This window comes from Photinus pyralis, unplaced genomic scaffold (genome assembly GCF_008802855.1).
Source record: "Photinus pyralis isolate 1611_PpyrPB1 unplaced genomic scaffold, Ppyr1.3 Ppyr1.4_LG2, whole genome shotgun sequence".
Lineage (NCBI taxonomy): Eukaryota > Metazoa > Arthropoda > Insecta > Coleoptera > Lampyridae > Photinus > Photinus pyralis.
Genome location: NW_022170403.1, coordinates 49722407 through 49791591, shown reverse-complemented (window position 1 = coordinate 49791591; position 69185 = coordinate 49722407). Strand labels below are relative to the sequence as shown.

The following is a 69185-nucleotide window of genomic DNA, read 5'->3' as shown; positions in this document are numbered from 1 at the left end:
TGGAGTACTTCGAAAATGGGGATACACACGAAGCGGCGCTTTCAGTACAAGACACCATATCACTAAAATTCCGTGATATCTTCGTGCAAATAGGCATCGAAATCTCGATGGATCACAAACCTTCCCATAGAGAAATGACGTCTGTTTTAATTTCGGATTTATTCGGCCACGTTATTAACGAAATCGATATAACTAAAGCCTTCGAAAGTCTCCTGGTTAACTTGCCCGATCTAATACTAGATATTCCGGATGCTCCTACCATTGTCGGTAATTTCATTGCGCGTGCTATTGCCGACGACTGCATTCCTCCTAAATTCCTCATCACTGCGAAGGTAAAATCGGGGGAGAAAAATTTCCAAGAAGCTGTAAGTCGAGCGGATACTTTGCTATCTATGAAACATGGCCTGGTTCGTTTACATAACGTTTGGGGTGTGGGCGGTGCTTTACGACCAGTCAAGTACTTGACTCGTCAGATGACCCTGCTCTTGCAAGAGTTTGTTTCCTCTGGCGATATTGAAGAAGCAAGCCGTTGCTTACACTCCCTAGAAGTGCCACACTTTCATCACGAACTCGTGTATGAAGCGATTGTGATGGCTTTAGAAGCAAATAGTGCAGTTAAAGAAGAAGCTCTTTGCAAATTGTTAAAGTCATTTGATGCTGCCGTTTTACTAACGCAGGATCAAATGGAAAGAGGTTTCCTCCGCGTCTACGAGGATCTACCCGATATATCCATGGATGTGCCATTGGCATATATAATTTTGGATCGATTCGTTGATCGTTGTTCAAAACAAGGCTTTTTATCCGAAGTGGTAATTTCCAAACTTCCTTCTAGAGGCCGTAAACGCTATGTATCCGAAGGTGATCAACAATTTTTGAAAACATACAAAATTTCATAAAATGCTTGCTTTTTATCTAGGGTTAAAAACGTTAATTTGCATTTAATTTCACTTACTATTCACACTGTGTGTTGAATCGTAGTATGTTATTTTCTTTTGTAATGTTCTATACAAATAAAATTTATCAAAGTTAAATTTTTTTCAATGAACTGGTACATATAATATTTGCATGTATGTGTAGAATGCGCATGCGCTCTGATGAAAACTTTCCCTAGGAGGAATCCAATTTTTTTAACCACATGAATTTTACTGTGGTTCTTACTAACGGGCGATCAAAAATGAGTTGCTGTCGAGTCGCCTTTGGAAGTTCAAGTTAAGTACGATTTCCCATGTAAACAAAAATTCCAAAGGCGACTCGACAGCAACTCATTTTTGATCGCATTGTATACAGCGTGGCAAGTTGACGGCGGAACATTTGGAAATAACATGCGAAAATACATTTTGGCAATTCCTGCTCCCCATTTCATCCTACAGGAAAAATAAAAACAAAAAATAAGGTCTTGCGAATAAATTTTAGGTTTTGAAAAACGGAAAATTATAAGTAATAGTATGAACAAATGCAGTATTTTTTTTCTCTTAAAAAAAACGTATTTAGACTTTTGTTCTAAAATAATTAGGGGAGCTAGTATTGACTATAAAGAAATTACCATTGAAATCCCTATGCTGCGTCGCGCTAGGCACCACCCGGTATACATATCCAAAATTTGAGCAAGATTCGTCGAGCTGTTACCTTGGAAAATTGCCAACGTATGCACGTACGCACATACATAATACACAGACGGAAAAAAATTTATTCTTTAAAAGTTGCTTAAAATGATGTAAAACGTCGACATTTGGTGAAATTTTATCATGTCCAAAAAACGATCATCGCAATAGCCACCTAGCTCGCGCTAGGAAGCTAATAATTAATAATTGTAAACAATCATAACAAACTTTACAAACGGTTCTTTTCAGAACCACAGGATGTTTTCAAATGAAATTCGTGATGTCACTAAAGATTCATTGTTCTACATTTAATAGATTTAAAAAAACCCTTTTATTTTCAAAACGCGATAACTCGGAAACGATTGAATTTGGGTACATAATTATGCTTCTTACAAATTTTGCTTAAAATCGGGAGAAAAATTAAAATATCGTTATATAGGGTATACGGTGTTCCATTTAAAAAATGCAATTTTGGTGTGCCACGCCTTTATGAGTATCTTAGATATAAAAGAAAGATCTGAAAAGCAGAACGCGTATTATATGGCTAAAGCTATGCCCATATTGAATTTCATGCAATTTAGTTCATAACTAACGGAGATGTCAAAGCGATTGGACATTTCTAAACAAAGTTGTCTTTCACACGGACAGACAGACAAAGGAACAGACGGACAGACCAACAGACAGCAATACAACATATATTATAAACGATCTCTAGGATAGTTAATAAACGGCAGAAGTGTAAAATTATGGAACATGTAAAAACGGTTTGTTGGTTTTTTTACAATAACTTTTTTAGCAATAAACGCAGAAAAAATTCCTTCTACCATAACGAGCCAAATAACGAAAAAAGTAAAACAATAGCTAACTAGTAGCGTCTCAACGAACGAGCGGACGGACGGGCAAATAGCGCATTTTTTTTATTGTGGAAATGCGCTAAAAACTTGGCCTACTCACGTTGTATAAATTGTGTATCGGTTGACGGCACCGTGCGTGAACTGAATTCTAAAAGCGCCAGCAAATTAGACACCGCAAGTTTGACAAAACACCTTTTATACACAAGATTTTATCTATTTATTTCTATTGTAATCGTTGAAACCTTTTGTAAAGAGCGATATTGACGATTGTTTTTTATTTAAATTCGTCAGTATTAAGTGAAACTGTGATAAAAGCGCATTTAGTTACTGCATATAATGTTATAAGAACCGTAATGGGAAATTCCGGCCTAAAACAACATTTGGAAACTTCAAAGAAAACGGGAGTATTAAAGATATCGCAACAGAAATTAAATGAATTTCCTCCAGGTATTTTACAACTTGACGGAAATTTAAGAACTTTAGATATATCGGATAATAAGTTTATAACATTACCGAACGAAATAAGCAGGTTCATTCATTTGAAGCAATTAAATCTCAATAAAAACAAACTTACGAAGTTACCTGACTGCATTGGCGCACTAACAAAATTGGAATTATTTAACGGATCGCATAACAATTTAATTTCGTTACCACGTACCATATCTAACTTGATTCATTTGAAACAAGTTTATTTATCCGATAATCACTTTAAGGAATTTCCACTAGTTTTTACTGGGCTTAAACATCTAGACGTATTAGATCTCTCCAGAAATGAAATAAACTGCATCCCACCAGAAATATCGGGCCTGTATGCGATCGAGCTCATTTTAAATCAAAACCAAATATCTGAAATTACCTATCATGTGGCCACATGTCCAAGATTAAAAACACTTCGACTGGAAGAGAATTGTTTGCAGCTATCAGCCATACATCCCGCAGTTTTAGGCGAATCGAAAATATCCAACTTGGCGTTGGATGGAAATTTGTTCGAGGTAAAAGAGCTTTCGGAGGTGGACGGTTACGATTTATATATGGAAAGGTTTACAGCTGTTAAAAAAAAGATGTTTTAATACGAGTTGTATTCGTCTATACTTCACTGTTTACACAGACTACGTAAATACTACTATTACGCAAATATCTCCAATTTGGTGCTTCTATGTCAATTTTCATAATATCTGTGGCTTAAACGCATATGTTGTACATAAACTGTCTACAAATTACTCAAGGTTCGTGTTAATGGAAGTAGCGTTAGAGAATGTTAAGAACCAACTTTCTAAATTTGAAATTGGTAACACCAACTTATTATTGTAATATATGAATTTTCTTGTATAAAAAATTGCTGTATACTTTTGGTATTCTATACATCTAAATACATATCTTCATGTTACCTTCTTGTTTCAATTCCGTACAGGGTCGACAATAAAAACAGAATGTCAAATCTAGTTGGAATAGTATTTATTAAGAGCACACATTTTTTCAGCTTTTACATGATTGTGATGGTCCAATTTTCATCTTTTCACAAAAACTTCAAATTGACTGTACCCATGAATGTTTCATGTTAGCTGCTTTTAATGTTTGTATTCAATGTCCATTAAAAAACAATAAAAAGACAATCACTTTCATAAAAAAATATGTTTATATATTATTGATGTTGTAAGATTAAGCAATTCTAGTCTATATTAAGCACTGTACTTATATTTATGAATAAATGTGGTATTCTATTTTAAATATTGTTGGATTTTTTAACTTTTTCAAGTATTAAGCCAAAACTTTCCGCAATGGACTGGCATAATTCCAAATGTTCTTCATTCTTTCGACACGAAGCAGTCAACAAGTTCACGCCTTTTTCCAAATCATTAGAATGCGGAACATCAATAACGTCTGCTCCTCGATTATAAAAATCAAACAGGTTGGTGGTATGCTGTTGTAAATTACAGGCACTTGCACGATCCAGTTTTAGCTTTGGATCTTCACTGGGAGGGTCAACGCGAAACTTGGGCTGCGTTATTTCATTCATAATTTCAAAACATTCTTTCACCATTGCAAACTGTTCCAACTTTTCTTTGTTGGCGAGAAACCTTTCCTGTTTATGATAAATTTGTTCTAACTTTAGCAATTTCGATAACGTTTCGTATATGCTGTTTTCTTCGTTCATTTTATTTTTACCTACAACACAAATCATTAATTTCCCCTGGTAATGCAACTTGTCTTGAATGTAACATGTGTATTTTCAATTTCATTTTCAAGTGGTTGCTATGCAAAACTTCCATGACCAACCCGCATTGGAACCAGAGTAGAGGAGCCCACGATGCTAAATAGGGATTTACTCGAGTGTCATAGGGACCTATTGAACTTTTAAATCATATGGTAGAAAGAAAAAAATGATATGATGTACATCCCTCCACCGGTGGGGGACGCGGCTACACTTTTTTTAATAATATACACAAAAAATAGTTACATGAAAATACTCGACCGCGTCAGATATTGATAGTATATCTGCCCCACGTGTCTCTGATATTGGAGGTATGTTAACCTGCCGGTTTGCATGGGTGGGGCAGACTGTACAAAAGGGTAGAAAACGGGATTTATTCAAGCGCGTCAGATATTTAGAGCGTTTTACGTATAATTTATGACACGGCGGTCTATGATCTCAATATCTCAGTCAACTGACATACTTCCAACTGCTGAACGCACTGAAGGATGTGTTCCACTTTGGAGTGTAGAAATCGGCAAATTATATTTTTAGTAATAATTGTTATTGCCCAACAGTTCACAAAACTAACGTTTTTTTTGCGAGTTTGTGACCTTCCCACTTTCTCATGTCACGCTCAAATCGTCAGATTATTGAAATGCACACTTTTCAACACGTAGTGAACCCACCTTACTTTAATCTTATCGAGGTAAATAAACATTAAGAAAAAGTTTGTACTCCACGAAACTATTGGAGTAAAGTATAGTTTGCTGATATTACATTTTTTATTAATTTAAAAATTTCATTTAACCTCATCAGTCAATAGTAGTCTAATCTAAACCATCATTGGTAGTTATAAGCACTCAAAGGCACTAGTCAGCAATTCCTGAATTCCAATTTTCGGCTGTTTTTCAAAAAAGGATATTTATTTATTTAGTTTGCCTTTATACTCGTACTTGAGTGGGCGGGGTTTCAGCCAAGGCTGCTGTCCCAACCCAACCCACGACACATTTACAAATATCCATGCTCGAACCCGGATGCGACCCAAGGACCCTTAGCGCCGCAATCTTGCGAGTTTTTCATCGGCTAAAAATAGTGTTTTTAAAGTTTTTTCAAATTTCTCTAAAAAAAATTTTAATTCATTATCTTCATGTTCTAATTTCGCCAAAAACACAATTTCGCAAAATCTTTTGCATAAGTAGCGTTGAGTACAATGTGTACTAAACTGCATTCTTTGTTGATCACATACTAAACTCAAGAAACCATACATGTACTATGGTTCATCCTGGTCATTATTATAAACTTCATTTCTTTTTAGCAATGGAATATTCATTCAAGTGCATTTTATTATTATGTCTAAAGTGGGAAGTCATTATAACTTACCAGCAGTGATTAGCAGTTGTTCGCTATCACTGACAGTAGCAGACAATTGAGAGTAGTGGCATGCATTACGATTTGATGTACCTATATAACTTAGTAACTTTTATGTAAAATTGATAGATGCCCCATATGTAAACTTTTACCTAATCTAAGTAATTCCCTAAGGTTTATTTTATTTTTCTTTGTCCTTGCTACGTGATTAAAAATTGTACTTGTGTATTTGTATTTTTCGTAGAGGATCTGTACTTACATTTATTTGAGTTATTGAATTATTGTTTTTTATAATTTTTAAATTATTATTTTTGTACAGTTCTTGCCATTTTGAGTTATTATATATCTAAACTACCATTTATTAGCTCAACTTGTAATCTTAATTTAAAATTTAGTTTAAAATGCAGTTATTTTTATTTTTTGTAGTACTTTGAAACTGTACACCGAAATATGTTTGTGCTTTTGGGGTTATTCCCGTATTACATCATTAATTAAATTAAATATTTCATTAAAATCAACGCCACTAATTACCAGTTTTTTTCATTTTCAATTCAGCTAAACATTTTGGGGGTCGCTGCTTCCAAATTTCTTTAAAAAACAAAGTAACCTCCATATAAAAAATTGTCACTCCATAAACCAATTCATCAACAAATTACCATTATAGCATACATCACAATATAATAAGAGAGGGTACATTTTCTTTCCCCTAGTGGATAACAATCAAGTATAAACTTTCAATTCAAATGGTTTTATTAAGCAGATTGGTACAAGAAATTAAAGCTTAGAATACTCATCTGCATCAAGCATTGAATTTTTCATACTTTCATACACATTTAACATGGGCAAAACTAACGCTATGTATCCTTTATCAACAGGATTTGTAACTAACAAATTTGGATTAGAAATTAAATTTTCATTAATTTCCAATAGCTTTCCTTGAACACAACTATAAACCGGATAGACATCGCCATCCTCACATTCGATGTAACATAAAATGGAATTCTCCATTAATTTTTGCGCACCCCGTTTCCCTTTTCCCGAGGTGGAATTTAATAAGCGGTTTATTTTCTCGTCAATTGTACAATTGATTTTGGCAACCTTTTTGTTATTTTTCATGACAGGGTGGTTTTCTGCCAGGGAAATCATGCAAATACGATTTGTATGGAAACTAACTCTTTGATCTAAATTTTGTTCTTTTGTACTAAATTTGATACAATATTTGTGCTTGTAATACCTATCACTTACTGGCAAAAATGCATTTACAGAATTTAAGTCAATAGAATCGATTATGTCAGGTTGAATCATCTTACTTTAAAAATTTAATTTGTTTCTTGCAATTCTTTCTTTTGATTTTTCAATGTTTCTTTGTCGACGTTGTATTCTTTCAGCCTTGAGACATTTCAGCATCAAGTCGTAGTACGTATTGCAAGCTCCAAAGAATTTCTTAAATCGATTCTGTAATCAAAGAAAATGAAATTAAGAGACTTAAAGACAATACAACCTCAATACATTTTCTCGGCATAATTTCAATTGTAAGATTAACTCATTACATTCTGGAGTGTGCAAATGTGGTGATAAATCTGGATGCATCATTAATTGATTAATTAAATTGGGTTTTACCTTAAACAAAAAATGCTATGGAAACGTAAACTCAACAATGCAACGATAATTTCAAAAAACAAAATTATATTTATTATAAAATTCAAAGTTCAGAAATATGAGGTTATGGAGTAACTATGGAATGGATGGAAGTGACTGCTGCACCGAGCTTCGAATTCGCCAACACATAATATGAATGTACAGGGGATGTAAGTAAAAAAGCGTACCTATTTATCACAAAGACTTTAACAATAAAAAATTTTTATTCAATGGCGCGGTTTAGTAGTGACAAGTTTCTTATTTATCACTTACGTACGTTATTTTCTTACCAATTGATATTCCAAATTTATATTCCATGTAAGTAATCTTCAATTTATACTCTCATTTAAATACAGTAACTCGAAATTTAAAACAGTGGTGACCGCCGGGTGTCTCGTTTTTGATGGGCATTGGTTCCGGTCGCCATATTGGGGTTACTTTCTATACTTTGGTATAGAAGTTTACGCGTTTTCTTCGTGTTCTTGCGAAATTGTGTGAATAAAGGTGCTGCTTAAGGTAAAATGTATATTGTGGGCATTCGGTTCTATATAGACAGTAGTTTGGTGTGCTTAGAGTCAATAGAAATTAATTACGAAAAGATGATTATACTGCTCAATTGTGCTCATAATCATAAATACGCTTGAATTGGTTTAAATTTTACCAATGATGGTTGCTGAAGAACAATGAATAAGTATTGCTTTTTTGTACTTCGTGGACTAATACGTATTTTGAGTTCCATTTAAGGGACTAAAGTGACGAGGAACAAAAAGTGACAGAGAACACACGGAAATATCAAACTCAATTTAACCATTAATGGTTATCCTTATATGTACATGTTGGATATTGCACCATATTTTATAGTTATTATATCGTTTTCCATATATTTTTTTTAATTTGGAAGGTATAGTAGTTTCCTCAAAGCTTGTTTTGCAAAGTTTTAAAAGGTCATTTCTGCGCCGTTAGTTATGTACGAGGATCTTTAAATGAAACTGAAATTTATTATTATACAGTTGTCACAATTTGACATGGCAAGGTATATTGATCCTACAGTCAAACAATTTTTTAGACCCAATATGGCGGATTATGATAAGTTGTTGCTAATCAAGGTTATTTTATTTCAAACAACCTTGGTTGCTACTGTCCTAATACAGTCACTGTACATTTAAACGCTATCTAGGGATTTCCTTTGTAAACCCGGTTAGTGAAAATGTAGTCATTTCTGTAGTAGATTTGTTATTACCTTAAGGTTTTTATTTTCTCCGGTACAGGCCACCCGGGTTTTATAGGTTTATCTTAGAATAGTTTTTTTTAGTTTCGCCGCTAGAGGTCATAATCTTTTCTTTTCTGCATACGCATTCACTGAACTTCTTCTTTTTAGAGACGATTTTGCCTTCACAATGGCTGGTAGCAGATTTGTCTGATACGCTATTACTTATTTACTTTTTTCTACTGAATATAAGCTCAGTTTACATTTGTCGGTGCGAATGCCCATGAGATTTTTAGCGCACTTTTCATAAAAAATACAGCTTATACTTTTGTTCAACAATAGGAGGATGGAAATAAGGGATTTGCCTAGTATTGTAGCTAGACTAGACTGTTTATCATTTCTGAATTCAATTAAATTTGGTACTTGGATATCAATGAAAATAACGAAGCAAGGTTTTTTTGAAAATTAAAAACAAACTTCAGATAAATACAATAACTATTCCGACGTGCAAAACACATAGCATAAGAAGATTACATCATACCATCAATGAACTATAGATGACGTTGTACCATTTCACTCAACGGTTATATACTAAAAAAACGCAGTTCAACAGTTTTGTTTTTAAATACATAAAAATCGTATCAACCAAAATTCATTTTAATATTGTGGTTCGATCAAGAACTGCAGTTGGAATCTTTTTCGAATTAAAAAAAAAAGGATTTTGGATTCATTATTTTCATGTCAAAATACCTCCGAATACCAAACTTTATCGAGATCAGAAAATTGATTCGCATACTTGCTTAGTGAAGCAGCACCATCTAACCTTTTTTTGCAGGCGACGCTCAAAATATGCGTTTCGTGTGGTTGTTGTTGGTGAATTCGCCAATTTACACTAGGTTTATTCACTCTGTATACTGTACATTAGAGGATAATTGTCAATGTACGAAATTATTATTAAAATACCATCCAGCCCAAAGAAAAACTAACGTTTTCATAATAAATGCTCCTGTAAAGGCGGTAGGCAATTCGTCATTCATGAATGCGTTCATTCTCAACCACAACTGAAAAAGCAGCCCAGTCCTCTTCACTTCGATTTCGGGGGCCCAGGTATAAGACCACCAACAACTGCCATCATGTTTGGAAGGAACGTTTATTTTGCAACACCCTATATTAATCTGTTTAATATATTTGTAAAGCGTCAGCATTTCCTGTTTTTTTGAAGTTGAAATATGCATTCACAGCTATAATAAAGGACCCAGCATTAGCACAAGGAAGAGGAGACTACTAAAACGAAACTATGCCAAAGTCTAAAGATAGAAAAAACACATGTGTTTATTGACCCGGCGTTAAGAACATCACTCATCGATTTGTTGTCAGTTGTCATTTGAACATGATGAGATTACTTACTCTTTTAATTGGTAATTTTAATTATTATATTTCGGCGGTCTTATGTATAAAATAATAAAAAAAAACCGCGAAATTCGGTTCTGAATTTTCACGTCCGCTCTTAAGAATGTAGTGGTCATGTTGATATTTTTCTTCGGTGATGCGGGGTGCTGATGGGTGTTGTTAAATATGACATCTACTCCAAAAACAGTAACTGCAAAACATGTCCCAGGTAATTAAATCATATTAAAATTATTTCGTTGCTAATCTTCTTTGATTCACTTTTAGTTTAGTTTTAAAGGGGTGTGTGTAGCAATTACACCTGTAGTGCCTAGATGACCTTTTGGCATTTAAATGTGTGGAGCTCATCCCAGTTTAATAACATTTTTGCTTTGTGCACTTAATGAATGATTCACAAAATTAGTATTAATTTGTAAAAATGAGCTTTTTATTCTCATTATTTGTTAGCAACAAGCTCTCCTTTTGAAAATATTTTGTTAAATGGAGTGTTTTGTGTTTTAATCAATCAAACTTTGATGCTCTTTTTGGCTCTTTTGCCCTCGTGAATTTGTGTCAATAGTACATAGTACACAACTAATGTGGGCTCGTAACTTTCTTTCTACAAGTTTTTTTTATTGTATGGGAAGGCTTAATGAACCTACGACCTCTGTTATTACTACACATGACATTACATACATATTTACATAGTCTTTTCATTCTTTTGAATGAATTACATACATACTTCGTAAATTCATTGACTGCTGTATGTTTTAACTTGGGTAACTAAAATGACCACATAGATTTACATATTTTACCTGTTGAGGTGAGGCAGGGTCTACTCATGAATGCCAAAATTCAAAGCTGTTAAGTTGAATTTTCTAAACATTTTAGATTCATCTCTTCATCATCATGATGTAGGTAATTATTTTTATTACACTGAAAGCTGAAGTTGTCTAAAAACGAGTCTAAAAAACCGGGACCACTCAATGTAATGTCTCTGTTTATTAGGTTTGTTGTTGTTTACTGTTTGTATTGTTATGTACTTCTGGTTGCATAACTGGAGCATGTTCTCAAGGAATAAACATAGTGGAAATATATGGTGAAAATAGGGTTGTTAGATGTTTATAAACCAGAGGTAGGCGTAGGTACATAATGATATAGGATGGGGCAGGGGGTAAATCAGTGAGAGATGGTGTCACATTCCCTGCAACTTGCTCTGTTACTGGATTTTGAATTGACCAATCCATGCCTTTATTAAAATTATTATGCTCAAACGGATTTTTTAACTAAATCTGGATTGTGGTAATTTTGGAGTAACTCTGAAAATGTTATAGCAAGAGTAGTAAAAGCGTCAACTTGAGTATATTTTATAGTTGATATTGTCTGTGTGTCTGTCTGTCCATCAGTCTCTCTTTCCATTTGTTGCGATCTATGAGCTAATGGATGTTCGAGATACTTTCAGAATTTTGTTCACATTTGGTCTGTTGGTCATTATTACAGAAAATTGCGGTTTCTTTATTTAAAAGGTGTTACCGAGGGTGTTACTATGTAATGTGGACAAAAAGAAAGCCTTCATTCAATTCTAAGCAAGAATAGAATTAGAAATTCGGAAATCCAGTTGTAGTGATGTATTGTAAACTCTGCTACATCGCAACAGTGTTCATTAATGTTACAGTGTGTCCAGCGAAATCCCTTCATCATTATTTAGTGAAGTTGATTCTTCAGGATTACTCGAGGGATTACTGTGATGTAATCATGTTAGGCATCAGGTTATTGAGACATTCAACAAAGTAAAATGTTTCAAATAAACAGCCTGTATATTTGTGCATATTTTGAAAGAAAAAATGCTGAATACACTCTTAAATAGCAGACATACAAATCATTAAAACCATTCAATCGAAATTACCATATGCTTCATGAAAAACACACAATTTAATATAAGTACGAATCAATTCCAACTCACACAGAAGGTGACAGAACGGGGCGGTAGACTCGGGCGCCACCCAGGGAATGCGGACTTGTCCCTGGAGAAGAATTTGGGACGGTTACAACAGATAACTCGTCAGAGAAACGGTCTCCAGAGATCTTGTGGTTAGCGGAGGTCGGCTTTTGGCGCATGATTTAAAAACAGAATTACGGCAGCAAATTTTTTAAGCGGAACGGAAGCACAAATTAATTAACGATATATACTAGGAAACAAAATGCAGGAAAACAGAACACAACCACCGTATAATTAACGGAAGAAATATAGCAAACGCTTACCATTAGATTTAATGGAACGATGATAAATCATATCTCAAAACGTATGCCAATACAGTGAAAATTGCCAAAGGACGTTATATGAACTTCCCAAATTTCTCTCCTGACTGGGCACGAGAAGTTTCTCCCCTGACTGGGCAATGGAAGCACCGCTCATCACTATATGTGAAGTAGAGGTATCTCATAAGAGATCTTGACGGATACTCATCAAACGTCGTAGAGGGAGCCCTACTGATATGAGTGGCATGGATGGCATTACACTCCAAGATGTACACCTTTAAAGAGGCTGTGAGGCTGCACATCGAGGTACGAGCCATAGACTTTGAGGAGAGGTTACGCGCCCTCGGCCGCCGCCAGTCAAAGGTGATCGGTGAAGACCAATCAACATTGACATCGAATTAGAATATACCTAGGCCTCGACCTAGGCGTATATCTTCTAATTAGGCGTACCTTGACTGAGGTGCGTGGAAGTAGCTGTCCACCCTATACTAGGCTTTTCTGGTCTAATGGCTGTTAGTGAGCTTTGCTTTAGGAGGAGAGTTCCGAGTGATCGGGTTCAATCGCGATTCTTCAAGGTGATAAGGAGAACCTTCCAGAAATCCCGATGGACATCGAGGTCCCTTGAAAGATTAGTCATCGGCGATAAAGAACGAACGCGGATGTGACGTAATCTTTCCGAGAAATATATCGCGCTGTTCGACAACGTGCGGGAATACTCGGGAGCGTTCGGAAGCTTTCGAGAAAGAGGGGGTTTGCTAGACACTGAGCCCAAGATATGGATGTTGGGATCTTGGAAACTATAGAAGATACGACGTTGAGCAAATTAGGGTAAAGTTGCGCAATTAAACAGTTTTGATCATGCTTTAAAAAAAACAGAAAATTCCTATTACATCCGAATATATGCCAGAGAAATCGACATTTGCGATTTTTCTTTATTTGAGCAGTTATGGAAAAATAAAAAATTCTTTCTGGTTGTCACTTTTTGAGCTCTACAAGACAGAGTTGAGAGATTTTCAATACAACGTTTCGTTTCGGAGAAATCATTATCAACTTAAATTTTTTATATGGCACGTAAAAAAGTACATAATGAATTGAGTAACATTTTTTATTACAAATATAATGTACAGCACAAAAAAATCTAAAGTTTTTTTTTGGTTTCAACAGGATGGTTTCGGAAATCCCCATGATAGACATCCTTAGCATGGACACAGCGTATAAGTAAATCGAATTGCGTTTCGGGGCAGTTCCAATTTCAACGCGTTTCGTTCAAATACATAAATAAAATTAACCACAGATGCTTCTAATAAGAAACATATCGCATATGCAAGAATAAGATGCTTAGATTGCGTACTGCCAACTACCTTATTTATTGAGATATTTCTTTGAAATTTTAACCGTAAATGCTTTTAGTAAAGAAGTACTGATAAATGCTCTAAAGTTACTCGCCTTAGGGCGAAAACCTTTTTGCTTGTTCCACGTGCGATAGCCTCACTCTATGATTAATTACAAATTTACCAAAGTGTTGACGTTTAATTTTTTCCAAAGAAAGTCTAGACTTTAGATAGGTCGAAACCTTGTGCTTCTTTTACTCATCACGAACAGTCTGACGGTTATCCGCGACCTTTTTACTCTAACTAAAATAATTTAAAGAATTGGACCTTCTAGTCCAGATCTAGTATCCAGTGACTATTTTTGTTCCCAAATCTCAAAAAAAAAACACTAAGCGGAACAAAATTTAGGGCAATGACGAACTTATAACTAGCAGATGTGAGAGCCATTTTGCGGAAAAACCAAATGAATATTTTTATATTGGATTAAAGGTGTTATTGCAACAGTGTTGTACCTGCATTCAAAAGCAGGGGAACTACTTATATTGAATAATAAAATTTTGTTGTTGCTCCAAACAAAAGGGTTTGCATGCGTAGTCCGCGAATATAAAAATGACCACTCGTAAGTCATAATAGGTAATATTGGTGTGACTGCTGTAGAGGGACAGCAGGGTTTGAACAGTTATACAGATCTCTGTTTCAAAACTGACCTCAGGATTATGGTGTCAAATTCATTTGAACATTAAACGGCTTCTAAACCATTGTTTTTGTTCGAATGCAGCTTTTAGAGGAATTTACAAAATATGTACACTTCGGAGGACTAAAATTATATTTAGTTCAGCTAACACGTCTAGACTGTCGTTTTGAGGAAATAAAAGTAACGCATAGTTTCTATGCTAACATCAAAAATAGCCAAGCATAATCTGGACATTGGCCAGGAATTATTGGGCACCCTACTTTTTTTACAATTCTTTCGGTATTTCTTATGATTGTAATTAATTCATTAAAATGCCAAACCCAAATGAGAGCGCTTATTAAGGTTACTCCTCATTTGTAAATGAACAAATCAACCGTAAGGATGAAGCAAAAATTGTGCAATCTGAAAAACCACTTACGCTCCCATCAGTGTTTATTGAGTTGTAAAATTAGATTATTTTAGTCGTTATATTTGTCCTTGCATCTGTCAGTAATAAAAAATTAGAAGTGATGTTAAGCGGTGCTTGTGAGTTGGTTATGATTTGCAAATCGGGAGGCAAATAATAATAGTGTAATGATGCCTGAATATCGCGAGTTGTTACGTGAACCGAGCAAAAATCAAAGGAAATATAAATTGTGTCGAACACTCAGTTGGAGTAAAGATGTTCCAAGTAATTGGGCGGAATTATTAGGAATTGCTGTATTAGAAAATAATGAAGGTAATCAATTTGGAATATTCTTTTATAGTGATCTCATTAATTTCGAGAACAAATACAATTAGGAACCAAATATGACCTTGTAAATGTTATATACAGGGTGGTTAATGGCAGTAAGGAATATAATTATGAAAAGTACTTGTATGCTAAGTTTGAATCAACGACTGAATCACTTTAGAGAAAAAAAGTAACATCGGATAGATCCCCAAAAGTATATAAAAACTGATATATACCTCTTGCTTATAACCTATAGGATAGGATCATGCAGATACCAAATACAGTATGTTTCAACTAAAACCGGTACTATCGCTAACTTCCTCACCATCGGAGCAACGAAGTAAGTGTCGAGAGCTGAACAGGACCTGAAAGTGTTTGTACGGATTAAGAGCAACATCTTGATTGTTATTTGTTTATTTGTAGTTTTAATTTGCTTTCATAAGTTATTTGTTTTTTCCGTATTTTTCTTTGATGATATGGTATTTATGGCCCCCGGAAAAGTACTGATATTTACAGAAGGCGTGACAGAAGGTATCGATATCTAATTAAGTATTGATGGTCGATATGTAGTCCAGGGAATAGAGGGTTTTAACTTGCAAAATGAGAAGTAGTTCTAATTTCTTTTGCATGTCATAGACAGTCATCTGGTGGTTAAGAATCGAAGTTTTCGACCTTCCACCCATTGTGCTTCCCCCGTACCACTCCCAAAACCCTTGAAATTTGGATGGTTTCTTAGTTTTTCAATCATATCTTTTTATAGATTTACTTTAAAAAAAAATATTGTTATCAGAAATTGTAGACCATAAAATTCTACACAATTTTGATATGCATTACTTTTTTTGTGAAATGTTTATTAAAAAAGATATAGAGCTTCAAAGTTGCTTATATTTTTAAGAATTATGAAATTTCTATGTAGATGTTTTAATCAAAATTTAATCTTTATCTCTATAATTAAGAGTTTTATGAGAAACTTGAATTTATCGTGATATAAATCTCCCTACCCTGCACCCTTACCAAAGGGGATGTATAATAATTCAACTTTCACCCCTTGCTAGTAGGGATATTTGAATCACTGTGAGATTGTAGCGCTTTTTAATATACGTTTGAAATAAGAAACAGTTTCACTTCAGTTCAGCTTCTCTCTCCCCCCCCCCCCCCCCCAGCTTCTCTCCCCCCCCCCCCTCCCCCCGGAAGGAATGAATATTTCAACCCCTTGTGGCGATTGATAAGTTAGTCAGAGAGTAAGTACAACGCTTATTACTTATATTTTCTAATATTCTCGTTCCGGTTTAACCACCCCCAACTGAAATGAGTGGTTTAATTCTCGGTTGGTGATTGCTCGATCACACTTCGATAATGACATTTCTGAATACACATTGCAAATAAAAAAATTTTTTGCCATTCATGTTCATATAAAATAATGATTTGTAAATTGTGTTCGAAAGCGATATAATCTTAGATAGTTGAACAATCACAACTATAGGGGATTGAAGTAATCATCCCTTTTTGTAAGAGATGAAAGGAGTTAAAATGAAGTAACACCACTTTTCTTATTTGATAATTGTATTTGAAAGCACCATAATCACACAGTGATTCAAATACCTACTACGACCAAGGGGTTGAAGCGCTATCATCCCCTTTGATAGGGGTGCAGGGTACCGAAATTTATAGCACCATAGCTTCATAATCGAGTTATTTTCTCATATAAATCTTATGATTATAGAGATAACATACAATTTCGTTAAAATATGTACATACATAGAAATTTCGGAATCTTCAAAATAAAAACAACTTTGAAACTCTGTATCTTTTGAAATAAAAAATTTACCAAAAAAAAGTGTATGACAAATTTATGTAAAATTTGATGTTCTACAATTTCTAATAACAATATTTTTGTGTAAAGTGAACCTATAAAAAGATATGATTGAAAAACTAAAAAACCAACCAAATTTCGTTGGTTTTAGAAGTGGTACGGGGGAAGCACAAGGGGTGGGAGGTCGAAAACTTAGATTCTTAACCACCAGATAGATATTCCTACATGACATGCAAAAAAAATTGTAACTACTTCTCGTTTTGCAGGAAATGGCCCATTTTCAGTCTCTATTCCCCGGACTAACGACTGCATGCAGGTATCGAAGTGTCGAATAGGTATATCGATACCGATAATTTTGATACTCCGATACTTTGATCCTATAAAAGTCAACGAGCCCGAGCGCCGAACGGTGCATTATTCGCATTGCATTCACACGTTCATATTTAGCTTTCTGCAGATTCCGCATTGCATAAACATCGTACCTACGCTTTCCATTATCTGCCACTTCGCTTGAACCGCAGTTTTGTCAGGTTTTTTTAAAGCAGTGGCGGTGCTACAGCCTATTCGCTCTCGCGTCCGCCCAATACCATCGTTACTCGCAAACAATTCGTCCGTTTGAATAGGTGGTTAATTAGAATACAATGAGAGATAAAATTAATTTGTAACCCCCTCCCCCCCCCATTGCTCAGTGATCTCGAAAAAGAGTCGCACGGGAAAGTTATAGTTTGTACAAACCAATTTATTTCGATGAGACCTTTCATTAGAATACCATGAAGGGTAGAACATGTGTTTACACCTCCCCCCCTCCCTCCCAATTTCCTAAAGTTTAACTTAGCACCACTAAAGGCATGCGTATGCAAAACTGAGACCAATTGGTTGTCGTATGTACAAGTTATCCACGTTTTACTTTCAAAAACAGCATCCCAGGAAATAAATAGTGGGGGGGGGGGCCCTTTTAGACAGCGAAATTTGATGGCCGTCCGGCCCACGTTCAAGCTATAGGCTACCTACTGCAAAAATTCTAGGACTCTAGGACCATATTCCCCTAGAAGTAGTTCAAAACGGACGTACGGACGGACGGACAAAACGTAAACAATAATAATTCTTAAAAAATGCGCTACAAAAGTATTAGGTGGTAATGGAGATTAAAACATTTTTTTCAAAATTTGCGTTTGATCTTTCATTAGCAACAATAAGCCATAGGAGAATGAAAGTAATGCCTCTATTCTATATGCATAATTTTCAAAAGTTTTTTTGTACAGGGTGCATTATGAAAGTAATGCGCATTTTCTGGAAATAATTATTGATTCGATTAGATTTTTCAAAGTGTTCTCTTGCATCAATACACTTACGCAGACACTTCTGCCGACTCCCACTGTTTTCCGTTTAGCTCTCTCTCTCTTTAGCCGCGAAACAAAAAAGTTCCATATTTGGTATTTGGAGATCTATGGACGCATTCAAACTTAGTTTTCGAAATTTTCATACACTAATATTCAATGAGTTTCGGAATTTTTGCAAAAACTGTTGGTTTTGATCCCTTATACCGTCCTGTTTTTTTACACATTTTCCTCGATTTTCTTTATATTATATATATATATTAGTTCTTTAATTTTATGCGCATGCGTGAATACAATTTTTTTACCTAGGTTGTACCGAGGGGAAGGAATAACAGAAATGTTGAAATTTATTTTTAAATTTGCGGGTGTACCAGAAGCTATAAAACATGTAAAAACAGTCTTGCATGCACCTTTTAATTCTGAACAACTTTAAATGAGACTTTAAACTCTACAGTTTTTTCTGTAAAATGTACAGGAGAGCAGCATATTGCATAACACTACTTTCCCATGTTAAATCCCTATGTTCCTACTTACCGTGCACCACCCGGTATAATGAGATACCCACAGATGAAAAACGAATTTTAATGTATTTACGTTTTTGAAACATTAATTAATGAACAGAGCATATTTATTGCAATCTACCATATGTTATGAGAACGTCCTCCAGGGGGCACCTTGCACACAGTATTTGAACCAACTGTGTCAAAATCGTCGTAGCCTATTCCAAGAAGTGGATTCCCATCTAAAACTTGGCGATTACTATTGCTCAAATAAGCGCGTTTTACCTTTTCTTTTTATCAACCTACGCCGTGTTGCTTGGTGGGTTTCGGTACCTGTTAAAGAATTGCGTTCCACTTCTTTAGACGTTTGAGAAGTGAACGATCCCGCTTCTTGCTTTGGTACATCATTACTGTTCGGCGCGTTGGATTCATCTTTACATCCCATGCAACCAACGGGAAACACGTTACTTGCGTTTGTACGCCTGCGGAACAACTTAGGCATCTGGGACAAAGGCCCAGAGTTTAAGTTGGAAGCACTTCTATGCGCGTTTAAATTGTTATCGATCAAGTCATTTTTCGAAAGTGGTACGGATTGGGGTTCCTTAATTTCAAAGTGAAGCGGTGGAGTGTCGATTGACGAGTCCGTCACGGAATCGGTGGTTAGTTTTTCAAAAACCGTTTCTATCAATTCTGGTTGCTTGGGAACGTTTTGCTCTTTGTTTGCCGGCTTGGTCATCTTCACCTTATCGTCGGCAACCGGTTTTACAGGCTGTTTTGGTGGTTCAACTTGCACTGGTACCTTAAAATGAAAATCTTCGATAACTTTTGGGTACTTGTCGTCCCTTGGGACGAAAGCCATGTTCCTTGAATTTAATGAATTCAAATAGTTATTTTGTATGTAAAATTACAACTTTTCTACTCGATGCGTCTGATAATTTTTCCAGAAAGCTTCAATAATAGACCAGTATCTATACTATGTCAAATTTAAAGTGTACATTTCCATTTTTCTATATGCCAAACGGTATAAAAATTTCAACGCGTGTGCACTTGTTTGAACAGCCTTCTCTTAATTTTTCTTATTACCATGATCGTCCTATTTGTATCATCATTTTTGTTTGCTACGATTTGCCTCATGTTCATTACGATAGGGCTACATTTGCGTTGCCGCTAACAAACACCGCTTGGTCGACAGAATCTTCCGCGACATTCCCGACTTCGTTCCCACAATCTTATTAGGTTGCTCTAGAGCTCTGCAAACTACTGCCAATGCATTTTAGGAACCTTTAAAGGATTTCTCGTTTGGTTATAGTTTGAGAGCGGTCTAGGCCCATATCCGTTTCTTCAGCTCGGAAAAGGAGTAGAAGGAATGTGGGAAGCTAATACTTTCTATTGCCGTGAAAAGTACCTTCTGCTCGCCTTTTATAAAACGAGTAGACGCCCACAAAGAACAAAATGGACTACAAAGCACTGATGGGTTCTACAAAGTTCAGGAGTAGTGGGAAGTTCTGGAGGGGATTCAAAAGGAGTCTCAAGGTCCTAAAGAAGACGCCAGGAAGCTCTGGGATGGCTGCCGTAGCGCTCTGGAAATAACCGGAAAGAGCTTTAGGAGACTTCAGAACCTTTGGCAATTTCAAGTGCGCTATGGCAGTCTTCGCAGAGCTTCCGGGCGTCTTCTTTAAGAGCTTGAAACTACTAGGGTATTTTAACATTTCTCTCCGAGTCTTTCACTGAGTTCTAAATCTTTCAAAGTCCTGTCTAAATCCATCGAAATCGCCATAGGTACTTTCTAGAACTGACAACGCATTTTATCATTAAAAAGGGTCTAGATAAAGTACGGAGGAGAGGCTGATCACTCTCTGGAAAATGGAAAGACTCGCGAGCGCTAGAAAGCTTTGGAAGATCTAAAACATCTGCATCGACAGTATTTAATATTTTAGGCCCCTTCGAAAGCAAGCGTGTTCCCTGCAAAGCGTAAATGAGGGAGCATGAGAGAGAAGCTCTGTAAGGGTACGTGCACAACACAGCAGTGATACTAGCATATAGCCTGGATCATAGATCAAAGCTGAGAATATAAGCGCTTATAGGTGTGCACAACGGAACCAGGGTCGAACTGGGTGGGAAGGGCCCCGGGCGCTCCATGACCAAAAGGCATCCAAACTTATGGACCCCCCCCCCCGAAAAAGAAGACAGGGGATTTGCAGATTTTTTTAATTGTATTTCAAACAACTTGCTGAACAGTATTGAACATTAAATTAAAGGAGAAGGCGCTGTAATTCCAATGACGTATTGGCAAATTTATCAATTAATTTATCTTTCTCCAAATTTAAACTAACAATACGCTGAACATTTACAAACATTAATGCTTCAAAAATTGACTGACCCAAAGAGGGCCCCGTCTAGGGGCGGCTGGGGCCCGGGCCAGTCCGGCCCTGAACGGAACTAAGATATACATATCGTAGGAGTGGATAGAATCATGACTTTTGAGAAATTTAATCTCAGATTTCTCGTTGTGATGATGACATTACTTGTGTTCGCCAGCTACAAAGTGGTATGTTACTGTGGAATTCTCTCACCCAATCAATAAAAAAAAAGCGAAATGGAAGAGTTTCACCACTTATATCATTTCTCTTTTCAAAACTTCTGAAACTACCACTGCAAACATCCATTTTCAAAAACAATCTTTTATCAACACGCGACAAGAAGGAAATGAATGCGAAAAGTGCACATTGTAGGTGCAGTGTGTTCTCCAAGCGCATACTTGAGGCTTGAGCAAGATTTTGCTAGCAGAAAGAATCTGAGACACAGTTGTCGTCGCATGTAAAAGTTTCACGTTTTACTGTCCGAAAAGAAAAATATTCGCTTGCTTAAGAGATACGAGGGAAAATCAATAGATTGTCAATATCAGAATGATGTTATATTTTCTTTGTTAAACGATATACCGAAACGTATTTCTTACAAAAGTTTCTTTATAATATTGTTGAACATTCTACAATTTCCAAATAAGTATATGCTCGAGTATATGGGGTCTGGTAAACAATTTGTCAGACTCGTTTTTTTAATAGAATACCCTATATATTTTTTAATCTAAGTAGATATTAAATGCAATTTTCAAAAATATAACACACCAAGGATGATATTCAAAAAAGATTCAAGTGATATATACAAAAAGATTTCAAAAACATACTTTTTTTAAATTTTTTAAAACTTAATCTCCTTTTGAAGTAGTATTGAATTTTTTTAATTATTTTTTTTTGAAAAGAGAATCTAATGTACTACCTTTTTAGATGGAAACATATAGGGTGTTCCATTAAAAAAATGAAGTTGAGTCCGATAACTTCTTCACCTGGTCTCGCCTGGCAATTATAATTAGTAATATATTAATGGAAATGGGGTTGCTAGTAGGAGATCAAAAATGGAAGGTCCAAGTTTAAATATTATTTACCATTTCTACATTTCGCCAGGTTAAAAATGATCCTTGATATTGGATCTCACAGGCTCGGGGACCTGCTATTTCTATACAGCGTGGGCCATTAGTGTGTGGGTGGACGATTGTGGGTTTATTAACGCACATATTTAAAATTCATTGTGGGCGAATGTTGAAGGACCCTTAAGGCTACAACCTAAAAACATTTTCACCGAAATTCCAATTGTTATACAGGGTGATTTATATTAAAGTTGCATTTTTTTAAATGGAACCTTCTGTATATTATTACATATTTCGATTCCTTGGTCAATTTTAGTGTGACTTTATGTATTATACATGATCTCTAAAATGAGTCGCAATTGGTCGTTTTTTCAAAAAGTAGAAGTCCAGTAAAAATTGAATATCGCAGTTATCATATCATAAAACTTAGAAGGCCGTGACTTTGCAGTGGCACTAATCATGAAATGTATTAATATACGCCGAACAGCTAAAGTTAAACTTTTTTTGTGTTAAAAGAAATCACTCCGTCAATTTTCAAAATTTCAATCAGAGGTAACTTGATTATTTTAAATCAAACTACGAAGTTTTTTTTATTTCATGAAATATAACATTTTATTACCTTTCTAACGATATAAGCATGTCGGTATGTATCTCAAAACTCTTGTTTGTCGTAGCCCTTTTTAAAAGATAAAATAATGAATTTGCATTTAAACCAACGCGTGAACTTATAAATAAATCAATTTGAATAGTAAGCCACGAAAGCCATATTAGAAAATATTAACAAAATAAAATGAAATAACATCTGTCAGTTTAGTTTATTAGCATTTATAATTCTGTTGTGTCGATTGTTGTGTTAGAAAAATGGAATTTGAATAAAATATTTTAAACGGTGCTCTATACTTTAAATTTTTAAGTACATACTCTTTTTTTTTTGCTTTTCTTCAAAATGTTCTGGTGCACATCGTAGAAGAAATGTGGTTTCAGCACGATGGTGTCCCACCTGATTTTGCTATAAACATTAAAGAATGGCTGAATCAACAATTTCCTGGGAGGTGTGGTTTTGAACATTTATTGAAATAATTATTTTTTTCTTATTTTTATTTAAACTTTCTATTTTGATTTTTTTAAGTTTTTGGTTTATTTTATTTCGAGCAAATTTTTATAAATTCAATTGTTCATAATTTTTAACGGTCTACTAATTACCGAGAGGTTTTTTAAATCCAAAAACACTGTGAATTATTAGAAATTGTTGAATTACAAAAAATATGTAAAAGATACATATCGACATGCTTATATCGTTAAAAAGGTAATAAGATCCTACATTTGAGGCGATAAAAAAACTTGATAGTTCCATTTAAAAAAATCAAGTTACCTTTGATTGAAATTTTGAAAATTGACGGAGTGATTTCTTTTAACACAAAATAAGTTCAACTTTAGTCGTTCGGCGTATGTTAGTACCTCGGTTAGTACATTTCATGATTAGTACCTCTGCAAAGTCCCGGCCTTCTGAGTTTTATAACTGCGATATTCAATTTTTACTAGACGTATCTACTTTTTGAAAAAACGACGAATTGCGGCTAAACGACCCATTTTAGACATCATGTGTAATAAATAAAGTCACACTAAAATTGACCAAGGAATCCAAATATGTAATAATATACACAGGGTTCCATTTAAAAAAATGCAACTTTGATGTAAATCACCCTGTATAACAATTGCAATTTCGTTGAAAATATTTTTAAGTTGTAGCCTGAAGGGTCCTTAAACATTCCCCCACAATGAATTTAAGTATGCGCGTTAATGAACCCACAATCTTCCAACCACACACTAATGGCCCACCCTGTATAGTGTGTAAGTCTATATAAATAAAAATTAATGTTGTCTGTCTGCATGTCTCTTCTACCTTCCTAACCGTTCATCCGATTGTAATGAAGCTTTGGGGAATCGTTGGACGCATGCCCGCGAAGGTTTCTGATTTATTCAAACAGTTCCCGTAATTCCCACGGGAACAGGAACGGAGAAGAGAGGATTTTACGTTTTACAGTTGAAACTGCGGCAGATAGAGACTTGACATTTAGATTGTTGGTTTCTTTGAAAGCGTGAAGCTGTACTCCGAAAGCCGAAATTACTACGGAAACGGGAATAAAAAGATATACGACATTGACTAATAGGCTGTACGAAATCGCCGAGAACGACTATAAAAAATTGTATGAAATCAATACTGAGGAGTTTTATGGAATATTAATATAAAGGGTGTCCCAACATGCACTCAAGAAGTAATTTTAGCAGAAAACACAGATTTTTAATTAATAATCGCGATTATTACACGTTTATGTATGTAATAGCATATCGGGTAAGTGGCCGTTTGATATAAATGTGAAAATGTGATTTGAAATCATGACAATTAGCATTCAATGTAAAATTGGCATCCGCTGCGCAAAAAGGTTTGCATTGCCTTATGTTCCCTGTACTGTAAAGTCAAGGTGAGACGGACGAATAGCGCCTTTTTTCCAAATTGGGTTGAAATGCGCTAAAAAAAGTTTGATTGCGTCTACTAGGAGAAATATGCAGTTATGACATACACACATTCTACAAACACAATGGTTACGGATTTCACATTTCTGTCAACTAAATTGAAGCTTTTACTTCTAAACAAGTATAAATTGTGCACAACTCTTATGCAGATAAAGCGCATTTTTTTTAATCGAAGGGAATACACCCGCTCACGATAAGAGGTCGAGGAGGAGCGCTATGGTTGGTAGAAATATTGAGACCTTTCATTAGAGTACCATGAAGGATAAAACTAGTTCCACTCCCCCCCCCCTCCCTCTCCACCCCGTACTTTGATGATAAGAGGAAAGAATGAAGGGCAGTAGTTGGTAGAAAATGGTACGTAAGAAATGCCCAAATCTTATTTCTTACGGTAAATCGTGCTAAGGCGCTTGTCTTCGGTAGTACTCGGATCATTCAAACAGTTGAGTTTATCCTGACGTTCGTTTCGTTTATTTACAATAATTAGTGACACTTTGTTGGTTATTATTATTTTGAAATGCACGTTACTGTTACTGACAGATGACATACAATGACAGAATTCGTTACGCGTTAATGCGCAAGCTGGCACTTGCCACTACGGAACTATAAATCGTATTAATTTCGTTAACGTAAGATTTTACGGTTCCGTTCTTACGTTCTTACGGCTACGGAACTATAAATCCGGCTTTATGCACGTTTTACTTTCAAAAACAGCATCTCGGGAAATAATTCTCCCTTTTAGACAGCGAAATTTGATGTCCGTCTGGCACACTTTCGAGGTATAGGCTACCTACTGCAAAAAATTCCGGGACTCACGGACGAACAGAACGCAAGCAAGAGCAGATTTTTTTTTAATTCTTAAAAAATGCACTACAAAATTGAAATGGTCCTTTTGAAATAGACGAAATAGTATACCTATCTTACCATTATTTAAACACTTTATTTAAACAATGCTCTTACCATTTACGTTGCTAAACAGAAAACATATGCATTTCCAATACATACTTTGATAACATTAAAAAAGCAAAACAAATGAATAATGTACCGGTGATCTTTTGTCAAGCAAGATCATCCGTACTTTACCCTGACAATCATTTAGGTATTACAATTGAATCGAAAATTGCAATAAGTACGTGACCTACACATAAATGCATGATCTCAGAAATCCCCACTATTATTATTTCAAGCCTTTGCCTAACTAAGCAACTCGTCTCGTCATTCAGTAATATACAATGCGTTCAACTTTAATGTGTACAGTACAACATGTTAATCACACTGTTTGGGTTTTTGGCGTGTGAAAGTGTAGTGCATTTGTATTAGTTGTGAATGGAATGATGACATTGAATAGAAAAGAGCACGTTTTCTCTCACCATTTATTTCGACCTTATCCTTTTTTATTTGTGTCAGCTGCAGTCTGTAAGTCGCCTGTGGGCTGTAAAGTTCAAAAATTGTTTAATATTTTGTTCTGCTTTCCCATGGCATGCTCAGTTAACATCTGTTTTAATATGGAAATACGTACATTCTCCAACGCTTCCTTTCAAGTTCACTGTTTTTTCGTGAATGTGATCATCATCATAATAAAGATAACTTGCATAATGATTATAATAAGCTTGTTATGAATGGTGAATCATATTTAATATTCTAATTGAATATTAGTTGAAATCTGAACTATAATGAGTAGTAGGTAAATGTTATGGTGTCACGCACGTAAATTTTGTATTGCAAATTATGCTAAAACATCGTGCCTTTCCTGGGTTTGTTGTCGTTTATAGTTTTAACATTAACATTCCGTAGTGATGTTTAGCACCTTTTCCATAAATACCTATCTCCCTAAGTTAATGATCTGTTGTGACTGCCTGACTGCATCACAACCACATTGCACTGTGCCTGAAGGCTTGCACCACGGAAGTAATTATGTCTAGATTATTTGGTAAAAAACTGATAACCTTCATGCAGCGAATTTTGCCTCTTACTCAAATTGCACCTACGGCAACCACCTACTAAATTACCTACGAGGTTTTATTTCACCTTGGTTACAATCAATCATAATAAATAAGAAACTTCGACACCAGAAAATTTAGTCTCTGAAATTCGTTGATATGTTCCAGAACGTTTAGTGTAGAATTATAGGTGGATGATTATGTAGGTAGAGTCATAAGTAGCCGTACAGACAGACGAGCAGACATAGTACTGACGGACATAATAGTATTGACGAGGAGTTTTCAGCCAGTAACGGATTAACAGAATTACGTGAGTGGGGGTGGAAGCCTGGCACCGGGTGGTCAGTAAGAGGGAGGTCGTTCCGGAAATTTTCGAAAAAATACCTTAAAAAGTAAAGTTTAGTGGTTTTCGAGGTGGTTTTAGACGGATAATTTATATGTAAACAGATTTTTAAAATTAGAGCGCTTTTTGCGAGGCTTTTTGTGACGTAGGTAAACTCTCGCCAAACTTAGTGTAAAATTTTCAATATATGGTACTCGAGGTGGTACTGGATACCTATCAGTAATGGTTCGAGCGTTTAATGTCCTATAATCCCCACAATGCTTAATGGTTTTATAATGCCTATCAGGCTTGATCACTGCCTATAACACCCTCTAATTCCTGCAATGCTTGGTTACTGCTGATGGGTTGAATATAATATACAGTGTCTTATTTCACTTGAGCCTGCAGTGTATCTCAGTTGTTTTTAAAGATACAGATTTGGCTGTTTTCGCGACCCCGTGCTACTTTTTTGTGGAACTTTTAATGTCACAAACAGAATCAATCTAGCTATGTTTGCTTCTGAGATACAGTGTGAAAACGAAAAGTTTGACTTATAGGACGTTGTCATATCTTACTATTCATGTAATGTAAAAACGGATTATTTTTGATATTTTTACGTAGGTAGAATCCAGTGGCGTAGTAAAAAAAATGTTTGGACAACCGTTTCTGAGATTTGTCCCAAAGTTGGTATTTTTTAAATGCAAAACTCTGTATATCTTAACGTTAATTTTCTGCATTTTTTTCTTGACTCATTGATATATTATAACCTATATTTTTTTTTAATTTTAGCCATGAACCGAAAATAGAAACCTTATTTTTTACGGTTTTTAAATAGTAGACCATGGATTCATGGAAATTTTGTTCTGTCCCGAGTTGTATCCATGGTCACTAAGACCAATCAATAAAAATCACTGACGGTAGAGTGGAAGCTATTTTCCTTTACCTCAATAATAGATGCACCAAGAAGAAATGGTTTAACCTCGGGTTTAACAGGAGATAACAGGATAACTTTGAAATATTAGTGCTATTTAAAGAAGTATTGGTTTGTGATTAAAAATTTCACTGAAGATAATAAGGTAGAAGTTTTTATATTTATTTTACAATTTGGGAAAGAATTGGAATATTTGGAGCCAAATACTGAATCATTTTACAGGTTGAAAAGAATTGGATTTAAGTATTTGTGAATCCAACCACCACTGAGGATTTGAATCTTTTATTGGAGGATTCTTCCCGATTCTGAAGCATATTATTCGAGAAAGTAAATAAATAAATCATGACCATAACATTGAAAATTAAAGTCTCACGATAAGGTGATTCTGACTAGAAGGATCCCAAGGTAAATTTTTCGGGATGTTAAGAGGATGCCAAGAAGATTTCATTTTGAGAGTGCTGAGCATTCTATAGGCTCTAGAAGTTTTAAACATTCTATACAACTTCTAACAAGATTCTCCGAAAACCACTGAAAATCCTAGGAACATTCTAAAAGAGTTGCATAAACTGAAAATTGGATTGCATATACGCAAACAATACGCATACCAATGATAATATAAATAGACACTAGATTTTATACAAATACTAGCAGGCCAGGCTAACTTCGTACCGCCTTTGGGAAATTCCGTTTTTTCCCGTACCCAATTCCCGTATTTCCCCGTTCCCTTGGGAACTTTCCGAAGTCTCTTTTGGAGTACATCTTAACGCCTTAAAAAAAACTTACGTTTTAAATATCAAGTCTCTTTTCGAATTAAATTCTTGTTTTTTCCTGTTTACGTTTCCATTAGAATTTCTGAAAGTTTCTTCTATATCGAAGGATTGGATTTTTGTATAGTCATAGTAGATCTCGCTTTGGCGCCATCTATTTGTAATATTGCGATTTAAAATGACGCAAAAGAGAAATAAACTTCTCGCCAGGAAAGATTGCCGGTCACAGAACACTTGATCCCGGTCTACAATCTATGTTTTTCTAAAGATGTGACCGACTTCCGGGATAGTAGCATGTCAATGTTGAACAAAAAGACTTTTCGTTCAAGATTGGCACGATCCTATTCCGGCAGTCGCTCGCATCTTAAGAAAAACATAGATTGCAGATCAACACAAGGTGTGCTGTGACCGGCAATCTTTCCTGGCGAGAGTTATATTGTTTTTTTGTGTCTATTATCTTCCCTACAAACCTTGTCCGAATAATAACAAACACAACAAAAAATAATTATCTAATTTGGTGCAGTCATTTTGAAGTTATACTTACGCGTACATACATTTTGGCGATTCATTTTTATTTATACAAAAGTGCTTTTTATATTATCAAATTTGAAATCCAACCAATTCCACTTCAGATTTCTATAGCGGATTTTGAAGTAGTACCTACATTATGCTGTGTTGTCAATTTTATGCATTTGCCATAAAATTCTCCTTGTTTAAGGTTTAAAGTATGGCCGCTATAATTAACATTACAGTTAATAGTATTTTAGTACTACGAATGAAATTACTACTTTGATTTTGATGCATCTTGGCAATACAGTATTTATTGTCTGTGGATGGTACCGAATCGCGTCAATAGAGGGACAGTCTTCGCACACGCGCGGAATTTTCATTTGTAAGCTTTGCCCCACAACACTTATTATTAAGCTCCTAGCGAGTTTATAATTTTGTGGTATCTATCCGTCCGTCCGTTAGCACGCTTTCTCAAAAACGAATGGACCCATTGAGACCTATTACGATGAAATTTTGCAGGTGGATTTTTTATCAAATTCGTAGACCGGAGTTCGTGAATTGCCAAAAAATAAGCAAGACCCTTTTGACATCTTCGTTAGTTATTAACCGAATTGCATGAAATTCAAAATGAGCATAGCTTTAGCCATATAATACGTAATGCGAAGCCAAGCTACACCCAGGGGCTCGTTTGCTATATTTGTTTAACTTATTATATAGCTATATTTTTACTCAAAACGTCTGCCGAAATGTCATTCAAGTTGAATACTCCTAGTATCACTATTACCACGTAGTCCACAAGAACGTATACCTAAAAGTTCCTTTGAAATATCTTACGAAATCATAAAGTTGAAAATGTGTGCAGACACAAAAAATGTTTTGATAATATTCTTTCTTTCGCTCACTCTTCGTTTTAACTATAAAAACAAAATTCTACGAAATCTCAAGCCCTCGTGCGGACGAATGGACAATGTTCTCGCACTCTAAAAAAGCGAATAAATGTTTGTATGGTGTTCACGATTGTGTTTAATCTCTAACAAATAAAAAATATTAAGACATTAATTTGCGCAGGCGCAAGCAAAGACAGATTGTAAAAAATCTAGTTCAATCACTCCCGCTAGTGTTACCGGTCTTATCATTGTGGAAATAGTCGATAATCCCCCATTAATGTCTTTACGTAATTGTTATTGTGTATCTTTTTGGTTATTAAAAAAATGTAAAAGGTACAATAAATTATGATCAAGAGTAATAAATTCTCGTAAACGCTAGACTTTTAACGCATGTCAAAACTATTATTTTAAAAAAAATCAGAACCACTTATAGGCACCTGCCTAGATTGCTATTGAAGTACCCTACTGTGGAAATTATATCAGATAACAAAAAGTCAAAGTCCTTATCTTTCAGACTATTTCAGTCCACAAAATTGATGATTGTACTGTATTTAGCTTAGCTGCTATTTCCTCTATGATTTATAACTTAAACAAATGTTGATAAAACAAGTGGCTTACCACACATTAAAAGTAGGAATTTCCTAATGACAATTTCAACAAAGGTATATTTACTTTATTTTAAGGTGGCGCACGTAGTTTTGCATTGAATCTTTTTTTCTCTTGTTACAGAAAGTGATATTTCAGTACCATCTCCTCTGGCTGGATCTGGTCCAGGGGGGCACAAACCCTCATTTAAAAGCACCAAATTGGCTCGACGGGCACGTTCGTTTAAAGACGATTTTTTGGAAAAAATATCACAAATCCGCAGTCCCACGAATCAAGGGATTCGATCGCACAGTCCCAAAAGTAGAATGCATAAGCCGGATACCGTTGACGGTGCGCCATCTTCGAAAGGGCCTGTAAATGAACTGGATGTGCTTGCCAAACAAGTTAGTAACGAGAACATTGGGAGTACTGTAAAACACTTACGGTTTATATTCTAGGTGCAGGTGGCCCTCAAGCACTTTCGGGATGTTGTTTCAAAAAATATATTGGAAATGCTGCCAGGTAACGGAACCATTGTCCTTGATACAGTTTGGGCGATAAATTTGGCTGTGAAGTCGTCTGTGTCATCAGAATTTAGTAATAGTATTGTTTCGGCAACTCATCATATGTATCAAAGTGTTGCGCGTCTCATTAAATTATGTGATGATGTTCTTATCGATGGGGCAGAAAGTTCTGCTTTGAATCAGGATAATGTAACAGAAGTAGTCGCACAAGTAGAGGATGCTGTTAAGGTAACCATTTTTCTCGTCTAACGCGCATTCATCATCATCAAATTTCAGACTTTAATCAAACTGGCAAAGGAAAAAATAATGCACCAACATACTATATCGTACAAAACAACACCAAGAAGTTCGTTCGGAAATGCATCACTGGATATATCTACACAACGAAATTCCTTGCCAGATATACCCCTAACGCCGCGCGAAAGGCAAATACTAGAGCAAACTTCATGTGTTCCTGGAAAAGTGAGAAGTAGTCACAGTTCAGAATCTGTTTTAAGAGATAACAGTCCACCTCCAAAGCCACCTTTGCCTGATAGGTAATTAAAGAACTAATACACTGTGCATCAAAGCAATGGCACTTTATTTAATACCTGTTATATATGAAAAAGAATTATCACAAATAATTAGTTTATTTGTTACTCAGTTGTAAACGTTGATTAACAAGACAAAACGCAAACGGGTAAACGTCATGTTTAAACGCTACTGACTTGTAAAACTGACAGCAGACCTGTAAAAATTTTTACAAGTTAGTAATCTAGTAATTTCATTGGCCAGAAATAATGCGAAGTCTCTGTTACATGGATAACATGATATTTTAGACATTTCTTCAAGATCAATTTAAGAACTAATTATTTACGTTTACAAATGAGTAACAAATAAAATATTGTACGTTATACGCCAGGTAATAGTTTTTACTGGCTCTAGGAGATGACAAGCTCGCCTAACGGCTCGCTAGTCAACTACTCCTATCGCCAGTAAAAACTCACTTACCTGGCTAATAATGTAAAATACTATTCTAAATTTGGAGAAACAATTTCTTAATTACCCAAAAATCTGTTTTTTTTTTCAAATTTTACTCAATGTGCGTTAAGTTTGACTGTTTTATTGAAAATTTATATTCCATAACATGCTGGTTTTGACCTACTAATGTGACATTTACCAAGCACTTTGATTTTAGTATGTATAACATGTGTCGGATGGATGAATCCAATGTACTTCCTCCTCCACTACCACCTAAAAAAAAGGGAAACAATCGTAGTTATCAGCTGATGGATGAATGTTTCAGTTCGGACAATTCCTTATTTGCATCAAGTCTTGAAAGGTAGGCGAAAACAATGTTGTTGTACAACTGTAGTTTTGGATAGGTACCACTATTCGAATTTCTGTCAATTCTACTCAATACAATACTTCTACCTCAATTTCGTCGTGTTACGCTAAAAAGCAATAACGAGAGCACAGGACATGCAAAGGATCTAGAATAAAGATTTTCGGGTTCTAACGTTTCTCAAACTGTTATGAAGTTTTCAATTACTGTTAGGGCCACAGCTTATATTTTCACTAACCTATCGATTGAGTAGTCTGTATTGAGGGAACCTGAAAATTCTTTATACGACGTCCCCGTTTTTGCCTTATCTATGGAACTGTTAATTGCGCAGCCTAAGCACAAGATTTTGTTAACAAAAGAGGCCAAGAGAAAGCGCTGGAAATTATTTTCAGGTTTCTAGGTTTGCCGCTAGAGAGCGTACGATTCATGATTAAGTAAAAAATGATTTCTTCCTAAACTATACCCAACAAACATGCATAAAAATACGTGCATTGCAATCTTGTATTATTTTGATGCAGTATATTTTGGTATAGCCTCATTAAATATGAGGGGTGGGGGAAGGAGAATATCTGTAATACGGCCCCTTCACTGCACTCTCTGAGCGAAGCGCCGTCGGTTTTGGAACGACAACAAGATGAGTTTGATAAAAGGACGACAATTGCAGCGATTGAAATATATGATGGACAACGTAAATGAAGGGAGAAAGAAAAGATTCTGGTCCAAAGCCATGGTATTTGAACAGATAGATAAATCCGGCAATTTGATTTTATTACAAGAATTTAATAACAAACAAACAAACCTACAGGTAGTCTATCCTTTTTCCACTTCAATGTTTAACAGGGCATCCTCTCCTAGCGGCGCGGAGGGTCTCGCGTCAAGTCAGGAATTCAAACAGGTTTGATTCCATCGCTCCACGCCAGGCGCGTATCATTCATGCCGCGAAGAACTACACACACGTCATTCCAAGATTTACCGCACGTTGTTCCAGGAGTGCACGTGAAAGGGCCCTTTCAGGAATTGAATGTAACTTCGGTTTAGGTTAACTCATTTTCACATAATTGGTCTTTAGTCCAGGAAATAGAGACTGAAAGTGGACCATTTCCTGCAAAACGAGAAGTAGCTTATGTAATAAGCGTTGTACTCTATGACTAACTTCACAATCGCCACAAGAGCGTTTAATTATCTATTTCTACCACGCGGGGGGGGGGGGGGAAGGTGAAACTGAACTGAGACAATTTTTTAATTTTAAAAGTATATTAGAAAGCGCTACAATCTCACAGGGATTCAGATATCCCCACTAGCAAGGGTTGAAAGTTGAATTATTATGCATCCCCATTGCTAAGGGTGCAGGGTAGGGGGGTTTATACCACGATAAGTTCAAGATATTTTCTCATAAAACTCTTAATTATAGAAATAAAGTATAAAATTTCGTTAAAACATCTACATAGAAATTTCAGAATTCTTAAAAATATAAGCAACTCTCAAGCTCTATACCGTTTTTAATAAACATTTCACAAAAAAGTAGTGTATATCAAAGTTCTGTAGAATTTTATGGTCTACAATTTCTGATAACAATATTTTTTTCTAAAGTGAACCATTAAAAAGACATGATTGAAAAACTAAGAAACCAACCAAATTTCAGGGGTTTTGGGGGTGGTACGGGGGAAGCACAAGGGGTGGGAGGTCGAAAACTTAGATTCTTAACCACCAGATGACTGTCTATGACATGCAAAAGAAATTGGAACTACTTCTCATTTTGCAAGTTAAAACCCTCTATTCTCTGGACTACTTATTGGAAACAGCTCTCTTGGTGTAATCAGATTTTAAAAGAATAGTCTTTTTAGCAAATGTGGTGAGTGGTAGAGGGCGCGGTTGACATTAAACATAAACTCCAGGTTTTCTTGAACATTTCAAATGAAACGATATATGATTATGAAATTTTCAAATAGGATGAAAAAGTTAAAATATCAGTGAAAACCGCATTAAGATATCTGTTTCCTAAGCTGAGATATGGTGAAAATATGCACATTAACATTTAAATTTCAATATTCATCAAAGTGACTTTAAAACAAAACAAACGCAATGCCACACAAAAAACTGCATACTTGACAGATACTTCCTCATTGTATCGCAAATGATGGCAGATAGTGTGAACTTTTATATCATAATTATAATAATTACAGTTTGTATAATGGATCTTTGATCGGCAACAAAAGCTGATCGGTATGAATATGAAATCATTGACACGCATTAAGTTACTTTAACCTAAAGTCACTAGATATAGAAAGTACCGCAATCATCCGCCATTTTTGGGCAAATTTGCTGCCAACTTAAAAAAATTGACAAAAAAAATCTGAATAGCTGTAATTTTTTATAACCTAACTTCATAGTACTGTCATATTTTATAAAAATATATACAGATATCTCCAAACAGGTGGAACAATCCCTAACATTAAAGTTACTAGAATCTGGTAACTTCCGCCATTTTTGGGCAAAAATTATGCGTTCTCTTATAACCTTGTAAATCGGGTTGTAAGGATATGCCGGTGCTCAAAATAAGCGGGAGCTGGGTCTCGTGGGTTAGGGTTCTCTGGGGTTTAAATTTGGGCGCCAACCTGCCTGATATCTGCTTAGTGATTACCCAATCGGCAGGTAAATCGGGCAAGACAATAAAACATCAATCCTACATGCATGAGATAAGTATACTGCAGTTAATAGAAACGGTAAGTAGGTATTTACAGTAATTATTTGATTAATTATAATTCTTTATAGGTACCTCTAGCGAATGATCATTCACCCTCACATTTAATTGTCTTAACGAAATTGTAAGCGTCACAGTGATAACCTCACACATATATTTAAAAATACTTTTTTCTACTTGCAGGATGGACGGCGATTTATAGTTAAAATTATCATGTCTAACAATACTGTAGGTAAGTGATATGGATTGTGTTGTGGAAAAGTTATGGCTTATCTGTTTTGATGGTTCCAGGTACGCTAAACGGGAATGGCTGACCTCCTCCGATAAGGCAGGCACTGCAAGGCCTTTATGCGAAATTGATATTGCGATACATCTTGCAATTACTCTCCTTAATTAGGCTTTTTTTTGAAATGCTGACGGTAGCTCGCGGGATGAAACCCCTGGACTGTATGCGGTAGATAAAAAGACCAATTGTTAGAGCCCTATATTTAAGAAAATTAATATTATGTTTACTTCTTTGGGAATACATACTTTTAGTTTTTGGGCGGCTCTACTAGATAACTTAGGACTCTCCTAATACGATTATTGTTTACAGGTACATATATTTACTTTGACGAATTGATCTTTCAGGCTACAAGAAATAAATTAAATATTAGAAGATTACCTACTACTTACTTACGATTACAATATCTACGCCATACAGAATTTGGGTATTAATTTTAAAACGTAATAATTTCGTTTCGATGTTAGCGTTTACTTCATTCGCTCTGACCCGCATACCCATTTTACCTCTCCGCGCGCGTTTCCCCTACCTTTATATTTAAATATCCCCAAACTAATAATGCCGCGAATTTTTGATTGTTACACTCTCTCTAACAGACAAGCCCAATGGATTGCGGTACTTTCTATATTTAGTGACTTTAATTTAACCATGAATCGTACGCCCTCTAGGGGCTTACCTAGAAACTTGAAAATAATTTTCAGCGGTTTCTCTTGGTATCTTTTGTTAACAAAATCGTTTTCTCCACGCTGTGCAATTAACGGTTCCATAGATATGCGCTATGACCTTTATTACTTGGACACCCTGTACATGCTCTCCCTCCTACATTGCCTCGCAGTTTGGCTACATTTTAAATTTTTCATCCATTCAGATTTTCGGAATTGGGTCTTATGCGTCCGACCTCATAACTATATGTTTTTCACTCAAGGTTCTTACCAATTTCGTAGGAAAAGTAGTAGGCATTGGGGCACTTTAGCGTGGGAAAATTCTGCCAAATGCGTTGCCAAGTGCAATAGCAGATTTTGGCAATTGGTTCTGGGTGCAATATCAAGTTTCGGCAGTTGACTTGGAGTGCCTGTCATGTCATATTTCGGTAGGACAAATTATGAACCCGATTTGGAAGTTGGCCCAGGATTATTAACAGATTGGTGTCAGGTGAACAGACTTGTTTCTGATAAATTTGCCAACGGCTGACATATGGCCCCCAGGTCAGCTGCCGAAATTTTACATTGCACCCGAACCATTTGCCAAAATTTAACCTTGCAATCCAGTCCATTTGCTCAAATTGGACCTCTGGCATCTTGGGCCAACTACCGAAATATGACACCCCGGGCCAACCATTGAAAATATAGCACCCTGTGGTCAATTACCGGCCGAAATGTAATTGCGCACCTTGGTCCAACTACTAAAATGAAGGTGTGCCATTCAGAATTTTGCCACAGTTAAGTGCCGGAATATCTACTGGAAATATGACCCCGCACACTGGGTCAACTGTCGAAATATGGCACTCTGGATCAATTGCCAAAATTTGACCATGCATCCCGGGGCAAACTTTTAATACAGTTCTGTACCAGTAAATTGTTCTATAAAGATGTATTTATTCAAGTAATGAGAACTTTGTTTACCCTAAATAATAAGTATTGCATTGTTTATTAACATTGTGAGGTTAACAATTTGAATTTTCTGATTGGTTACCATCACTGCAACTGTACATGGAATAATAACATATAAATTGCACGTCGACAAGAGAGATACAGCACAAAAGTACGTAGAGTCTTGAATCAGAACATGTTGGTGACATAGTGTAACTACATCACTCCATCCATGTTACTATGTATGATGTAAGGGTCCAATTGCCGATATATTTGACCTTGTACCTCAGACGAATTGTCAAAATTTGACCTTGCACTCCGCAGAAATATTTTCTCACTATAGAAGAATCAAACTAAAGATCTGTAATCGATAACATGTGCAGTTTTTCTGGTACGTTAACTTTGCCTCTTCTGTTACGAGGAGCTGTTATTTTGGCGCTAGGTACATCCCTAAACCGATTCAAAAATCTTTAAAATGTGTTTTGTTTGTCCTTGCTAGTATGTCTCAGGCTCAGGGACGGGACCTTTCTGCATTCTTCATGAACACCTCTCTCATGTTTGCCATACCAAAGAAGGCTGTTGTACATTTTGTTATACTTGTGTGTCCTTTTACATGCACACTTTCAGTGCACAAGGTTTTTGAGATATGACATCATATTAATGGAGGCCGGAGGCGCCACTAATACGGAACTGACTATTACGTAAATTCAAAATAGATATTAGTTGAAAACAAAATTCAAGTTATTAAAGTTGTGGACTGTTGACAGAAAAAAATATACAATTTTTGTGTGATTCATTTTTGACGCCCTCTCTTTTTAGAATCTCACTTAGGTCAAGATCTCCAGAAGATTCAAGTTCTTTACTCTCCGCTAGTGCAGGTAGTTTAGATTCCATGCTTAATCAATCAAGGGAGGAAGAAGAAATTCGAGCTTTAATGGACCACCATACTGATGCAGATGCATTAGTTTTGGACAATGACATATCGGGTATCGCCGGTGCTAACGGTATAGATAATTATTGGGACGATTCGTTATTATCTAACGTCCAAGACTCATCCATATCGCTGTTAAATCAGTCCAACGAATTGAATATCACAAATAAGGAAATGAATCGATTATCAAACGCAGATTCGGGGTTCGTGTCGATGGTCTCTCAAAGAAGTTCGGGTTATTCAAAACGTAGTTCACAACAGAGCACGGTTAGTTCGCAATGGAGCAGCCAGCAAGGATTTGCCAAGCATTCGGTTACGGAGATAACAAAGTCTGAAAATGTCATTCAGAAAACTTTCACATCCCAAAGTAGAACTGAAGTTAATTTTAAACATAATACAAGTAGCAGTAGTACCGTTTCTAATTTTCATAGTAATGGCCAGTCATTTACACGGGATGAAGTTTTTGAAGAAGCTCCACCTGCGATTCCTCAAAAGACAAGGCGAAAACCGGAGCGCCAACCTTCGCCATACGATAATGTACCTGATGATAGTTTGAGTATGTTTATCTAATTGTTTTCGATTTAACGTCAATTTAATTATTTAGGTGGTGAGTTATTAGTGGCCTGTCAGTTACATCAATCGCAAAATACACCAAGTTCTGATGTTAACGTGGTACAAGATGGGAAACCTCCACCTTTACCTCTTAAAAAGAAACATAGTAAGTATCACAAATACGATTTGTTGTGTATTTATTTTCTTTTGGTGGTTGAATGTCATTTGGTGCAACTTGCAATGTTTACGTACGGTGTAAAACAAGGAAATGCGCCAAAAGGGAAAAAGCAATGGGTGATGGAGATTGAGAGAAACTAGAAACATTTCCAATGACATGCATTGCAATTCCTTTAGGTGTCTAGAGTTGACAATTTTGGGGTTGATTGTTTACTATTTTATTTTGCAGCCATTCAACACACAATTTGCAAATGATGATACTGAACAAAGTTGTCGACATTTATAAATGTGGTCAAAAATATGCTTCCAATTTTTTTCTGTTGCATAAATGACATTTTTAAAATGAATATAGGTAGTACAATGTGTTAATTTAAAATTTTTTCATAGTGTTCCAATCAGTGGCTTACTCTGGTAAGTAGGCCGATGTGGAAAGTTGTCATAGTCTAGTACTCTACTTTGACTATGACAAAAAATTTAAATGTTTGTTATTCTCTGTTTATTATGCACGTACCGCGTATACCATATACAGTGTGTCATCTTTTTAGAGCCTTAATTAATAATAATACGTTTTTCATAACTACACATGCTATAGTTATCACATTTAGATATTCTTTCTGAAGAGCAGATATGGTTATGCGTTATATTAACTCCGTTTTGAAATTGTAATTGCATTAATATAAGTAAATTTTTGCAAAAGTGTTCAAGTAGTCACTGTTAAAATACCCAAAAACCACATCTTTGGATTAAGCTGCACCATTTAGGGCAAGGCAATCTAGGTATAAGTAAATTAAAAAATTACTATAGAAATAGCTATAGAACAAATAAAACGACAATAAACAAAATATATAAATGTAAAAATAGAATTGATCAGTACTTTCCAAAACGTCATATAATTTCTATTTATGTGTACAGAGGAAAATAATTGAAAACATAAAGATTCTCTTAAATAAGAACCTTAGCATTGCGCATGCGCACACCTGATGTTTAAAATATGCGATAAGTTGGCATCTACTAGAAGAATCTTTGATTAAAATTTCAAAAAAATATATAATAAATAAGAAGAAAGTTCACATTGCGCAGTTTGTGCATGCGCACATCAGATTTTTACAATATACGATACGCTTGTCTTTACTAGAAGAATGTGTGGTTAATAACAGCGCCTTCCAACATGAGGAAAATGCTCTAAAAACTTCAGTTCCATATTTCATCCATTTAAAAAAATAAATTGTTATCCATATTATTTGTCCTATCGAAGTTGGAAATTTGCATATTGAAATATTTCATTTTTCATATCGGCGCTTTTCACTTTTTTTTTAATTATGTACTTTTTATCGGATCCGGTATTTTAATTTCTGAACATTAAATGCAAGACCAAATCGCTATCCTCAATAATAACACAGGTCGATCTGGGAGCACCCTGCGTATTATATTGTCAAATGCGGCCTTCACGTCAGTGGCGTAGGCAAACCTATGCGAACTAATATTTCTACAAATGTGAACCCACTATAAAATGGGGTGGTGTTGGTAGGCCTGTGAAGCGTCCTGATTTAGACGGGAAATATATTGTTTCACGCATCACGCTTGGCCCTTGGGTGAGACACAAAAATCCCGATTTCAAATTAGGGAAAAGTTGCGCAATGAAATCCTGAAAATTCCCATTACTTCCGAAGATATGCCAGAAAAACTGAAATTTGTGGATTTGTTTAAAATTTCTTTCTGATGTTATTTGAACAGATACAAAAAAGTAAGGAACACTTTCTCATTGTCACTTTTAGAGCTCTACAAAACAGCGTGGATAGATTTTTAATACAACTGTTCGTTTAGGAGAAATCATTATCAAGTTTATTTTTTATATGTTCCCTAAAAAAAAACTATGTACTGTATTGAGTAGCATTTTTTATTCCAAATGTTTGGTACAAAAAAAAGTCGAAAACTGTTGTTTCAACAACATGGTGCATCTGCTCACAATGCCATAATCGTGGGAGAATACATATCGGATAAATTTTTCCATTTTCCAAGACATTTAATAGATATTCTCACGCTATTAGGGCGTTGTGCGCGGATGCACCGTCCTGTTGAAACTAACATTTGTCTTTTGTTCCTTACATCGTTGTGTTCATAATAAAAAATGCTACCCAATGCAGTATGTGCTCGTTGTATCTTCCATGGTTTCCAAGATCCCCATGATAGACACATATATAATCACCTAATGGTATGAAAATACTTACGAACTATTTTCATGCCTATCACATATGCAAACAAAATTTCATAAAAATCCGTCAAGCCGTTTCGGAGGAGTGCGACCACAAACACCGTGACACAGGGTTTTATATACACGGTGCAACTTTTTCGAGTGCCACTATGGGGATCTCGCTTAACTTAAGAAATAACAATTTGGTTAAATGGGGGCAAAGTTGCGAATTTCCGTGATGAATAACCATCTGAAAAGAAATTTAAAATAGCATCAATAGTTCTGAAAATATCGCAATAAAACGAAACTTTCTGATTTTCGTTTTTAATTTTTTCATGATAAACTAGTCCTACTAGACATTTCTAATTAACACATTATTCGAACACTTTTCAATGGAGATTTCGAATGTGGCATCTCGTTTTTAATAACTTTTAAGAACACAGAGAAACACGTGGCAACTTTAGTTTTTCTTATGGGCGTCATTTTTAAATTTAACATTTTGAGATTACGTCTTTTTTTCTCTTTACAACAATATATCACACATGGTGGTTCAGTATCACATTTTTCCTTAAAATACAAATTTTAATTTTTTGGGAAGAGAGTGCTTTGGAATAACAAAACGTTCTTTTATTGTCAACAAAAGTTTTGACAGTTTGATCCATCTTTCTAGTTGCAGCGTTGGCAGGGAACTAGTTGTGTTGAGAAAATTCGATTTTCATCTGAACACAATTGAACCTTCGTTTTGCAAGAAAATTATAATTCAAATTAGAATAAAATACATAAGAATAAATAATATTTTAGCAATAAAACTAGCACAAACGTAAATGATGCTGCTTGAAATAAGTCAACATTTTGTTCACAACAAAAGAACGTTTTGTTTTTGCAAAGCACTCTTCGCAGAACATGAAAATTGCATTTTTAGAAAAAATGTGACACTGAACCACCATGTGTGATATATCGTTGTAGAGAGAAAAAAAGACATAATTTCAAAATGCCAAAATTCAAAACGGCGCCCATAACAAAAAATAAAGTTGCCACGTGTTTCTCCGTTATCTTGAAAGTTATTAAAAACGGGATGCCATATTCAAAATCCCCATTAAAAAGTGTCTGAATAATGTGTTAAACAGAAATGTCTAGTCCAATTAGTTTACCATGAAAAAGTTAAAAATGAAATTCGAAATTTTCTTTTTTTTTTGCGATATTTTCAAAACTATTAAAGATATTATAAATTTCCTTTTAGATTATTATTCAGCACGAAAATTCGCAACTTTGCCCTCATTTAACCAAATTGTTATCTCTTAAGATAAGCGAGATCCCCATAGTGGCACTCGAAAAATGGACACTGTGTATTAGATGAAATACTTTTTTTGGCGCCATTGCTAGTTCTTGCTGTGGCATTCCTGGCTACTTTTTTCTTACTCATTCTAGTGGACAGTGGTTAATCGAAATGTTGGATTTTTTATTAGCTTAAATTTATCTTAGGTTGTTCCCAGCACGTGTTTCATCAACGGCGCATCTTCGGGCGGTAGGTCAGCTATAATTCGTTCCAGGTTGTGAGATAAATACTCCCCACACTTTCGTGAATTTCGCCTGTGTGTCTGGTTGTCTGAGGGTGAGAGCTTAGCACTTCTAGGAAGGTGCATTTTTTTATGTAATAGATGTGAAAGTTTTAAAAGAGGAAAAAATGTGAGAACAAAAATTGTGGGTCTGCAAGTCTAAAAAATATATTCCATTTTTAAGTATTGGGGTAAAGTCAATCGAGAACTACAGAACAAGTATTTGTATAGGGTGAAAACTATTGCTGTTCACTGGTTTATGTAAACAAACAGCCAATGAACCACTAGCCAGATATTTGAAAGTAACATAACTGCAAAATGTTGGTATGTGCCTCCGCCACCCGAAACGCCATGTCCAAGGAAAGATGGTCTAAGCTCCAAGAATCGGACTACCCAAATAAATAGTCATGTAAATTGACTGGTTTGAATGTATTGTTAAAAATAATATCTTTCCGACCAGTTTTATTTACATTTTACATTATATAAAATCCACAAGAACAAGAGTGTTAGTTATTACAGGAATTTCATATTCAATCTGGCACCTTAATCCATTTAAGGTACCAGATTGTTTGAAAATAGAAATAGCAGTTTAAATAAGGATAGGTTTAAAATATTGAAAGAATATACAATTGCAACAACTAGGTCCAGGAGCGGACTGAGTACTTACGGGCCAGGTGGAATTGCATAGGTTACGTCCCATTAAAGTATTAGTATAATGAAGATGGGGGGGGGGGGGCTGCGATGCACTACAAACACATTTTTTGCTTCATTTTAAAGTATTCACTTCTCGAAAATCAATTATAATATATGTAGTTTTTTTTAATTGCAGCTGATAATTAAAAGTAACAAAATATACATAATCCAAACGAGGCGCGTTGCCTATAACTGTGTTTCAGCACTTTCAAAATACGACAAACAATGATAAATTCATTGCAAAACACTTAAGTACATAAAACCAGAATTTTATAAATGATCAACCTAACTTCAACCTCTATGAGAGAAACGTGTTAATAATTTATTAATAGTGCAAGAAACTTACATTAATGCTGTCTAATAAAGCACATACTTATAAATTTCCAACGCGCCATTATGACCTACAGGCCAGGTGGTAATCGCCACCCGCCCCCCGGGCCAGTCCGCCCCTGATTAGGTCTGCGTGCTTCATGGCCAATACAATGTAATAAATGGTGACCAAGATATCTACTTTGCGAATTACGGTGAAATGTGTGAATGGGCACTTAAATCTGCAGATCTTGTAACATGGGCTTCAGCAAATTTATTAAACTGTTTATTAACCGAATGTAGTAAACGCAAATCAAAACTTGATTGATTGTTGTGTCCAGCCCTGGTGACTAGTGCTGAGCCATATTCTGGTAGTAAAATTCATGAGTTTCGCATTTGAAAATAATTTCTGGAGATGCACTGTATATGCAAACATTGTTCCACTGTTTATTGTGTGTTCTTCACAGGTAAACCTGAAAATAACTTCAGTCAATTACATCAGATAAGATGTTTTTTTTTGTAGAACTAGTTACAGTTGCAAAGTATATGCTAATTGCTAAGTTATGACCCGAATGTTTTCTGTTGCATTGGTTTAACTGATTTCCTATATCCTCTGAGGGTTTTAAATCTTGATGTATCTTACCATGATGTGATGGTGGAGACTTCAACTACTCTGTATTCCAAATGCTTTATCGTGAAACAATTACATGTGAAAATAGCAAACTTTGTTTATTGGTAAACATCTGATTGCAGTCCGTAAAATGGAACCATTATTACTTTCTATATTGAGTTACAAATTTAGCATATTTCGATTTACCTGTACACTGTCCTATTAAATCGGTTCTGCCCTACAAAGTGAATATTTAAAGATGATTCATTTTACTGACATTTCTGTTGCCTTTTAGTAATGGCCTATATGGAGATGTTTGGAAATTGCTCACATGCAAACGATCAAGAATTTATGCGCCATTCAATACATATGGTTCAAGGTCAGTGGGTGCAACCACAAAGCCCCGGAATGCCTACGACTCAATCTTGTACATTTAGTCATAGTTCGCAGACATCTAGCCGATTCACAACACATTCGCAAGTTCAAACCTTAACTCTACAATCGATCGGAGACAACACAATGTAAGTGGTTATACAGGTTGTCCACACCCTTTACAAAGAAGGCATGTCTCTCTTAGAACAACACCATCACCTTTAAAATCGCCCAATTCATCAGTAATGTCATCGACAAGTAATGGTATGCCTCCAGCATTGCCCCCAAAACGCACAAGAGCCCGTACGAAATCGAACATATCAGAGCCGCCTATGTCTCCAACTCTTCCCGAAAGAAAATCTTCCCCAGTGAAGTCATTGCCTGATCTTTTGGAACATACAACCTCGGCCTTAAAAGCAGACGAAAAGCAAACGGAAAAGGCGGAAAATGACGAGTACAAAAGCGCGCGTGATTTAGATCTTATAGAAGAATTAGACGTTAGCAAGCAGTTAGTTATTAAGAAATCGGACGAAGATGGACCAGAAATACGCGGTGGACAAGTGGACGCGCTAATTATTATGGCAACTAAGGCAACAAAGAACGGAGGTAAATATACAGATTGTCTTTATAAATGTTTAATCTTTCTCTTTTGTGCGCTATCAGAGGAAAAAGAAAATGGTAGCTCTTTAAACTTAGTGTTTCACGAATAATGTTTTAATTTTTAGTGTTTACATATCAAGAGGCTTTTCTCACCACGTATCGTACTTTTATATCACCATACGAATTAATTAACAAACTTATCCGGCGATATAATCACTTTTACTGTATACCAGACCGTAAGCCACGATCTCGGGAGGCTTTTGCTTTGATAGTTAGAGTTGTTAGCGACTTAACGTAAGGCATTTTTAAATTCAGTGCAAAAATCAATTTTGTAAATTTACAGTCCATCGGATTTGGGGAGCAACTTGCAGCAAGTTCTAATGGATTTTGTGCAGCAGTTAATCTCGTGTGGCGAATTAACTTTGGCAAAAGCTTTACGAGTGAAACACCTTGAAAAACACGAAGCAAAAAAACGTAGCATTGCGCTTACGAATTATCAGAGCAGCTTGACTTTATGCTCGCGAATATCCACGCTCCTCGACTTCAAGTCTGAGCAAATTGCCGAGCAAATGACACTTTTGGACGCCGACCTCTTTATGAAGATAGAAATTCCAGAGGTGCTCATTTGGGCGCAGGAGCAGAATGAGGAGCGTAGTCCAAATCTGACACGATTTACTGAGCATTTTAATAAGATGTCATATTGGTACTGGTGGCATTGCTTTTGAAATCATTGCGTTATGTAGTCATCTTTGTAGGGCCAGAACAAGAATATTGAGTGTAGATGCCAAAGATAGAGAGAAGTATTTTATGAAGTATATCAAGATTATGAAACACCTGCGAAAAATCAATAATTTCAATTCGTATCTTGCATTACTATCCGCCCTTGATTCCGCACCAATTCGAAGGTTGGAATGGCAGAAGCATGTTCAGGAAGGTTTAAAAGAGTATTGCGCTCTTATTGATAGTTCGTCCAGTTTTCGAGCGTATCGACAAGCACTAGCCGAAACTCAGCCGCCCTGTATTCCATACATGTAAGTACTTTGTAGCTTATCACGTAGCAGTAGCTCGACAGCAGTACAAATGGTCTTGGGCATGGATATTTGTAAATGTATAGTGGATTGGGTTGGTCTACCAACCTTGGCTTAAAACTCTGCTCACTTAAAAATAGACTAAAAATAAAATAAAACAATAAATAGCAGTTATAATTGTTGGTCCATTGAACAAGGTATATTAAGACTGAAAGCTTTCATACTTCTATATGAGTTATGTTTTATTCAACATATATGATAAGGACCTACACAGCAAAGAATAAGTGTCCTATTTAGCTATTGTTTGTTTAAATACATTCGGTAAATGGCACATTTAAATCGTATGTCCGTTTTTAACAAGAATGAGGTTATGTTTGTTACATTAACAGTGTTCGCCCATTACGTTCTTCACTGTGATGATCAGATAGCAAATGCTTTCATACATTTCTACATACTGAAGATCATAGTGAGTGGATGAATATAGTACAAAATAAAATTTAGGTTGTGGTTGTACCCGAGGTTGTACCTATGAAAAATCTACTGGAAATGTTTATTCATTTTGAGTCAACAGTCAGTACTGATCTTGGCTTATGTAAGAATATATTTTCAGAGGTCTTGTACTTCAAGATCTAACATTCGTACATATTGGTAACAGTAATTTATTGCAAGATGGATCAATTAACTTTTCTAAACGTTGGCAACAATTCAACATAGTAGAAAATATGAAGAGGTTTAAAAAATGGTAAGAAATATTATATTGTACTTTTCATAGTCCGATTTATTCTTTCAGTACATACTCATTTAAGAAAAATGATCGTATTATAAACTTCTTTCAAAATTTTGACGACTTCATCGGTGAAGATGCAATGTGGCAACTTTCTGAATCGATTAAACCCCGAGGCGGTAAGAAAACAACTTAATAAGGTTTTGATTAGGAAAGTTTATTACGTCGAATAGTACAATTTTTGATATGTAACAACAATTTTATTGTACAACATTTTGATAGGCTTTATTAGTACTAATTCTAATTAATTGTTATATTTGTGTTTAAAAACTATAAAAAAACTGCGAGACAGCTTTAAATTTATCGCACCTTTTATCATGTTTTTAATACGGCTTATTGTTCATATAACAATTGCGCAATGAATTGTAGAGCAACGAACTCTTTTTATTACCTTTTTAGAAATCTTATTGAATGTTTTTCGAGTCTCACGTGTTGCTCTTATTTACGCAATTCTTATGTATGTGTATTCTACGTTAATATTAAATAGAACATATCTACTATATGAATGGTTAGACACTAAACAAATATTTGTACATAAACTAGTCCTAATTTATGTAGCTATCGAAGCGTTCTGAACATTTTCAAAATGTACGAATCCGACCATCAGTAATGGAACACTTTGATAGCTGATGCTGTGATTATCAAATTTTGCTAAATATAAGCAAATGCATTCTATTATGACTGATTCTATTGTTGCAAAAGCACATAATATTTAGGAAATTTCTTCAGTTTAGCACATCTTCTGTAGCGTAAACCAAACCAAACAATCGGTTTTTTTACTTGAGGATTATGTTTTCTTCATATGATCTACATTTATCCAGTCGGGTGAGTTCTTATGTAAATATTACCTACACAAACACCAACAGCGTCCTCTCGTATTGTAATCTAAAAATTACTTCCTATAATAATTTCATAGTACTGTTACTACTTTTTCAGATCTCTATAAGTGGTGCCTCGTGAGTTCTAAAAAAGGTGGGCACAAGTAAAATCTTGCCCATTATTCGTGTACATAACATTATTTTTGTTCATTTTTCAACCCGGAAAAGACGTTAATGACTTTGTTGTTAGCATTCAGAATAGACTGGACAAATCTCTTTTCTATTGATAGGACTGCAGCCAGGGCTGGATTTACATATTTTGCGCTTATGGGCCCCATGAAATCACCCCACCCCTCCCCCCTCCAACCAATTGTAAGCATCTTATACCCCAACCAAAATTATTTTGTACTCTTTACAGAAAAGTGTTATAATACGATTTCCTTTCTCCTAATTTGCTGAGATTGATTTAATTAGTAGGTAGTGTACCTATGTAAATAACCACCAATTTCAAATAACATATTTCAAGTTTATTTTACAGTTTATTTTTACAGTTTATAAATGAAATCCAATATATAAACATGTAAATGTAACCGCTGAATAGTGCTTCAGAGAGTTCAAGACTCTTAACGGTTACGTGACGTTATTAACCCCCCCCCCCCCCCAACGTACGATTATGAAATTGTAAAAATGGGTACAGGGCACCTTAATTAAGCGTTTTCAATAAAAAATTGGCGGGAGGAGCCCTAAATTTTAAATCTTAATACAAAGTTCACATAATTTCCTGGATGTGTGAGGTTATGTTACTTCATTTCATGATTACTTTTAAGTTGGTAAGAGTGCGCGTAACATTCCAACTTCAATGCCTTAAGAGGCTATATTTTACCAGATAGTACTTTAGAATTATTTTCCAAATTTGGTTTTTTGCCGCCCTTAAAAATTTTCCGCTATGGGCCCGCATGGCGCCATGCTAAATCCTGCCCTGACTGCAGCCAATGTGTTGAATGTTTTGTCTAAACGTTTTTTGAAAGAATCCTAGTGTTCAAATAATGTGTTCATAGTGTGTAGGAGTATAGCATGTGGTAATCTATGTTTGACTATTTCATAAACGAATTGTTGTTGTTCGTTTGGGTACTCGAGAAAAAAAAATTGAAAATGACTGCAATTGGGCAAGAAAATTTAATTAAACTGTCCTAATTGTGCACAATCAAATTTCAAATATTGCTTTTTGCAATCGTACGTAGCTTTTTAAAAAAGCCTAAACAGCTGTCGGAGGTACTTAGAGTAAGAAATAAAGACAACGAACGCATACGCTATATTAACACGAACGTTTGTTTTGATCCAACATAACCCACAGCTTGACAGTTGAGAGGACGAAAGGTAAACATTAGCAACTGCACTAATTCCACAAACAGTGCACCATTTCCCCATGTCAAAGAAGATAAATTATTAAACCCAATCGAATAAGTTTTAAACTATAAAATGAGCTGAAAATGCAGATATTACATTTTGTAGAAATAAACAGAAATCCTCTCAACTGTCAAATCGCTACAGCGTTGCCGTCGTTGCACACTAATTATCCTAAATTTTCTTATTAAGCTGTGTAACTTCAACTTATAATCGTTTGTTTTTTACAGCTCTTATAAATATTTAAAAATCCATTTAGATCCTTTCAAATATATGTGATATTCTCTTAAAAATCGTCTCGCGAAATGTGAAGTTCGCTTCCTTCAATGTTTACAAACACGACGAGATTATGGGACGTTGTGATAAACATCACGGCATTTCTATTTTTATTTCTTACTCTGAGACCTAATCACATTACTTTTCAGAAATGGAAGCTGTTAAACAGTTTTAAAATGTGGTCAGTGCTATTGTGCAAGGGATCTCCTATCCAGTTTGAGAAAGTAGGTACATGTTAACACACAAAGCTTCTAGGGACTGTAAATGTAACCCAGTGTGCTTGCACAACTAATGATAAACCAATTTGAGACATCTTTATTCACACACAAAACTTCCAAGCTCAGTCGAAGTGCCATCAGTGCAATTAAGCGACTTGTAAAGCTCATCACATAATGAAAAAAATAAGGAATAAGAAATATGAAATATAGAATAAGAAATAGTGACGCCGTACACGCAAAACACAACAAAGAAATAGCAACAGACTATAAGCCAACCAGAACACTCGTGCCGCTTGAATTTATATCATTATAATGGCAGCTACATGTCAGGCAATAGCAGGCTAAGTGCACCGACATCAAATATAATTAAATTCACAAAAACAACACCTCACTTGTTTTATTTTAACAAGATAAAATAATAAATATAGAATACGCGTGCGCGCCTCTTCTAATGTCATTGGTTCGCAATATCACAGATTAAATACAAGCAATATGAATAAGGAATAAAAATTCGATTGAAAGAAATTATTATTTCTTATTTCCTAAGGCGCTTTCTTTCGGTGATCCAAACGCGTTTGGATTGTCAAATCACGTTCTTTCGAAGTGTGATCTTATAATCATGATTGCTAAAATCGTGAACAAACTGAACATAAAAATTTTATGATCACGAATTCCTAACCTATAAATGCAAGGATATTTTTGCTCAAATGTTAGGTTAGTCCATATTTGTAACTGAAGAGGAGCATAATCGCGCAAGTACTTCCACTTGAATTTAAATTATTTTCATAATCCAAACAAAAAGTACGTAATTCGAATGCAAATGTGTACTACGTACACTTAACCATAGTTTGATTTAAATTCGCGCGTTCTTTCGTAAAACGTGATCCTACGAATCACGATTTTGAAATCATGATTGCGAAGTAGCCGAAAGAAAGCGCCTCTAGGCTTATTTCATATGTCAGTGTTGTGTGTAAAATCCATAAAGATCAGTAGATTGAAAATTGTTATTCCTTATTTGTTATTTCATATTTCTTATTCCTTATTTTTTTCATTGTGTGTTGGGCTTAATAGTACTCATTTAACCTTCGCAATACGAAAATATGAAAAAAACATAGATTTCCAAAACTGAGTCATATAGGATCATAATCCTATGATTATTTTAAAATTATTATTTATTTTTTATGAAACGATTTATTATAAATGGTTAAAAGAATTCTGAAAGGGAAATGAAATATAAAGCAAAAATTTGCAAAATATGAATAAAAACAACAATGTTGGGTCAATTATGATCCCGCTTTGGTATGGCGAGGGTTAAAGCAAAGCACACAAGAGGTCCAAAGTTACACGATTGTGTTACCAACTAAAGATATTATTATATTACCAACTTATGAAATGAAAATGGTTTTTCATTTAGGTGTGAATAAGGTCTGCCAATGGAATGTGAACTGAATGTATCTCAAAAATGATTTTTTAGATATTTTGTTCGATGTTTATTCGTGATTCTAAATAACAGTGAGACCTCTCATGATAGTATAGTGCAATAATACAGTTGGGAGAAGACGCCATTTGATAGCGTTTTTTTTTATTTACATTGCATCTACGCAACCACAAATAAGTTGTCTTTACAAAGTCATCTTAGTAGATTTCATTTAAGACGACATCCTTCCAAACACTTGAATTGTGACCAGTGCACTTATGCAATCAACAATAAGGATAATTCAAGGAATCATCGTCGAACCTAACCCTGAACCTAACACAGAACATTTCTAATGTCTTTCACTGTGAACAGTGCAATAGGCAGGTTTGACATTTTTTACTTTTACTGAAATCGGGGAAATTTTGTTATTAAAAATCGATCAAGAACAATTTGAGGGCAAAATATTGATATTTACGTCCGTTGTAAGCATTTGAAAACCAACGGTCAGCGCGAAGAGAAAAAAACTTACTAGACCGCGTGACGTCAGTAGCCAACACATTTGCCGCCCCGCTGGCAGATTATATGATTTTCGTAAACTAGAGCCGATGTGTTAATTTTATTTGCTGTGTGTACAATGCTGCCAGGGTATAAAAAAAGTTGAATGGTGAAATTTACCCAATGTTAATGTGGAAATGGACTTTTTGGCTAATGCAAATTTAAATGAACCTCAGAACAGTTCAGTAGTAGAATTACACAACTCTTACATCATTTCCACACTCACTTTGGTAACTAAATTTTTTGCCCTAACATTTTTTTTTATCGTATTTTAATAAAAAATCTCTGAATTTTAGTTAGAATAAAAGAAATACAAAAAATGTCGAACCACTCAACGAAAAATAGGAGGTATATATGTAATTCTTTGAGGCTCCGCTTTGAATAACTTCAGCTGCTATCAGTATAATTACGCTACAATTAATAGCGTTCGCTGAAAGCGTCATGTACCTTCTCAAACATTTGTGATCATTATGATTACACTACTATAGATAAGCGGCATATCATAAAACATGCTACATTCAACGATGTTATGTGCAGTCTGTGTGATAATGCCACAAATAGTACAAAAAATTTGATTTGTCATTTATTAAAGCATGGCCCATCGAAAAATACATATTGTTTTAATTGTGGTTAGTGTAATTATGCCACAAATAGTAAGGCTGTTTTAGGGGAATGTCGATGAGTGTTCAAGGCAGCCTTGATTTCGTAAAAAAGGCCTTTCAGGTAGGATACGATTAAGGGGTTATATTTTCAAGTCTAAAAAAACGGCATGACAAACTCAATTCACTTTAAAATTAATACCTCACCTAAAAACTACAACTTGCCATTTGTAAATTACATCAGCGCTTCTAGTGGCAATCGAAATCGCGCTGTTTGTGGATTTGAATTTCATGTGCCACCCTCGAATATAATGATCACTAAGAATTTATTGGGTTTTGTTTCTTAACAGTTATTGGTTTATGGATTTTGATAATTCTCTATGAAAGAACTGATTGTGTGGTTTACATCCATTTCTAAAAAATAAATCCTCTGATTTGTGTTTAGCAAAATTAAACATAACCAAATGTTCAATGTATAGTGTAAATTATTTAATGTTAGCAAACAAATTACTATTAGAAGGCCTAACTAAATTTAAGCTAAATTTGAGCTCTAGATAAAAGATACTAGCTGTTACTGAAATATTTCTAGTTTCTCGTTTTTGGATAATCTTACACAGAAAAAATGCAGTATTATGGTAACGCGGTTGGAGGCAGAAAAATTAATGTTAGGTATAAATATAGTTTGTAGTTGTAAGTTATCTTTCCGATGACACATGTGAAGGATACGAAGGCATAATAATTTATCAGTGCCAGCTATTACAGTACCGGCTGGAAAATGTGAAGTATCATTTTTATTTATAACAAATTAACTCCTTGATCGAAACTGAATTTAATTGATTTGATTTCTTAGGAAGCAAATGCTGTATTAAACTAATTCTTTTATTGGAATTACATATCAAAGTATTCATTGCCATTCCATCAACTACCTGATAAATTAAAGCCTAATGGCCACTAGAATTGTGCAATTCATTCGCACACAACAAAATAAAATCACATCATAGATAATTTACAATAATAAACTAGAAGGCTAATTCATATTGTGTAATCTCATCAGATGAGTTTGCAGCATTTCTGCAACGATGGGAATTTATTTATTATATTTCATTTCAATAGCACCGTCGTGATATTATTACTTCTTTTAAGTTCGCCGATAGTAGCGAAGAGCATATGCGCAAACAACTTAATGTAAACGCTACTAAACTGGATTGTAAAAATAATATTTTTTTATTCTAAAACGGAAATATGTGCAGTATTTCAACTGAATTAATTTTTAATAGTCGATATTTACGCAACCATTGGGCACTTTTAGACTAACCTTAAATGTAGAGTACTGAAAGTATTACTTCATCGTATTTGTGCCATATGTATGCTGTGTGAAAATAAGTTGATATTATATAATTTTGTATTATAGGGTGTAAATTAAGATCGTTTATTTATTTAAAAACTTCACTTGTGAATTATTTCATTCGTTAACAGTTTTTACTTCTTATATGTATTCGTTCGATGACAATCTATTATTGTATCTAATTTGACTTGCATGTGTTTATGTATTGTTATATTTGTTAATATGCATTTAACGAGTTCTTTGTTTTATATTATCTGTAATGCTTTTAGCTAAATACAAATTTATTGTACGTGTGATATATTAAAAAAAAATCTACTAGAAAATATAAACTATAATATTTTATCTTGTATCTGGTTTTATACTGTTGCATAAACGTCAGGTGGACGTTATTTAGGCTGAAATAATACCAAAGATAACTGGTGGTTTTAATACCGAAGAAAAATACTTAGGCAGCTTACAATTGTACATATATTTTATTCATTTACTCAAATGGATAATAACGTTTTTATTTGACTTTAAAATTCGGAACGCTGTAAATTGGTAACTGCATCAAAATGTGTTTCCCATCAAGATCTCCGAAATTGGTGAACTTCTGTCGAAAGAAGTCGAGGTGAAACACACGCTTGGGCACTTAATTTCGACAAAAGGGCGGTAAAGTCGCTGTGCATCAGCGAGGTTTTATCAACGACTTCAGGTGCGATTCGGAGCCGGTCGCTACTCCAGTGGGTCTACTACATACGAAGCTTTTAAAGAGGGGAGCCCCGTAGAATTCAAATTCCTATAGCATGAACTTCTGGGAATAAGTCGGAAGGTTCCTTCCTTCAGAAAATCGCGGTTGCCACTGCTGGGCACTATAAATGCTGCTGTCGCTTCAATTTCGCTAATTTGCATGGGGTTAGTTGAATGTACTTGGGGTTTTTTTTCGGCGAAACCGGGCGACCACGTAGTGTGTAGGTCATATTTGAGCTTGTACATATACTTGACTAAATACAAGTACTTGTAAAGTGTCCAGGAAGTAACCTGCTTTAGAGGTTATGACAACAGATCGATATATTGCATGATGTGCGGTGTAGTATGCAAAGAGAACTTCCATTTCAAATGCAGTATCTAGAACACTTATGGTCTCACTAAAAAATATACTTAGATAAGTTTTTTGTAGGTAATTTAATGAGGAACAAAATCATACTGAACCATTTTTATCCCCAAACCTGTGGTTATTGAGATAATTGCAAAAAAATCATAAAAAGTCACCTTTTCCTTTGTTTAAACTAATATTCCGGTCTTAGTTGGAGGATTATTTTTCTACCACATATTTACATCTAAATGAAGGGTTAAAAACAAAAATTAGTTTATTAAAAATTTTTTCCTTATTGACCTGCTTTTGGGTCTCTGACGCCTGGACTACCTATAACTCCGATAGAGATATATTCCCTCGTTCGCGATATTACAAACCAGTGATGAATCTTAAGTACCCAACGATCGCAAAACGTAATAAAGTGCCTAAGAACTAATGTTCATAGCGATGATAATTCGAATTGGACGACGATCACTAAATAAGCAGAAGCTGTTCCCACAATCTGAAAAGTTAATTTAAAGTACATGTAATAAACTCGGTACACTTACTGAAAATAATAAGGTTTCGTTTATTACAAAAAAATTGCATGCTGTAAATTCAACATTCTTATGTGCCAACAGGAGCGAAAAACAGGAGAGCTGAAAATGAAAGAATGAAAAAACTTACCCTGATATCTATGATATGCATACTTGCATTTGTAAGGCTCTTCGGTTACATGAGACGCTGGATGATGGTAGAACATCGTGTATTAAAGCGCCAGTCTTTTTTGCCTAAAACCACTATAATAAAAAAATTATAATTATCCAGTAATAGCTAACCTCCAATGTGGAAATAGAGCACACTATAACAATGACCAGAAGTTGCAACATTAAAACAATTAGTACGGAATGTAACAATATCTGGTGCAATAACGATGTTGGTAAATCTTTAGCATGCGTAACCCAAAAAAACAAAACCATAATAATTCCTAAAAAATTTTTAAACAGTAAAATTAAAAGCTGCACTGAAAATGCTTGATTTATTCCTTGACCGATTGCACATAAGTCGCCATAGATTTGCTTAACTTGGTGAATCATCTGTGTTTCGACCAAACCGCCAAACCTTCAAATGATTGGTGAAAATAAAACCTTTAGTCCCAGAAATATACACTTTTTGAAATTGCTGCCAAGACAGATTTTGTCTCGAATTCTTAATATCGCACTATTTAACCAAGAACTTCTTTGCCATAGGAGTAAGACCAAAAGACAAAATTCTATTTCCATTATTGAAGTTATAACGATGGGTAAAGTTACAACTACTATATCTTCAAAATACATCAAATCACCCTCCATAATAATTACCACCTGCATAGTTAACACTATGAAAAAGTATGACAGAATCGCAGATACTGTGAATAAACTCCATAGCTTGGTTGTCTGGTATTTCAGCTTCAATGGAAATTGTGGATTAAGTTTAATAACATTAGTGTCCACTTCGGCAATGTTATTAATTAGTAATCCAATCTAAAAAAAATCGATTAGAGCGCAAGTTGCGTATTTGGACTTATACCTTTTTTCTTTGTACAAAGTGAGACGCGACAGTGATTGCAATTGCAACCGCACCTGCGTAGTTTGTTGCTACATCCCAAACTCTTATCATGTTCCCGAAGTGGTTTCCAAATCTGGTAGTTACGTTGCATATTACATACGCTAATGGTAGCACTGTTATTGCAATACTCCAAATAAAACTTATTATGGTCTTTACAGTATTTTCGTGTCGCCTTTGCGAAGTTATAAGACCGAATACCTTGGCGCAATTTATGATTGGGGATAAACTTTCGTAGAGATGCTTGCGTTCCATATCAACAGTTGTGCGTTCTCAGAGAAATTAAACAGTAGGTATAGGGTATATAAGTTTTATCAGACAGGACATCTATTCATCGAATAAGTACATATATATAAAATAGATATAAGTATAGGATATATAAAATTGTCCAAATATTTTGACGGGTTTGGTTATATAGTAAAAGAAACAGAAGATGTTAGTTATAATAATGCTATTCTATGGAATAAAAATATTAGTTGTATATCCAAACCTAAGAGAAAGCAAATGCGGGTACCTACCTATTAAATATTTACACCCATCTAACGAAAACTGTTCTGAAGGGACATATGAAAACAATATCACAAAATAACATTGTACTACCACTAACTTTATCCCTAAATAAGTATCTACTTACATAACTAAAGAAGGGCCGACGTACGTGGTTGCACCTATAAATAATTTCTTCTTTATGCTATTATGTATCTCTTTATTCTCTTCTATAAAACGCGTTAATATATAACGTCATTATACTGTCGATTGTTAGATTTTGGTTACAGATGAAGGAATTGATTTTTACTTACACAAGTAAAGGTATTATCATAGAGTAATTAAATATCCGTATTATAGCTCCGAATATTTTAAAGTAACTATCTGAGCAATATGATCGCATGCGTAAAGGTACCTACATTGTTGGCGATACCATAAAATTGTAAAATTGTATTTCCTCTATGGCGATACATACCACTAGTTAAGATCATACGGTTGAAAATTGGCAAAACAATTTTGAATAAAGCATTTCAACTGTTTTCTGTAACGGGCGATAAAAATAAGTTGCTTTCGAGTCGCCTTTGGAAGTTCAAGTTAAATATGGTTTCCCATGTAAACAAAAATTTCAAAGGTGACTCGACAGTATCTCATTTTTGATCGCATAGTATTAGCCCAGAAAAGTTAGTACCTATCCCTTTTCTGGGGTATCAGTTAGCGGTATTTGGAAACTATAGCTACTACACTGTATAACAGTTGTCCCAGATCGCGTGGGATTGCATGGGTAATTTTCTATTATTAAAGATAGAGAATTGGTTAAATGGACAATGTTTTGCAGTTTTAGATGCTTATTTAAAATTTCCTTGTGGAAATTCAACATGTCGAATAGGTTCGACGTAAATTCAAAAAAACTAAAATTGGTCAATTCCTTTGATGTCAAAAAAGACTCCAATTAGGTGCTCCCTATTGTCAAACGTCCTGAGGATGAGTTTTAATTTAGTTTTCTATTAAAAATTATAATCTCGTAATAATATATTAATATTGCATAATATATTTATAGTTCCGACAAGTTTCTGTTATTTTGTGAAATAGATTATTGAAAAAAAATTAACGACATAATTTTAATCTCACTTCATCGAGATGACCGAGTTGTGAAGAGCGTCGAATTAACTGCGTAACGAGGTAGGCGCTCCGGCAGTTGAAAGCCGCTACCCGCTTTATTTTTACAAACAGACCACATTATTAATCGAGACAAAATGAAGTCCATTAAATTGTAGAGTTTTTGAAAAAAAAACCATTTAAAAAGCTATTTTCATAAAAAAGTTACGACGCGGTGAGTTTAAAGAAATATTGGAAATTTGTTGTTGTTTCTTAAATATTACTGTTTTGTTCAATACAGTTAACAAAATTGATCGAATTAAGAAATACCAATAGAAAGTAAATTGAATTAGGAATAAAACTAGCAAAAAATGTCGTTCTACCTTCTTTAGAAAAAAAATTATGAGTATTCAAAGGTAAAAATAACGTTTTCCATTTTTTTCCTGTTTTTTTGCTTTATCTTTAGTCTCAACCAATGGAGGGAGTCGTCAAATTTCATTTCCTATGTAAAAAAATGTGCTTTTTCTAATGGTGAAGGTCCCATTTAGTTATACCTCGGTTTTGTTTCTGTGCATCCTAGACGCGGCTTTCCGACGGACTATACGTATTACTGAATATGTGAAACTGAAATGCTCCATTAAACAATTTGAGTTACAGTTTATTAAGAAGTAGATATAGGGATTTACATTGTATTGTTTTTCCCTATGTCTACTTTTAAATGACAAAAGCCTGGAAGCCGACCTTTCGCATTACAGACCTCTTTTATTGCCGACATCTTGAGAACTGAAAGTCGCATCAGGTTTAATGGATGCCGAGTGCGACATCTGCTTAGCGGAGGCCAGCACCCTGGCGGGAATATGCCAATACTAGAACATGAACTAGTTGTGCCACCCTGACGATACATAATCATTTTCCATGCATTGATCAATACTATTATACCATTGAATGTATTTACTACATATATGTATGATTTTAAAATTTCAAAGGAATGTCTCCATAATATGCGATTCAGATTGGCAGTGGCTCAGTGAGACCTCCGATGGCAGAACATTATTACTAATGCAGAGATAAGACCGCCATTTAGTTAATTAAGAATGGCCAAAAGCACAGATTAACTACAAAAAGTAATCAATATTGCAGTTTTTATGGCTGTATAATCTACATATATTTTCGTTTGTTTAAACACTGGAAGCCCCTTACAAAAATTAAAGGGAGCACAAAAGAGTATCGAAAATCGAAATAAAATAGTGGTATTTCCATTTGGAAAAAAATATTTTTGTGAAAGCGTTTCGAAATTGACAAATTTTGATATTGATTAGAATTTCGAAATAGGCACTAAATAAATAATAATAATAAATGTGAAAGTTTTAGGCATTAGTGCCTAAAAATAAAAAATTAAAATCAATTTTGTCGTAGGTCTTTTCGTATAAATGTTTGATTTTTCGGGTACTAACGTGGATAGTGCAGCTTGTTCAATATCTAAAGACTCGTCAATATCACTCATTTGAAGTAATTTTTTCGCAAAACTTTGCGGGAAAGACGGCAACACGCTACGTTCAACCTTAACGTCACATTTCACATTAAATAATGCATAAACATTGCCTTAGAATCAGATTGCCTGCCTACTTTTCAAAATGTTTAAAAATACTAATAAAATTATAAAACTATCAAATTCTCCGCTTTCACAAAAAATCTTGTATATAATTCGTTACGAAACGATGTCTTTTAGTCACTAGATGTGTTTTCACGTCGCGTGCCTATAAGACACTCATTTCACAACTTATTGTATAAATAGCTATTATAGCACTTTGAAATTCATCAATTTTAGCATTTCATTCCTGTATCACTAAATCTAACTTTCTCACTATCAAAGTGTTGGCCTTTTACTCAAATTAACATTTTTCTTCAATAGTCTTAGTTTGATAAAATATTGGAACAGTATTTATTTTGTAATAACCCTGTATAATAAGTACATTAAAACAAATGGAGTCGTCGATTCTATATTAAAACAAAAACAGCTTCATTTACAGAAATTATTAACAATTACGGAAAATATTCTTTAGCATCTCTTCCAACATGCCGTTTAACATCAGGTCTATGTTTTCTAGGTATATAACGTGGTTTGCGGCTATTATAAGTCCTATCCCAAGGATTAATGAACAGTTCAAATGGCCGTCTTCTTGCATCCATGGGTCTTTTCTTGTGATCAATTTTATATATTTTTTCCCAATGATATATTTCATACGGCAAATAATGTCTAGGTCGATTTGAGGTAATGAATTTGTACTCCTTTTCAAGCCATTCACGTCTTTCATCGTCCTGTAGATCCGCAATCACTTTTTCTTGATCACCTAAGAATGGCCTAAGCTCAACTCCCGAACGTTCTCTCGGAACATTAGTATAAAATGAAACCAACATCTTCAGAACATCTTCATTAAAACCGATCACTTTGCCATTTTGGATTTCTTCATAGAGTTTTAATTCCTTTGAACCCCAACAAATATTAACTTTTGAGTTATCCTCAATATACTTCAAGTGCATTAGTATCGTGTTGAGTTGGTAAGCATAAAAAGACCACATTTTCCCATTTGTAACTACACATTGCGTCACTAACGGGTATGTAATATCATTGTAGGTGGAGAATCCCAAAAAGTTCGCTTGGGCATTGAGCCAACCAAAACCTGCCAAAATTCCCTGTCTATGCAGAGCTTCTTGATGCTCAACTGGATCTTTGAACCTTCGTCTTAAGATATGTCCTCTGTAATGGTATGCTAATAATCCAAATTGATACGGATCACCTGGCCAAAATCCTTAAAAAACATTTATTTCGAATCAAGGCAAATCACAAAATACCTGGCACATTAACAATCCGCCGATGAGTGGTAAATACTCCAAATGACTGCGGCTGGTACTCGCAATTTGGTATGTTAAAGTTAGTACTTTTTGCTTCATCAAAAGATATTATTGGAGATAATGGAACTTCAGAGCGCACTGTTAGAGTAGGTACTCCAACATATTGTACCGCTTTGTCTTTCCGCTCAGTTACTGCACACTCATGTTCTCGATTGCTGGGAATTCCACCGCTAAACCAACAGGACTCAATACGTGGATCGATGTCTGTCTAAAATAAGAAATCTACTTAGTAACACTGTGGTATTGTGTGTGAAATTCTTAAGGTCTGCTAGGAGAAGGCTGTAACGGGAGCCCATTAAGGAGAATTATTTAATGTTCTAACATTTTCATCGCACCATTCACCAGATGTCTTTAGCCTAAGCTACACTGTCAACATCTTGAATAGGACAACAGTAATCACGTCACTGTTAGGTGATAGAAAAAAAGTGTCGTAATTGCAATTAACAGTTAAGAGCGCTTTTTTTTCAGGAAAGGAGAACGAAACCAGCATTTGTCTTAGCATTGAAAAAAACACTAGGTATAAGCAGCCTAACCCCGTGGAAATAAAGCGCGACAGAGATTGAACTAAGAATATAATGGGAACACTGTCGATTCTTAAACTGCAAGGTTGCAAACTCAGGGTATTATTCGGGACCCCAAAATATAGTAATCTACCAAGTTTCAAAACTCCTTGACCTTTTGCAGCAAAACACTCTTTTTTTGCCTATTGTGACTGGACTATTAGTCGAACTTTACAATACAAACTACATACCTGTACTGCTTCCAAATGTGGATAATTCACATGTAAATTTAACAGAATGGCTCGATGTATTTGCTGACTTATAATTGAACTCATTGCATTTTGCGATTCCTCTTCAGTTAAATTAGAATCTTTAACAGATGCATTCTTGCTGCATAACTAATATTAATAATTGCTTAAATTTACATTCACTTACCAATATCCCTCATGAGCTAGTATTAAAACATCTTCAACATCACGTTTTAACGCTTCCAGGTTTACATGTTCCATTGTGGGGCACACTATTGGTAGCTGGTTATTCTCGATTAAATGTGTTTTTGTAAGATACTGAGTTAGATTTAAATTATTATATGGTATTGCGTTTTCGTGCAGCATAAAACATTTAAAACCGTAATATTTGGGCATGTTTAATTTTATTTGTTTTTCCTCAACAGTTTTAACGGCCTTGATTGTCTCATAGTAGTCTTGAGCATCTTGTTTTTTAACTTCGAATGGTGCAAGATCCACAATTTCTGGATACTGTGGTGTTTGTGTGTATTCATCTTCAACTGAAGAAAGAGATGTAGCGTACAATCTTCCGTACTTCAACAATTGAAGCTTGAGGAAGAAATTCCTGTTGGAAACAGCTAGGGACATTTTAAGTTGAAAATTTTTAACTTCTACGAGAGAAATAAACAAATTATACTCTTCATTTCTCTAAAGAACAATCAAACGGAGCACTTTTTCATAAAATTAACCTGAACGTTTTTAAATTAAGGTTATCTCTATATATAAACCGTGGTTCCAGTCTACCCACAGAAGGCACACGCATGTATCGATTGTGGCTCACTATACGCTAGCCCAACGGCAAGGCCGTTCTCAAGGTTAATAGAGAAAGTAGGTTGCCTTTCAGCCAATAAACGACAAGTATTAAAATACGCGATGACGTCACCCAGAATCCCATTTTGTCCACATCATAAAAATTAATTATTAACACAACAACAACAGCAAGTTCAAAAAATGCAAAATGGATCGAAATGGTACTTTACATGGATGTGCATTGCATAGAAAGAAACATGCTAGCGAAATATTAAACGCACTTTATTCAAAATAGCTTACATTTCATCTTCATAGTCTTCGGCCGGAAATGCAGACTGCACGGCATACGGGGTTCAGATTCCCCTTTCCATTGCACTTTATAACCCATTCTTTTTGTAATACAGGAATTACCTGCAAAAAAACTGAATCTGCGATCCATTTGCTTTCGATTTGTTGGAGCTGGTATTGCATATAACAACGTCACAAAGATTTCCATCCGGCATCTAATCCCCTATATTGGCTATATTGATACTTAAGTATCCAAAAGTAAGTATTCAATCGAATTATAATAAGTATTCGTAATAGAGTCTTCAGTAATGTCTGACAATTAAGCACTTACGCAGTTCAAATACTATGCGATCAAAAATGAGTTGCTTTCGAGTTACCTTTGGAATTTTTGTTTGTATGAGAAATCGTATTCAACTTGAACTTCCAAAGGCGACTCGACAGCAACTCATTTTTGATCGCCCGTTATAACTGTCAAAGTCAAAGAAACTTTAAACGCCAAACAAATGGGAGTTCCGGATTCTCGATGACGCGTCACTCTAAAGTTACGAGGCAACCTACTCTCTCTACTAACCTTGGGCGGTTCTATCAAAGAGTATAATACTCTTTGGTTACGCATAAATTTTACATACTATACATACCAACATCCGGTCCACCTGTATTTTCCAAGCTCCGCCGCCTCGACATAGACTCACCATCGCTCGAACCGAATTCGCCCGCATGTTAGAGTCAGGTATACCGACCTTCTCAATCCCCCTGGGCGAGCCCGCTTGTTGCCAAGAAGAACGGTTCTTGGAGGCCGTGTGGAGATTATCGCCTATTCCAGATCGTTATTAACTACCTCATATATGCAGCACGTTTCACAAATGTTGGATACGTGCATCACTTTCTCAAAACTCGATCTTGTGCGTGCATTTCAATTTCATTCAATCGACGTTTCGGACATCAAGAAGACCACCACGCCATGACAACGCCTTTCGGGCTGTTTCAGTGCCCGGTGCTGGCGTTTGGTCTCAGGAATGCGGCGCAAACTAATCAATCAGGTTCTCAAGGATCTACCTTACACGTTCGCTCAACGATATCTTGATCGCACCACCAAGCGAAACGACGCATAAAAACATCTCCAAACAAATAAAACAAATAAAGAAGACCCGTTTGCATTAGCGTTAGTTATGAACTTCATTGCATGAAATTCAAAATGAGCAAAGCTTAAAGGCAGATTCACATTCTCGGTCACGTCACGGTCAGATCACGGTACGGTCAAATATTGTAGTATTCCTTATGAACATGTTCTGGCTTTAACTTGATCGATAATGTGAATCGGACTTTAGCCATGTAATACTAATACCTACGGAATGCTAAGCTATCTATAGTAATACCTGTGACCTACAGTGACTCAATTTAGAGGTTATTCAGCCCTGCGATGCATCAGAAACGTCGAACGTTAGTGATACATCACCGGGCTGATTGTCATGCCATTGAATTTAATGGTCATACCTAGGAGCTCGTTTGCTAGTATATATTTGTTTTTTCACTACTAGCGTCTGAGGACATGATTATTAACCTTTTTTCCCCTTGTAAAGTAGGCTTTCTCGGCATTTGTTCAAAGCGAAATTTCGCTCAATAAACGTTTGGACAAGTTCTCTAAAATGAATAATTGCCATCATCCGCCATTTCCAGAGAAATTACATAACTAAAATTATCACATTTTGAAAAAATTCGAACGAAATTACTCTTTGAAAATATCTCAATGACAGAACAAAATACGGCCTGTTTGACTTGTACTTCTACGTACTTGATTGACATGTTAATTTAATAAACAAAAAATTCTGTCCAACCGTTCACTTTCTTATCAATATAATATGTTAATTTAGAGGATTTCAAGTGCTAGTAGTGAAAAAATAGTATATATACCACGGTAGAGAACTATATATATTATTGCCTTCGCACCTTACACCCCTCGGCGCAAGCGCCTCGAGATGTAATCTTGGTGCTCAGGCAATAATACTGTACCTACTTCTCTACCTTGATATATAATATACTAATTTTTCACTACTAGCGTCTGATGACATGATTATTAACCTTTTTTCACTTGTAAAGTAGGCTTTCTCGGCATTTGTTCAAAGTGGTTAATAATGTGCACATTATTAACTAGTAGTCAATAATGAGAACTGTCACGCTGTCACTTTTAGAAAACACAACTCGAAATTTCGCTCAATAAACACCTCGAGATGTAATCTTGGTGCTCAGGCAATAATACTGTAGGTACTTCTCTACCTTGATATATAATGTACCTACTATTACACATTTATTTTAATTTATGATAAATACATTTTACACTGAAGTAGGTAATACGTTTAATAATATGAAATAATCGCTTTGATGATTAAGCTTCCATCCGTAATAAAATCTGACGTAGAAATACGGTCAGCATGAATACGAAACAAAGGTATCTTGGTACCTAAAATTTGGGAACTTAAATCACCTTTGGGATTATTTTGATTTAATATAACGAATCGATGTGCGGGCACCCAACTGCTGCTTGACAATTCCAATGCTAAGTATTGCGTTCCGAGATGACGCGGATGGATTGTGATGATCAATGGATTACCTACAACACGGTTTATTTTTGCGCTCTCTTTGATTTGTATTAATTTATACCTTGCACATAAAACATAGCACTGTCGATACTTGATTCAGAATAGTTTAAGATGTTGACAATGTCGTAAACTTTCCAAAAATGCAAGAAACTTTTTCCCAGTTCAGTCATATGAATAGTTTGGTTGTTTTGAACTGCTTCAAGATCACGTGAATATCCGACGTGTGACTTTTCGGCGAGTTTGGGTTTGTTTGTACTTACGGGAATTTGTAAGCTTTTTAATTTAGGTTCCGATTCTTTAATCATTCTTATCTCTTCTATAAGTCTTTGCTCCAGTTCGGCTAACCGCGCCAGGACTTCTTCTAAAAATTTATATGGTAATCTAAATTATTAATCGTGAGTAGATAGTAACTTATCGTGCAGACTCCTTTAAGTTCTCTAACTATCGTTGCATTTGCACTTGCTTCAATATCCTCGATTGCAATTTTGCAAATTGCATGTTGTATTTCTTCAGGAGAACTTGGTGATCCATCAATATATACTAAAAATAAACACGCAGCGACTATAGGTAGGTACTAGCTTTTGGAGGAAAATCGTCTTACCATTTGTGTAATTTGACATACAATTAGTTGTGATTAAGCCCCATAATAAAATTATGGAGAGATGTAGTCGGAACTTCATTGTATAGGGGTTCAGCACTAACTAAACTTTGAAGAGAACAAACTGTTAAACATAAACCTACACTAAAAATATCCCCATTAAATGGGTTACTGGGGTTTAATTGTTTGAGCTGCAGACTTTAGTTCATTTGCTGCGTTAGATGCGGTCGATATTCCGAATTCAAACTGCAGAACAATGACCAAGTAAGTAGTGGCCGCTCCAAAAATCTGCAATACGGCTTTATTTACCTACTCTGTACTTGTGCAAATATGGTTACCTACAGTGTACAGTAGGGTTTCATCGACAACAAAAAGTCGGCAAGCCGTAAATTTTACATTATGATGCAGCAATTGCAATGAAAAGCATGCTACCTGCAAAAGAAGGAAGAGCGTCGGTAACCCAAGCAACGTAAAACTTACTTCGATATCAAAAGATTCGACGCCGTTTACGCTATTTAAAGACACCAAATTGTGCAAGAGAATTCCGGCTTTCCTCGCCTAAAACACATCTTAAAAAACGACGGATTGCATAATTGAGTGCTACTCACCTCTTTGCTTGTGCTTGAACAGATTAAAACAATAATAAAAACCAAAGATATTTGGAAAGTCAGAGTGTTTATGTAGACGATCTTTTCGTTCGGTGTAATTTCTTGAAATGAATTTAACAGATACATCTTTATTAAGTAAAAGGACATAATAATGATTATTAAAAAGGCCTGTATCATAAACAGTAACATTTGGACAGCGTAAGCTTTATTTAATTGCTTTGTGATCGTGCACAATTCGTGATGTTTATCTCCTATTTTCTGTAGGAGTGTTAAGATGATGTTTTTTTGAGCGAGTGCTGATCTGAAACATGAAATCATGGACTAATTTTTAGTCTATGATGAAACTGATTAGATGGTATACCATAATTCTGTCATTACAGAGTGGCACAGTAATGTTACACAGCAAGATTACCTTAATGCATAGGAAAAGCGCAGAAGATACGAGAATTATACGTGCTCATATACCTATAGTTCATCATATTCCTATATTTCCGATACAATAAAAATTGGTGACTAATTCCCCAAAACAAATAATTCTCCTGGAATAATAATTCCCAAAATAATTTCTTTCCTTTGTTTCTCATATTTCTAATCTATTTTCTTCTTTTTTGGACATGACTTACTTCTCGCTTATGCATATAGTACTACCCCTATGTACTACTGTAGGTACTGCTCTTGATACACTTTTTGGCTTTACAATCGTTGTTAATGAAGTTACCGCTCTGCTGCCACCCAAAGTTTTTTTTGTTTAGTGTTCATGTGCTTCATTTGTGCTTGTTACACCGAAGCATACTAACTCATCGACTATTTCAATATAGTACCCCCTTTCTCTCAATCGTATCTTGACGTACCTACGTACTGTTTTCTGTTATGTCTGCACTTCATCTCTTCTTCTAACTGTGTACTTCTTTTGACGTTGTCAATAACGCAACATGCAGTGGGTTGCATAAAATTAGGCGTCCTTCAGAAGAAATTTTGCCATTAAAAAGTAGACATAGAGAAAAACAATACAAGTCTCTATAACTTGTCGTACCTTTCATCTGTGTCACACTTTTTTTTCTATTTTTGCCCGTTTCTGGCTACTACGCGCTTACACTCCTCGTTAAACCATTCTCTCGTCTAGCGGCTGTGCTACTTAACCAAATATTCGCTGATTCAGCCATGACGCCATCTCCCACTCCTTTTTTATTATTCCACTACCTGCATTTATCTTCAGTCTTTTACTTATTTCAGCGTTTAGTCGACAATCTGACATCACCTCTTCCTTCTGTAGCAAGTCAACTTTATACTGCATTTTTAGCATTGGAAATCCTTATGTATGGGTATGAATTTAACATGTTTGCCGAGTAGAAAAAAGACATGTTAAATTATTTTTCAGAGGTCACATGAATTTTAATCAAAATATGTCAAAATCGTTATATATGCACCAATCACGTTGGGAAAAAGACCAAGAACATTATCTCAATGACCAAAACATGAAATTGATCTATTTTTGGCGACCACGTGGATTTTGATCAAAACATGTCAAAATCGTTATTCTTGCACTGATATCGTTGGGCACAAGATTAAGAGCATCTCCATGATCAAGACATGAATTTGATGCATATAAAATGTATAGTATTATGTAAGATTTAAATAAATTGTTGTTAAAAGTGATTGTAATACTGAGGATACTTCGATATTTCGTTGTATCAGTTTATTTTTTCACTACTAGCATCTGATGACATGATTATTATAACCTTTTTTCCACCTGTAAAGTAGGCTTTCTCGGCAGTTTTTCAAAGTGGTTAATATTGTGGACATTATTAACTAGTATAGTCAATAATGAGAATGGTCACGCTGTCACTTTCAGAAAACACAACCCGAAATTTCGCTCAATAAACGTTTAGGCTTCAATCCATATAAGCTATAAAGACTATAACATCTTATAGGACGTTGCAGGGTCGTACAGACAGAAGGATTACACCCTGAGGCGCTTGCAATTGCAACACAATTAGTATAGGTTTACAAAGTTTTGTTAAAACCTGAACTTACATATTACCTACCTGAAATAGAGCATTGATTATACAGATATACACAGGTGTGTATATCTGTATTATCAATGAATAGAGAAAATAAATTAGCTACCGTGGTTGCTTATTTACCTTTTGGATACCGGTCGATTCCTTTGGGATTGCTTGTTCACGAGATCTTCCATTTTCATATTGATCCAACAAAATCTCTTTCGTAATAGTAAAGCAAATCCGCAAAATTGTAATTCGGCAAACACGGAGAATAATGGGGCCGAATGGGCAATAACCAATCCTAATGTCACTACGTTGTGGTTCATTAAGTGATCGATGCAACTGACGAAAATGATACCACCCATGTAGATTAATAATACGGAGATAGATAATATTGAATAACTTTTTGTATTGCGGTAATGAACTTTGGTATCTACGTCTAGATGTAGTGTTCGGAGTTCCTCATCGATAATTGCAATGCCCCGTATAACGTTTGCAATCTAAAAACGAAGCGAATATCAACTAGAGTAGGTACATCGTTAACCAATCTTAATTGTTAGCTAAGGTGACATAACTTTGTAGGTACAAGTACGACATTAGAATATGTATACGAACAAAAAGTAAAACAAAAACAGCAATAAAGATAAACCACAACACTGTTATATAACTTATATCAAAATATGGAACGAGTTTCAACAGCAAAGCTCTCATGACCATCATCAGCCAACAATTGGATGATAATATACAAATACC

At 35.1% G+C, this 69185-nt stretch overlaps 8 protein-coding genes and 1 long non-coding RNA gene across 21 annotated transcripts in view; 3 read left to right on the top strand and 6 right to left on the bottom strand.

Annotated features, from left to right (window-relative positions):
* Nucleotides 1-1031, top strand: part of LOC116162846 (programmed cell death protein 4) — a 14995-nt gene extending 13964 nt beyond the window's left edge. The window contains exon 3 of the mRNA XM_031476573.1: nucleotides 16-1031. Within this exon, the coding sequence (XP_031332433.1) occupies nucleotides 16-896 (881 nt within the window). The 3' untranslated portion in view covers nucleotides 897-1031. The remainder of the gene's footprint in view (nucleotides 1-15) is intronic.
* A 1576-nt stretch (nucleotides 1032-2607) lies between these two features.
* Nucleotides 2608-3842, top strand: LOC116163729 (leucine-rich repeat-containing protein 57-like). The gene has a single exon (XM_031477819.1). It carries the CDS (start codon nucleotides 2809-2811, stop codon nucleotides 3523-3525), a length of 717 nt encoding a protein of 238 aa, XP_031333679.1. The 5' UTR covers nucleotides 2608-2808; the 3' UTR covers nucleotides 3526-3842.
* A 118-nt stretch (nucleotides 3843-3960) lies between these two features.
* Nucleotides 3961-7768, bottom strand: LOC116163730 (protein Abitram-like). Of its 3 annotated transcripts, none has more exons than XR_004143795.1 (3): nucleotides 7519-7768; nucleotides 4676-7472; nucleotides 3961-4621 (listed from the first exon to the last, which is right to left on the bottom strand). XR_004143795.1 is itself a non-coding variant. In XM_031477821.1 (2 exons), exon 2 carries the CDS (start codon nucleotides 7320-7322, stop codon nucleotides 6792-6794), a length of 531 nt encoding a protein of 176 aa, XP_031333681.1. In that variant the 5' UTR covers nucleotides 7323-7472; nucleotides 7638-7768; the 3' UTR covers nucleotides 4674-6791. The 3 variants fall into 3 exon arrangements, 1 of the variants encoding a protein (XP_031333681.1); XR_004143794.1 differs by having other exon boundaries at nucleotides 7638-7768; XM_031477821.1 differs by lacking the exon at nucleotides 3961-4621 and having other exon boundaries at nucleotides 4674-7472; nucleotides 7638-7768.
* Nucleotides 7769-10230: 2462 nt separating this feature from the next.
* Nucleotides 10231-48062, top strand: LOC116162849 (guanine nucleotide-releasing factor 2). 7 transcript variants are annotated; one of them, XM_031476578.1, is made up of 15 exons: nucleotides 10231-10480; nucleotides 30937-31196; nucleotides 31251-31544; nucleotides 31593-31852; nucleotides 32494-32637; nucleotides 38033-38700; nucleotides 38749-38862; nucleotides 44528-44753; nucleotides 44810-45210; nucleotides 45268-45282; nucleotides 45330-45498; nucleotides 45548-45907; nucleotides 45960-46235; nucleotides 46843-46974; nucleotides 47023-48062. In XM_031476578.1, exons 1-15 carry the CDS (start codon nucleotides 10438-10440, stop codon nucleotides 47150-47152), a joined length of 3492 nt encoding a protein of 1163 aa, XP_031332438.1. In that variant the 5' UTR covers nucleotides 10231-10437; the 3' UTR covers nucleotides 47153-48062. The 7 variants fall into 7 exon arrangements, with proteins under 7 accessions (XP_031332438.1, XP_031332439.1, XP_031332436.1 ...); XM_031476576.1 differs by lacking the exon at nucleotides 10231-10480 and adding an exon at nucleotides 14942-15250; XM_031476582.1 differs by lacking the exon at nucleotides 10231-10480 and adding an exon at nucleotides 26093-26252.
* LOC116162850 lies at nucleotides 18961-26282 on the bottom strand. Of its 5 annotated transcripts, none has more exons than XM_031476586.1 (3): nucleotides 26221-26282; nucleotides 19180-19693; nucleotides 18961-19136 (listed from the first exon to the last, which is right to left on the bottom strand). In XM_031476586.1, the coding sequence occupies exons 1-3, from the start codon at nucleotides 26221-26223 to the stop codon at nucleotides 19033-19035; spliced, it is 621 nt and encodes a 206-aa protein (XP_031332446.1). In that variant the 5' UTR covers nucleotides 26224-26282; the 3' UTR covers nucleotides 18961-19032. The 5 variants fall into 5 exon arrangements, with proteins under 5 accessions (XP_031332446.1, XP_031332444.1, XP_031332445.1 ...); XM_031476584.1 differs by lacking the exon at nucleotides 26221-26282 and adding an exon at nucleotides 25993-26019; XM_031476585.1 differs by lacking the exon at nucleotides 26221-26282 and adding an exon at nucleotides 25811-25956.
* On the bottom strand, nucleotides 35783-36119 carry LOC116162852. The gene is made up of 3 exons (XR_004143624.1): nucleotides 36021-36119; nucleotides 35873-35972; nucleotides 35783-35823 (listed from the first exon to the last, which is right to left on the bottom strand). It is a non-coding gene; the product is annotated as an uncharacterized LOC116162852 (long non-coding RNA).
* An 11810-nt stretch (nucleotides 48063-59872) lies between the features above and the next one.
* On the bottom strand, nucleotides 59873-62343 carry LOC116164932 (28S ribosomal protein S30, mitochondrial). The gene is made up of 4 exons (XM_031479193.1): nucleotides 61737-62343; nucleotides 61553-61691; nucleotides 60742-61009; nucleotides 59873-60698 (listed from the first exon to the last, which is right to left on the bottom strand). Exons 1-4 carry the CDS (start codon nucleotides 62174-62176, stop codon nucleotides 59932-59934), a joined length of 1614 nt encoding a protein of 537 aa, XP_031335053.1. The 5' UTR covers nucleotides 62177-62343; the 3' UTR covers nucleotides 59873-59931.
* Nucleotides 62344-64932: 2589 nt separating this feature from the next.
* LOC116164933 lies at nucleotides 64933-66106 on the bottom strand. Its single transcript, XM_031479194.1, has 5 exons — nucleotides 66021-66106; nucleotides 65825-65960; nucleotides 65635-65763; nucleotides 65285-65584; nucleotides 64933-65234 (listed from the first exon to the last, which is right to left on the bottom strand). Exons 2-5 carry the CDS (start codon nucleotides 65901-65903, stop codon nucleotides 64981-64983), a joined length of 762 nt encoding a protein of 253 aa, XP_031335054.1. The 5' UTR covers nucleotides 65904-65960; nucleotides 66021-66106; the 3' UTR covers nucleotides 64933-64980.
* LOC116164930 overlaps nucleotides 65953-69185 on the bottom strand; it is a 12718-nt gene continuing 9485 nt past the window's right edge. Inside the window, exons 11-15 of the mRNA XM_031479192.1 lie at nucleotides 68574-68932; nucleotides 66430-66730; nucleotides 66302-66379; nucleotides 66164-66253; nucleotides 65953-66109 (exon numbers count right to left, since the gene is read on the bottom strand). Of these exons, the coding sequence (XP_031335052.1) occupies nucleotides 65990-66109; nucleotides 66164-66253; nucleotides 66302-66379; nucleotides 66430-66730; nucleotides 68574-68932 (948 nt within the window). The 3' untranslated portion in view covers nucleotides 65953-65989. The remainder of the gene's footprint in view (nucleotides 66110-66163; nucleotides 66254-66301; nucleotides 66380-66429; nucleotides 66731-68573; nucleotides 68933-69185) is intronic.

Excerpts from the sequence above, each read along its gene's own strand:
- LOC116163730 (XM_031477821.1), bottom strand. The coding sequence starts at position 7,322 with ATGATTCAACCTGACATAATCGATTCTATTGACTTAAATTCTGTAAAT.
- LOC116164933 (XM_031479194.1), bottom strand. The coding sequence starts at position 65,903 with ATGAAGTTCCGACTACATCTCTCCATAATTTTATTATGGGGCTTAATC. Across the intron at positions 65,764-65,824 it reads TATGTCAAATTACACAAATG|TATATATTGATGGATCACCA; the intron begins GTAAGACGATTT and ends GTTTATTTTTAG. Across the intron at positions 65,585-65,634 it reads TAAAGGAGTCTGCACGATAA|AAGAAGTCCTGGCGCGGTTA; the intron begins GTTACTATCTAC and ends ATAAATTTTTAG.
- LOC116164932 (XM_031479193.1), bottom strand. The coding sequence starts at position 62,176 with ATGTCCCTAGCTGTTTCCAACAGGAATTTCTTCCTCAAGCTTCAATTG. Across the intron at positions 61,692-61,736 it reads CTAGCTCATGAGGGATATTG|CAAGAATGCATCTGTTAAAG; the intron begins GTAAGTGAATGT and ends TTAGTTATGCAG. Across the intron at positions 61,010-61,552 it reads CACATTTGGAAGCAGTACAG|ACAGACATCGATCCACGTAT; the intron begins GTATGTAGTTTG and ends TTCTTATTTTAG.
- LOC116163729 (XM_031477819.1), top strand. The coding sequence starts at position 2,809 with ATGGGAAATTCCGGCCTAAAACAACATTTGGAAACTTCAAAGAAAACG.
- LOC116162850 (XM_031476583.1), bottom strand. The coding sequence starts at position 19,753 with ATGGCTTTCGTCCCAAGGGACGACAAGTACCCAAAAGTTATCGAAGAT. Across the intron at positions 19,137-19,179 it reads TAGGTTGATAAAAAGAAAAG|ATGGGAATCCACTTCTTGGA; the intron begins GTAAAACGCGCT and ends GCCAAGTTTTAG.
- LOC116162849 (XM_031476576.1), top strand. The coding sequence starts at position 15,106 with ATGATGCCTGAATATCGCGAGTTGTTACGTGAACCGAGCAAAAATCAA. Across the intron at positions 31,545-31,592 it reads AAGTAGAGGATGCTGTTAAG|ACTTTAATCAAACTGGCAAA; the intron begins GTAACCATTTTT and ends ATCAAATTTCAG. Across the intron at positions 44,754-44,809 it reads TCGATCGGAGACAACACAAT|AACAACACCATCACCTTTAA; the intron begins GTAAGTGGTTAT and ends TGTCTCTCTTAG.